This window comes from Dendropsophus ebraccatus, unplaced genomic scaffold, assembly GCF_027789765.1.
Source record: "Dendropsophus ebraccatus isolate aDenEbr1 unplaced genomic scaffold, aDenEbr1.pat pat_scaffold_526_ctg1, whole genome shotgun sequence".
Lineage (NCBI taxonomy): Eukaryota > Metazoa > Chordata > Amphibia > Anura > Hylidae > Dendropsophus > Dendropsophus ebraccatus.
This window is the reverse complement of record NW_027210127.1, coordinates 39,808-109,802: the sequence shown is the minus strand read 5'-3', so window position 1 is coordinate 109,802 and position 69,995 is coordinate 39,808. Positions and strand designations below refer to the sequence as shown.

The 69,995-nt window shown below is 43.1% G+C and overlaps 2 protein-coding genes across 2 annotated transcripts in view; both read right to left on the bottom strand.

Annotated features, from left to right (window-relative positions):
- Positions 1–13,743: 13,743 nt before the first annotated feature.
- Positions 13,744–44,739, bottom strand: LOC138777148 (cytosolic phospholipase A2 delta-like). Its single transcript, XM_069956254.1, has 20 exons — positions 44,579–44,739; positions 34,364–34,433; positions 29,780–29,916; positions 28,496–28,627; positions 26,866–26,906; positions 26,719–26,761; positions 25,647–25,707; positions 24,652–24,836; positions 22,765–22,866; positions 22,352–22,389; positions 21,392–21,527; positions 20,558–20,694; positions 20,023–20,245; positions 18,405–18,522; positions 17,826–17,963; positions 16,642–16,749; positions 16,308–16,502; positions 16,021–16,187; positions 15,386–15,572; positions 13,744–14,111 (listed from the first exon to the last, which is right to left on the bottom strand). The coding sequence occupies exons 1-20, from the start codon at positions 44,609–44,611 to the stop codon at positions 13,864–13,866; spliced, it is 2,499 nt and encodes an 832-aa protein (XP_069812355.1). The 5' UTR covers positions 44,612–44,739; the 3' UTR covers positions 13,744–13,863.
- Positions 44,740–63,267: 18,528 nt separating this feature from the next.
- The window catches only part of LOC138777152 (trafficking protein particle complex subunit 6B), a 9,787-nt gene continuing 3,059 nt past the window's right edge, over positions 63,268–69,995 (bottom strand). The window contains exons 2-6 of the mRNA XM_069956258.1: positions 69,980–69,995; positions 69,089–69,206; positions 67,781–67,864; positions 64,990–65,083; positions 63,268–63,312 (exon numbers count right to left, since the gene is read on the bottom strand). The exon at positions 69,980–69,995 is cut by the window's right edge and continues 52 nt beyond it. Coding sequence (XP_069812359.1) covers positions 63,281–63,312; positions 64,990–65,083; positions 67,781–67,864; positions 69,089–69,206; positions 69,980–69,995 — 344 coding nt within the window. The 3' untranslated portion in view covers positions 63,268–63,280. The remainder of the gene's footprint in view (positions 63,313–64,989; positions 65,084–67,780; positions 67,865–69,088; positions 69,207–69,979) is intronic.

Sequence of the window (69,995 nt, the reverse complement as noted above, 5' to 3'; positions counted from 1 at the left end):
CAGACTCTGAGGTCTGTCAAGTGAAGATTCATTCAGAGAAGGAACAGGGGACGTGGCCGGTGTTTGCGCCAGATGAATCCCACCAACCTCTTCCTTTTACCACTATTATAACTTTACATATGTTATTGCCCACAATGAGACTAACAATTCCTTCCATACTTGTTATTTATTTAGTCTAATCTCCCCAGTTCTAAACTGCTGCTTTCTGCTGAAGACACAGACAACTGTGTGTGATCTTTTCTCTCTGTCTCCCCCCCCCCCCCCCCCCCCTCCCTTCTCAGACAGCTGATGTAAACAAGTCCCTGTAGGGCTGGGTGGTATACCGTGAAAATACCGATACCGTCGCTGGCGTCGGTTAACCGATCTCAACTTTACCAGGACAGTATCTGCAGTATTTTCACCCGCCGTGCTCGGCATGCCCATGCGGCCCTGTCCTCTTGACCCCTCGCCCAGCGTGCCCATGTGTCTCCGCCGCATCCGTACGTCCCCCTCACCCCTGACCTGAGAGGGCATTACTACTATATGGGCACAGCAGAGAAGGCATTATTACTGTATGGGCACAGCTGGGATGGCATTATTACTATATGGGCACAGCAGAGAAGGCATTATTACTATATGGGCACAGCTGGGATGGCATTACTACTGTATGGGCACAGCTGGGCAATACTATATAGGCACAGCTGGGATGGCATTATTGCACACTGTGGGCATCATATGGATAAAGCATGTACCACTATATAACTCTTGGGGGCCTGAATGGTCAAATGTTGGTCCTGTAGTGTGTATATTGGTGTATTCCTGTTTATACACGTCTTTTTGTTGTGCATAGCTGTATATCTGTGTATACATGTTCTGTAGTGTGTGTATATTGCTGTATTCCTGTATTTACACATCCCCGCCTCTGAGACCCCCTAATAATGACAAATAATAGAAATATTACAGCCTCAGGTTGATGCTCAGTGAGCTACTTTGCCAGTTAGGCATGACCAGGTGGGTGTGGCTTGCAAAAGAGGTGTGGCTTAGAAAAGGGACGTAGCGTAATTATCGGTCAATTATCGTTACCGCGGCTACATGTACAATGAATTGCGAGATTGATTTAGGGCCAGGCCAATATCGCCCAGCCTGGCAGGCTTGATCTGCAACATTGTATCTTCTTTGTAATGCTGTGAGGGTTAAAGAAGCAGTTCAGCCCCCCCGGCTAGGCGCTGGCACATATACGAACCACAGATGATAGGTGTCCCCGCGGCACAGCTTTATTCCGGTCCCGCTGAGCCGTTCAAATCCAGAGCGTGCTCTGTTGCTGTGACCTCTCTTCTGTCTCCTTTAATTGAACACCGGAAGTCACACGCTTATGAGAATGCATGGGAAGCATGGCCGTTCAATCACAGATGACAGAAGAGGGGTCACCGCAGCGGATGACGTGAGCACGTGCCGGATTTGAACGGTGCCGCGGGGGCTGGAATGAAGCCGCCAGCACCTAGTGGGGGCGAACCCAAAAAAAAAATTGTGGACTGCTTCGAAGTCCTGCAAAAAAGTATTGTGTTGCCCCCCAAAGTTATACAAATCACCAATATACACTTATTAGGGGAAATGCACATAAAGGGCTTTTTTCCCTGCACTTACTACTGCATCAAGACGTCACTTCCTGGATAGCATGGTGATGTCACGACCCGACTCCCAGAGCTGTGCGGGCTGTGGCTGCTGGAGAGGATGATGGCAGAGGGATGCTCAGTGTCCTTCCAGTGCCCTGTGTCCCCCTGCCATCATCCTCTCCAGCAGCCACAGCCCGCACAGCTCTGGGAGTTGGGGCATGACATCACCATGATATCCAGGAAGTGACATCACCATGGTTATCCAGGAAGTGACATCACCATGTTATCCAGGAAGTGAAGCCTTAAAGCAGTAAAAAAAGGCCCGTTATAAGCATTTCCCGTAATAAGTGTATATTAGTGATTTGTATAACTTTTTGGGGGCATTACAATACTTTAATAAAAATTTCACCGGACTTCTCCTTTAATAACATCAGAGCATTAAAAAAAAAGCTACAGTGTTTGCAGATAAAGCCTGCCAGGGACTTGTTTACATCTTTTTTTAAAGAAATGGATTGGCCTAAATCTCATTCTGTCCTTCTGAATTGTAAATGTTTCCGCAGCCCGGTGTGTAATCTCTTCTCCTCTGTGTTGTCACAGATACAGTCTTCTCATCGGATTAATGACTTGAAGGCGGTCATCCTCACTACTATGACTACCTGGAGAAGACTGGTAGTTTACGAACTTGTACAATCTGTCAGCGAGAAAAGCATCCTGATCAAGAATATTCTGGCTTACACGTCATTTGCCGAGTGCAGCAACCACTTGAAAGGTAACACTTTCTCCTGCAGAGGGGTGGGTCGCAGTTAGCCAAAGAGAAAGCACTTAGCCAGGCTCTTCTCCCAGCATTAATGATCCAATAAAGGCCGCCCATTTCCACGTCGGTTTTTTTAGAATTATTGGTAGAAACTGCAATAATGGGTGGATGGCGGAATTTGGCAAACCATAGAATGAAGCCTATGGGACCAACAGAGATGCGTGCGGCGACGGCGGGTGATACGACGGGATTCTGTAGTGTGCACATACCCAGAGGTGTCACTGACACTGATTGTTAGTGCTGTACACAACAGACATGATAATTAGGAACCAGATAAGGCTGGGGTCACATTACGTTTTACAGTCCATTTAATGTATGTTTTATTTAAAAAAAAAAAATAATAAAAAAAAAAAATCTGATGCAGTTCTCTGGGATCCGTTTGGACCCGTTTTTTCATTGACTTTCATTATAAAAAGGATCAAAACAGATGCGTGTTTTTTTAGGTGTACATAAAAATGTGGTTGACTGCGATTTTGTGTACTTTAATAGTAACCATTTAAAAACGGATACGTTTAAATGGACAGCAAAAGTGCAGTGTGAACCCAGCCTCACTGTGCTTTTTCTGTCTGGTATACATGTTGCGGTGTATTTGCCTGCTCAGATCTATTATAAGCAATGGTACAAGCACCGGTATTGTATACAGTACCAGCAGGGGTGTTGCATTCTACTCTATTATAAGAAATGGAAACTACAATTTAGAATTTATGATCATGTTTGTGCTTTAGGTTCAAAGAAGGCTTGAAGACACTCGGCGTTCTTGAGAACATCCAGACTTACCCCACTGCCTTTTGGAGTGTTTCTGTGCATGAAGCCTGAGAAGCTAACTACAAAAGTGCTGTCCGACCTCTTCACCATCACCTATCACAGAGGCCTCAGACACAGTCAGCAGTGTAACGCCATCAATCTATGGGAAGCCTATCTAGAAGACACCGGAGGTCAGTTTTCTGGGTTAATGTGCATGTCTTAAAGGGGTATTTCTATGTTTTTCTAACATTGGATAACCACTTTAAAGGGGTATCCCAGTTTTACCCTAGAGCTGGAATACCCCTTTAAAGTGGTTATCCAATGTTAGGAAAAACATAGTCACTTCCTTCCAGAGACAGCACCACTCTTGTCTCCAGTTCAGGTGTGGTTTGCAATTAAGCTCCATTCACTTTAATAGAGTTGATTACAAAACCTGCACCCACCCAAACTGAAGACAAAGTTATTGATCGCAGCGGATCTCCTTGCTCTGATCAGGAGCACAATCCCCTCCCTGGCTGTACCTCCTGATTGGCTCATTTTGACAAGGTTGAGGTTAGAATTGGCAAGAGTACAGGGAGCGGATCATGCTGCTACCGGGCCATCTCCGCGGCTTTATCTCCTGATCACAGCAGGTCCCAGCAGTGAGACCCACTGCGATCAACAGCAGGGAAGAGCAGCACGCTTCTCTTTAATGGTGCAGGTCTCGGCAGTGAGGCCCCCATTGGTCAAACCTTTTGACATGTCACATGTCATAAGTTTATTTTAAAGACAAGTACACTTTAAAGTCAAAAGCTTTGATAGGTCAAGGTCTAGGTGTTCAAACCCTGACCAATTGCTTGAAGGAATTATCTCTCCCCCATCATTCTGCATGTGACTGAGGTGGTCCCATAGGCCGGAGAACCCCTTTAAGTCGAATGAAATAATTCCTTTATGAATATGCAGCCATAACCTATCATAACTAATCACCTGCTTGCTTTTATCTCTGCAGATGGTGCCACCGCCGTTACATTGGAGGACATTTTAAGTTTTGCGACAGGCATAGACTCCATTCCTCCGGCCGGTTTTACGCCTCAGCCAACCATCATGTTCCACTGTCAAAATATATTTCCCTCCTCAAACAAAATGACCTACAGCATGGATCTTCCCGGGGACTGCAGCTACGAGGAATTCAGGAAAAACATGGACAAGGCCATAAGTGCCGCACTGACAAAAGGATAGACCCCCGTATGTGGAGGATGCGGACGTTCATGTTGCTGCTGTTAGCTCTTAGGCCACTAGTTGTTTAGATGGGACGGACACTGTGGCCGATGACTTTTAAAGTACTTGCTTTCTTGCTTCTTCTCTTTATATTTTTTAACTGATCACATAAGGAGGTGTTGGTTCAGGAGCTCCTCAGGAAAACTCTTTATTCTCTGTAAACTAATCGGCATACTGAGCGCTTAATGTGGCGGAACGTCGGTACTTAGGGCGGGTTCACACTACGGAATTCTCGCGGACAATGTCCGCGGAATTCCGTCAGCTGTCCGCCCGCACATCTGGGCGCCTTTCCGCCGGCTCCATAGACACCATTCTATGGGCCGGCGTATTCCGCGATCCGCTAAAAGAAGTGACATGACACTTCTTTCAGCGTATAGCGGAATACGCCGGCCCATAGAATGGTGTCTATGGAGTCGGCGGAAAGGCGCCCAGATGTGCAGGCGGACAGCTGACGGAATTCCGCGGACATTGTCTGCGAGAATTCCGTAGTGTGAACCCGCCCTTACATTCATCTAAGGTGATCTATTGGGAAGCTTAAATGGTGACTATCACTTAAAAAAAAAAAAAAACCTTTGGGATGTCAATAGTTTTGAGGAGCTGATTGTTCCAGCTAGATGGTGATGGTCTTCATAGATTTACAATGGAGACCATCTCCTGCACCAAGCTGTGAGACGAAGCACTTATATGGATGCTTCTTCCTGCTCCAACTATTGCAATACCCCAACGTCTCTAGGACAGGGATGTGGAACTTTGCCCTTCTAAAGCTGTTGCAAAACTACAATTCCCATCATGCATTTTTTTTTTTTTTTTTTTTTTAATTGACAGGGCCCATCTAACTTTATTTGTTGGGAAATCCTCTTTTTGTATCACTTAAACTGAAATCGCAGATACTTTTTCTAACCAAGAGAATAATGTCCCGAACAGATTTATCTTTCGGGCCGTTTTACGTTTAACAGTCTTCTCTACTGCATGCCAGATGTGTTTTAAACAATAATTTGTTACATTGTTTTATCTTTTTTTTTGCTTGCAAAGCAAAAAAAAAAAAAAAAGACTAATTTTATTCAATTTTTATCCCCTAATATTATTGTTATTGTTGGGGCGGTGCGTATGATTGGCCTGTATAGTGTGCCATATAGTTCTTGCTAGAATCTCCCAGAATCCAGACCCCTGACTAAAAAAAAGGAGGAAGGCAGGGGGCTGCTGGAAGATATTAAACTAAGTAATCTTGCCCGTCCTCGTGCCCCCTAGTGGCGCTCCAGGGTCGAGCTGACTGCAGCCAGTGTCCTGCACCCCCTCCAGCTGCAATGTCATGCCCCCAGCTGAGTGATTGCCTGATCAGCCAATCAGTGACTGGGGCTGGACCGCCCCGGTCACTGCGTTTCTGAATGGGCGGGTCATGACGTTGCAGCTAGAAGAGCCTAGTACGGGGCGCGCCCAGTTTCCATCCGAAAATGACATCCGGCAGCCGTCATCAGAAATCTGGAGCAGCGCTGGTGGTGTGAGGGAAGTTTCCCACACCCCACTGCCCGCCTGCCTTTTTTTTTAATTTGGTGGGACCTCCTTTTAAAGGGTAAAGTTGTCAGGGCATCATTAGGTCCAGATCACATACGTAACTGTATATTAGTTGTAGCTGGTAGTAAATGACTAGCTCAAACGTTTAAAAGGTCATTTGGATAATATATATTTCCAATAATGGCTAACTGCAGGTAACCGTTTCAGTTGTGAGTCTATGGAGACGTCTCCGGCAGCAAGCTGAGGGGAGAAGGGCTCAGTCGAGCACTTCTTCTGGGGTCTGTGGAGCAATCGGTGGTGGTCTTCTCTTCGTGTCTCTGTCCTTGCTCCATAGACCTTCTACAGCAGGGATGGGGAACCTTCGGCCGTCCAGCTGTTGCAAAATTACAATTCCCATCATGCCTGGACAGCCAACGGCTGTCCAGGCATGATGGTAATTGTAGTTTTGCAACAGCTGGACGGCCGAAGGTTCCGCATCCCTGTTCTCCAGTCTCCTGCAGTGAGAAGAGAGATGGGGGAGAGAAGCACTTAGATGAGTGTCAAGCAGAGACAAAGTCAAAAACTGTCACCATCTTCCGCGTCCATCATGGTAGCAGGTTCCAAAAGAGTCCTGGACTCTGAGCCAACTAAGTCTCTTCTCGGTATCGGCACAGAGGCCTCTGTACAGCATTGTGTATATAGCATAGGAAACAGATCCTGTTAATAAGTTTGCACTCAACTTTTTGACTGGTTGAAGCCTAACCTCATAGTTCAGGTTGCCAATACATGTGGGACTAAGCTACCAATCCAAAGGATTGGCAATGTATTATATTTATATGTTGCTCTATATTTTTATTTGTTGTCTTTTCCTACATTACGTTGCTAGGAATTCATGTGTCATACTTTCTTTTGGATGGTTACATATCACAGTACAGATATTACTACTTGTGTGCTGTAGTATCCTGGGATGACCTGCTTTACTGTGTCAATGAAATATTAACCTGAGGTTTTATTTCTCAAGGTTTCTTTTTTTATTTTTTTTTGCCAGCTTTTACATTCCTTTGGGCCGTTTAAAACAACTGTTTAAATTAAATAGTAGTTTAACTGGTTACCGTGACTATTTCTTGTAATTGTATGCAACATATCTGAGATGTGTGAATGTACCCCAAACAAACCAACGTGGGAGAACTCTGCTATAGATTTGCCCCCTACCCTTTGAACTGTCAGCACCTACCTCTTTTAGAGCCTGCTGTTTACGTGATTTACAGCAGGGCTTCTCAAACGTTTTTGTACATGTGTCTCCCAGATCCCAGAGCAGCACTAAACTAGCACTACAAGTCAGCAATACACACTGCTCCCCCTGTAGGAGCCCAACAACACGGTGCAGTAATACATACTGCTCCACCTGTAGGAACCCAACAACACGGTGCAGTAATACATACTGCTCCACCTGTAGGAACCCAACAACACGGTGCAGTAATACATACTGCTCCACCTGTAGGAACCCAACAACACGGTGCAGTAATACATACTGCTCCACCTGTAGGAACCCAACAACACGGTGCAGTAATACATACTGCTCCACCTGTAGGAACCCAACAACACGGTGCAGTAATACATACTGCTCCACCTGTAGGAACCCAACAACACGGTGCAGTAATACATACTGCTCCACCTGTAGGAACCCAACAACACGGTGCAGTAATACATACTGCTCCACCTGTAGGAACCCAACAACACGGTGCAGTAATACATACTGCTCCACCTGTAGGAACCCAACAACACGGTGCAGTAATACATACTGCTCCACCTGTAGGAACCCAACAACACGGTGCAGTAATACATACTGCTCCACCTGTAGGAACCCAACAACACGGTGCAGTAATACATACTGCTCCACCTGTAGGAACCCAACAACACGGTGCAGTAATACATACTGCTCCACCTGTAGGAACCCAACAACACGGTGCAGTAATACATACTGCTCCACCTGTAGGAACCCAACAACACGGTGCAGTAATACATACTGCTCCACCTGTAGGAACCCAACAACACGGTGCAGTAATACATACTGCTCCACCTGTAGGAACCCAACAACACGGTGCAGTAATACATACTGCTCCACCTGTAGGAACCCAACAACACGGTGCAGTAATACATACTGCTCCACCTGTAGGAACCCAACAACACGGTGCAGTAATACATACTGCTCCACCTGTAGGAACCCAACAACACGGTGCAGTAATACATACTGCTCCACCTGTAGGAACCCAACAACACGGTGCAGTAATACATACTGCTCCACCTGTAGGAACCCAACAACACGGTGCAGTAATACATACTGCTCCACCTGTAGGAACCCAACAACACGGTGCAGTAATACATACTGCTCCACCTGTAGGAACCCAACAACACGGTGCAGTAATACATACTGCTCCACCTGTAGGAACCCAACAACACGGTGCAGTAATACATACTGCTCCACCTGTAGGAACCCAACAACACGGTGCAGTAATACATACTGCTCCACCTGTAGGAACCCAACAACACGGTGCAGTAATACATACTGCTCCACCTGTAATAAATTAACACCACAGTTCAGCAACAAAAATTGCTTCATCTTGAGTAAACTAGCTCAGCAGAACAGAAGTATACCACAGTGCAGAAATACATACTGCTCTACTACTCATTCCTTTTAGGCTAGAGTGCCTCTTCCCTGGGGACAGCAGACTGCTCTCCATTTGCTTCTACATGAGAGTGTTGGACAGTATTGTCTCCACCTTCAAAGCCTCCCTATTCTTGGACAAGAAAATTCTCCTTCCTCGGGAGTTCCTGTAGTAGATATTGTCCCCCTTACTCTGGTCAGGGAAATCCCTCCCCCTCTCTTTGTTGGCCATTTACACACCTGCCAGCCTGTTCAATTGGGTGGCAGTGTTTGGTCTCCTCTTGGAGAGGTTAGGTGGTATCTCAAGGAATCTACCCTGAAGATTAACCTCTTGGAGATGGGAACCATATTCATGGGCCCGTCCCATTGGACCTCTCTTCTTCAAGGACCTCCAGTCAGAATCCAGACTGACAACTCCATTGGTGGTGGCTTATCACCAAGGGTGTCTCAACTGGGAGGAGTTTTGGAAGAAGGACTGTGCTACCAGGAATCCTGTGCCAGTGCCAAGCAAGTACAGCAAAAATAAAAATCAGTAGTGCTGATGGTATATTTGCTTTAACCATAAGCTGGAGTGTTGTGTTGGGTGGCATAGAATAGGAAAAAAGTTCATGACTAAGTCAAGTAATGGATTTTATAGTGTGAACAGAGCCCAAGGATCTGGGCTGTCTGGTTCCTTACATCCTGGAAGAATGAGATCCGGAACAAATCAGCCAATAACTGACTCATAATGACTGATGTTTAAAGGGGTACTCCGGAGAGAAAAAAATTTTCTTTTAAATAAACTGGTTTCAGAAAGTTATATAAATTTGTAATTTCCTATTTAAAAATCTCAAGTTTTCCAGTACTACTTAGCTGCTGTATGCTCTGCAAGAAGCAGTGTTTTCTTACCAATCTGAGACAGTGCTCTCTGCTGCCACCTCTGTCCATGAGAGGAACTGTCCAAACCAACATAGGTTTTCTAAGGGGATTCACTACTGTTCTGTACAGTTGACAAAGCCTCAATGGTCAAGTGGTTCATCACCACTGCTGTCTCTTTCATTCAGTTTTTTTCTTAATAAATTGAACTTGAAGTGTTTCTGTGGTGATGAGCTGAGAAGCCTCGTGTATGAGACATGGTTTCCTGGGTCTGGCTGTGGCTCAGTACTATGATCATCTCACATACCTAGTATGTATGTGGGAGACCAGGGTTCAAATTTCCTATTAGAACCTATCAAGGAAATCCCTTCATTTGGCAGCGGATCTCCTCCATCTTGCTAATGACATTGAGAAACCTTCTGTATATCTCAGAGCAGGAGCTGGCTCAGGTGTAGACCCTAGAAGACCCATTACTATTGAATGGTGCTGTGGTGTAGGCCCTAGAAGACCTATTGCTATTGAATGGTGCTGTGGTGTAGGCCCTATAAGACCCATTGCTATTGAATGGTGCTGTGGTGTAGGCCCTAGAAGACCCATTGCTTTTGAATGGTGCTGTGGTGTAGGCCCTATAAGACTCATTGCTATTGAATGGTGCTGTGGTGTAGGCCCTATAAGACCCATTGCTATTGTATGGTGCTGTGGTGTAGGCCCTATAAGACCCATTGCTATTGAATAGTGCTGTGGCGTATGCCCTATAAGACCCATTGCTACTGTATGGTGCTGTGGTGTAGGCCCTATAAGACCCATTGCTAGTGTATGGTGCTGTGGTGTAGGCCCTAGAAGACCCATTGCTATTGTATGGTGCTGTGGTGTAGGTCCTAGAAGACCCATTGCTACAGTATGGTGCTGTGGTGTAGGCCCTATAAGACCCATTGCTATTGTATGGTGCTGTGGTGTAGGCCCTATAAGACCCATTGCTACTGTATGGTGCTGTGGTGTAGGCCCTATAAGACCCATTGCTACTGTATGGTGCTGTGGTGTAGGCCCTATAAGACCCATTGCTATTGTATGGTGCTGTGGTGTAGGTCCTAGAAGACCCATTGCTACTGTATGGTGCTGTGGTGTAGGTCCTAGAAGACTTATTAATTTCATATGGAGTTCTTGGTTCAAATCCTTTTTCTTCTTCTTGATATAGAGTAGTAATTTCGTTCACAGCATTGTTAAAAGGAAATCTGCTCATAACAGGCACTGTGGCTTGATATATGTATTATCAGGCTCATGTAATCTGAGCACAGACACTGACCATCATGTTCGATGTTGGTTCTAATTCGGTGATCTCTTTATTCTCATGTTATGAACTTGTATGGTTATACCAGTGCGTAACACACAAGGAACCATCTAAAGTGGTTGTGGCTTGAAGACTAAGTTCTAGCCCCTGACCCCCATCCTTATCACCAGGGTGGTGGGTTCTAATCCCAGCCTTTGACTTTTCTGAAATCACTCGCAGTAATAATCTTAATATTTCTTACAGTATTGACTACTAAGCTATGGCTGAGGATAAGATGTATAAGACTTAATGTTAATGTACCTGGTTACACTTAGTACTGGCTCCTCAGAGTAGCTGCCACATGTGGCCCTTGGCTCGGCTCGCTTAATGCTATATAAATAGTAGAGTTGAGGAAGGACAATTGGTCTAGAAGATGTTTCTGGAGTTGGAGATCCTTGAAGGATCTGATGGACCTTAGTATTATCTTTATTTTTATTTCTTTCCCACCATGGATGGGTCTATCCTTTGGATGGTCAGATCATTGTTCTGGATCCCTTTTTTTGTGTTTTTGATTGATGACATTGAGAAATATCACCATTATTTCCAGTTGTGGCTGTGGTGCAGTACAATGAAGAGCTAGTGTACATGCTATGTGTGTAGGAGACCAGGGTTCTAATCCTACCTTTACCATCTAGTTTTTCCATGTCGGCTACAAGGAAATCCATTTTATCCATTTTTTTTTTGGCCGGGAGCTTTGGGCCTGTTCACCTCCATCTCGATAATGTCATTGAGAAACCTTCCCTTATATCTCAGAGCAGGAGCTGGCTCAGGGGGTAAAGGGCCTGGAGGCTGAGCAGCAGTGGTGCTGGAGTCCTTGGTTCAATCCCCTCTGCTGGCTACGTGGAATAGTAGCTCAATGTCCCTGTTGGGTCGGGACGCCATATACTGTACATACATATAGCACTGGTGGGGCAGCTGGTTATAGAAAAATTTGGAATTTTTTACCCATTAAGTGTCAGCTGTAGGGGATTTTCTACAGCCGAGATCCAAGTGATAAAGTGATCTTATTGGATTTGAACCTGGGTCTACAGCATGAGAGGCAGAGCAGATACCCCCTGAGCTATCACGCTGCCCATTAATAGACTATGCACTTTGGTAAACATGACATTTAGAGTCTAGAGGGATAATTTTCACAGACCACCCCCATCCCCCAATATTATTGAAGGGAGTCTAGATGCAGGTTATGCAATTGTGAATTGGGCATTTGTGTGCGCCCGCATCCAAAGTCAACAGAAATGAGGATTATCCGGCCGCTACTGCAGTACCGGCTAGGATGATTTTCAGTAACATTATACGTAGTATGAACCCGGCCTAACTCTTCAGCCTCAAAAATAGCTACTGCAGTGTAGTACTGCAGCATCTATAGGGTTATCTGCCGCAATCCGAGCTCAATTTGGGTCTCGGCCGCTGCAGCAGGTGCCTGGCTATCACTGACAGCTGGTACCTGGATAGAATGTGCACACTCATTTAATACAAAGACATAACTGTATGTCCATGAGTGGTAATGCACTGCAAAAATGGATGTCTATTTACATCCTTGGTGGGTTTAAGATAAGTTTATATTGTGTTATGCACCTTCATCACAGATATCAGTCAGCATCCCGTCAAGATCGGGATGCCACCGTATACTGTGGCAAAGAGTAGTAAATATTATTGATTTCGATGACTGAACTAGTGACTCCAGCCGACCCCACTATTGAGTCCCATTATTCATTGTATATGGCACAAGATCACTTTGTTCTATTGAAATGAATGGCTCCTGTCCTCAGTTGGGGTGCGGTTTTGCAGCTCATTTCCAGTGAATTGAATGGAGCCATATTGTAATACCACACACAACCTGAGGACAGGGGTGGCGCTGTTTCTGAAAGAAGTCAACAATGTTTTTCTAATCTTTGGTAACTCCTTAAAATATGCAGTGGATACTATGTGCAACACAGTACGAAAACAGTAAAACATACAATATAGACGGTTTTCTGATGCCGATTACTTGCCGGAAAATACACCACGTGAACTTACCCTATGTGTTATGCAAAGCTTTATTGAAAAAAGGGACCATATATAACAGTTATGAAAAGTGATATTATTTGCAATAGAAAATCTGACGTCTATGGCAAGTGCTAGAAATAATTTAGGGGTCATTTACAAAAACCTAAGTGGCCATATGAACAAGGTCTTACTGCTCTAGTATAAAATTAACTAATTTTACTTTTTGTGGAAATGGTTAAAATTATGAGCAGTATTGGCCATAGAGCCAAGTCTTAGATATGACCATCCGTCTGACATTGAAGTTGGTGGTCGCTATCTTCCTAAGGGAAAAGAAACACACAAAAAGCTTTGCAAAAAAATCCTTATATCTCTGCTGCTCAGACTTTGGCTGTAACGTGTGGAACATAGGATAGGTTCAAGTTCATATCAAGAAAAGTTGGGAGCCGATGGGTTGCCCAGCAAGCAGAAGACAGCTGAAGCCTTCTGCTAGCTGGCCAGTGTCGGGGTATCTGGGGCCCACCACAGGAAATGATCCTGGGGGCCACCAATGAAGAACCAGTGAGAAAAGACATGCCAGTCAGTGTTAGTGCAGGTTCTAAAGCTTGGGGCCCACCGGAGGATTCTCCAGTCCTCCGGTGGGCCAATCCAACACTATTGCTGGCGCTCACTTTCTGAGATTCCACGTCTCAGAAGGAAGCCTTCCAAGAAGTGTGTGTGGGGGTGGGCTAAGTCACAATTGTTCTATGCAGGTGATCATCGCCACTAAAACTTGCAGGTCACAGTACAAACTCTCCCATTTAAGTTAAAAGGGTCCCCTCCATTCTGTTGTCTCCTATGCTCAATGGGTCTGCCGTAAAGTATATATTTTTAAATGCCGTACAAAAAGATCAGACAACATGGCTGTAGAAAAAAATAATAATTTAGTAATTTTGGAGCCATGCTCAGCACATGGATTGGATTCCGTCATGAATCTTTAACTGTATATGTCTGTGTGTGTGTATATATATATATATATATATATATATATATATATATATATATATATGATACTAGTATTCATGATCTGAATATGAATTTTTGACCAAGTGCCAGGAATTACTGTTACAGTTTCTGATTGTGGGGTTTCCGTGTGTTAAGTCTTCTTTTGCTCTTGAGTTTGGGGTACATCACATGACCGACTTCTCGCTTTCCTCCTCTGTACAGCCGTGCGCAGAGCATCTAGGATCAGCTCTCTGTTGTTTGCCAGGTTGTACTGTGTTAGTTTCATCAACCTGTCAAAGTCCCGTTCACTGTAGGTAAAGTTTGTCAGAAAATAAGGGGAAAAGGCTCCTGTGACATCCACATCCCCATCTGACATTTCTTCCGGAGATCTTAACACACCTGAAAGAGGACGAATGAAAAAAATCAATTGTAGGGTGGTAAAGGTTACACACTGGGAAGGGGTTAAAATTCATTATATTTGGGAGGAATCACTTTGCACTGTCCCTATTGGCTGGGTCTCTGCCATTTCTGTGCTTGCAAGTTGCCTTGGAACTTGGAATGGCAGGGAGGACACACTAAAACTGCCTGTCTAGTTCCCCCTACCCCCAACTGCCTGTTTTAGTGAATACTTCTCATAATATCATAATTCTGGACCATCTTTTCTTATAGCTCTGTGTTGTTCTGCTCCTCGGGGGCGTGTCCCTACAATCTCCGGTACAGTCTCAGACACGCCTCCTACTGGTAACACTCAGCAGAGCAGAAGCAAACATAGAGCTATGGGGGGGGGGGCAGAATTGTTATTGGAAATACACATGTTCACAGAAACAAGCAGTCAGGTTTCTCCTTAAAGCGTAACTGTCATGTTTTTTTTTATTGCAGAAATCAGTAGTATAAGCGATTTTAAGAAACTCTGTAATAGGTTTCATCAGCCAAAAAAGCCTTCTTCTGTACTCAAGAAGCAATCTCCCCCCCTCCCCCCCTGACTTCTTATCTGTGCATTATCAGGCAAATACGTCTTCATTACAGAGAAGCCAGTGAAGACGGGTTCTGCTCTCTCCATTGTAAGCCTATGGAGGGGAGAGGGGCTGAGGGAGATGAGGGAGCAGGAAGAGGTGACATGAAGGTCAGCTGTTTGTAGACTCTCTGGGCACCTAAACCGCTAAATTCAGGTGTCAGAAAGGTCAGGGCTTATCTATGAACTTACTGAGAGAAGATTGCAGGGTGTTGTGCTGTGCAGGACTGCTCCGTGCTCAGTCACTCCTAACAGCCCCTCCCCTCTCCATAGCCACATAATGGACACAGAAATCCTGCTTCATTTGATGTGAGGGGGGAGGCTGGGAGATTGCTTTTTCACTACAGAAGGAAACTCTTTTAGTACATAAAAACTATTACAGAGTTTCTTAAAATCGCTTGAACTGTTGATATTTAATGTTTTCAGAAAAATGACCCTGAAATGACAGTTACGCTTTAAGCATCTTCTGAGGACCCATGACTACTTTCCCTTGTCTTCTATATTACATGCATGTAATAGGAGCAGGGGCGTAGCTAAAAATGGCTGGGCCCCATAGCAAACTTGATTGCTATGTTACGCCCCTGAATGGGAGTAAGATAGTAATACGTGTGTATTAGGATTGCTGATAATACACTAAATTATTATAGCACTATGGTCATACCTGGTTCCTTAAATTTTTGGAAAGTGTCATTCACAAGGGGGAAGTGAAGCACAGTCGGACAGTTATCATTATCTTTATCATTAAAGACGTAGCACTCCTTGTGTGTCTTCCTCTCCTCCTCGCTCAGCGATACCTTAGGGAATCCGATACCTTGTGTGGTGCAGTACTGACACGTCTGTTCCACCGACTGAAAACAGATAGAAGCATGTTTAAAAAAAAAATTACCTGGACATTCAATTATTTCTATATTTCCTGTAATCTGCCATCATTGCCTGTTGTTAGGCTCAGTCCATCTCTAGTAACAGATCAGCATGGAACATAGGAAGTGGGGAAAGACTTTGTAACTGCTATGTGCAGGACAGGGAGAAAGCGAGTCTGAGCTGTGTACCCTGGGAGCCTGTCTCCCTCCTTCAGAAGATCCTCACTGTCTCTTAAAGGTAAATCAAGGCTTTTGTTTCATAATTGAGTATTGAATTGTTTATACACTCCAGTCAAATGCTGACACACTCCATAGACGAGAATGTATACTTTCAATTGAACAACTGACACAGTCCTATGAAATTATGTTGAAGAAGTCTAATTGAACTGAAGGATACAGGTATTTACTGGCAGCTCTTTAGCTGAACATTACCTACCTGAAGGGGGGTGTCCAGAGTATAGTCAAAAGATATAATGACGTCCACTTTCCTTGCTTGGCGGAGTAAAGGAGGAAAACTGGCGTTAATGAAATAACCGGCATCCACAAGGCACAGATTGTCGGCAAGTGGTGTAAGCAAGTTGGGAAAAATGTCTAAATTGGAATCTAAAAGACAAAAAAAATGTATAAGAAGAATTATATTGCTATGTTCTATAATATGAAGCTCCTTGAGGATCTTTCAGGGAGTATAAATCTACAATTCTAATGCTATAATGGATGACTTACCTTTCCATGGGGTGAACTGCGGCTGCTGGTAATAGTCTTTATGTAAGTAAAGTCCCCGCAAGAAATTATGTTGCTCCCCATCTATGGGCCTGTTGGTTAATACACCCTTCAAAATGCCGCTTAAAGTCCCATCTGGTGTGATCAGGCTGGTTTTTGTGTGTGCAGATTCTCTCCTCACCCGGATGCTACCTTCATCTTAGGGAGAAGACAATAATAATAATAAAAAAAAATAAAACAAATAACAATAATACTAACAATAAAAATAATAATAAAATTAGTTTATGTTCTTTTATGCTATGAATAAAAGAAAAAAGTAGATGAGATCTGAGTATACCTATATCCTTAATTTTGTCTTTAATCCACGTGTCCCAGAAAGTGTCCGTTTGAGTGGTTAAATACCAGGTGTCCACTAAATTCAGGGAGAAGACATTTCCCCATAGACCTATGTGAGAAAAACAGTAATATATATGAGTGTGTTATTTGGAACATAGAATCATTAAGCGGTGCTTGGGGGGACTAGGGGAGGTGTGTGTCTGTGAGGAGACCGTAAAAACTGGGGTATTAGAGCCTTTAAAGCTGTGCAATGCTTCATGGGAAAAATATGCAAAGTAGTTAATTTCAAACAGGAAAAGACATGCTCTACAGTGCCACCTACTGGAGGTAATGCTGGTGTCGGCACTCTTAATCAACTATTGGTAGCCTATCCTGTGGATAAATTATCCTGTTTAAAAAGGTTTTATAAGAAAAAAATAAAGTATATATCAAGCTAAAATCTCCACCAGGAGGGAGTACCCAGGGGCATAACTATAGGGGGTACAGAGAGTGCTGTTGCACCTTCTCACAGGAGCTTGATGTGGCCTGTAAAGTCTCTACTCCCCGTATGAGGAGGCCACTACTATAGATGAGACATTATAGTTAAGGGGCCCTGGCCTTAAGTTATGCCTCTGGGGGTCTCCATCTGTAGGCAGCTGTATTGCCTTTGTAATTCAATGGAGATAATCACAATTTTTCTTTCTGTTAAAAAGACTCTGTCAGTAGGTTTATGGTGTCCTATCTCAGGGTAGCATAAACTAGAGACAGAGAAGCTGAACAGAATGATGTATCACTTACATTGTTCTGAGCAGCAGATCCAGAGTTCTCCTCCTGAATAACCTGGACAATAAGTAGTTCTCTCCATTATGTGCAGGAGCCCAGTAGTCCTGGATATCCATGAGCAACAGAACACTCCGCCACCAGCTGCTGATTGGCAGTTATCTATCCATGCTGTGTATAGGCAGCAACTGTCAATCAGCAGCTGGAGGGGGGGATGTGGCAAGAATCCCATTCTCCTGCATATTAGGAGAACGGCTGAACAGAATGATGTAAGTAATACAGTTCAGCATTTCTGTCACTAGTTTATGCTGCTCTCATTTAAGGAAACATAAACCTAGTGATAGACTCCCTTTAAATTCATAAAAAATTAAAACAGAAAAAAAAAACTCCATATATGGGGCCCCACAGAAGCCTATGGCACCTTACCTTGTAGGAAACAGATACGAGGTTCTGGGTGTTTCTTCATCAGGCGACCCATGTAAAATTCACTCCAAAAGTCCTCAGTTCGGATGAAGGCGCCATATTTAAGGAGCCCTACTTCATAAGGGGTAAATTCACACCACTCTGAAATTACACACAATAGTCAAAACATAGCATTCGGCATGCATAAATTTTGGCCTTGGTCTTAACGTGGGACCACTGTAGATAGTTGACACTGTCGTGGGGTACTCCATGTAAGGCACTGTTATATAGTCACTAGAGATGAGTGCAAATGGAGCATGCTCGAGTCGATTACCGGTGGCTAAAGCAGTTGGAAAACATGGATACTGCCTATGGCCTGTGACTGTATCCATGTTTACCAGGAAGCCTTAGGGCTGCATCCAACGTCTTCAGCCACTGGTAATCAAATGCAGAACGAGTGGACTCAAACATGTTCCAGTTGTGCTCATCTCCAGTAGTCACTGATCTAGTATGTCACATAGGACAGACTGGGGCTGGCTTTTACATGGAGCCATGTGACGAGCTGGAACTTTTAGGGAAGACAAGGGTCTGCAATGAAGATACCTTTAAAATCCAGGGTGCTGATTTTGTCTTGTTTCACGTTAATAGCTAGGTAGATGGGTAATGGGTTTTGACCATTGTCCAAGGCTGCTTGTTGGTCTGAAAGTTTAAACTCATTTTTCTGCAATGAAAAAGTTAAGAAATGTCCCTGATGAACAATCATATGGAAGAGAAGTGTGGCAGAAGATGTTCAGGTCTGTTACATGGCTGATGGGTCCCACTCATCTGAATGGAAGATATTTTATTGTAGACAGTTACCAACAAATGTATACATGTAAACATACTCTTAAAGGGGCTATCCAGCACTACAAAAACATGGCCACTTTCTTCTAGAGAAAACCTCCTTTTAAAGGAGTTGTCTGGCCCCAGAAGATTTTTAGTTAATAACGTTATACTTACCTGCCCTGACTGTGCCTAGTAACAGGACCCCAACTAAAAACTTTGAGGGCTGGACAAGATTTAAAAAAAAATGAATTAACGAATACCTATAATTTCTACAAACTTATGATATGTTGTGACCAGTGTTCCCTTTAAGCTGCACTACCTAAAAGGAATCCCCGCTTACTGCTGCCAGCCGCCTGCTCAGCCTTGGATCTGTGAGCAGCGGCTGGCAAAGCCAGGGCTGGATTCCTCGCTCTGCCAAGCAATCTTGTGGCCAGAGGCAGTATCATGCCTCCGGCCACAAGAGGCCGCTCTCTCCCCTATCGCTGCAGCATGCAACGCGATGTCACTCGTGCGCCTGGAGAGTGGGGAAATGGACGGAATGCCAGGGGACTGCACGGGAGGCAGGTAAGTATAGTTTTATGTTTTTTTTTCAATAATAGGGATGGTGGTGCCTACAGGGGAAGGAGGAATACAAACAAGGGTTATTGTCAACAGAAGGGGGGCTTACTATAGGAGAGGTTTATCTACAGGGGTTTGTCAATGGGGCAGATTGCCCACGGGGGCATTATCTATATGGGGTATTGCCTACAGGATGCACAGAGGTGGCCACACTACCATACAAGGGAACAGAGGGGACTTAATTTCTATTTTTAGGGGCACAGAGCGGACCTTACTATTATATGCGGGCACAGAGGGGTGTAACTACTTTATAGGTGCACAAAGGGGACCTAACTGCTATTTAGGGGAACAGGGAGGAGCTAACTATTATATGGGGGGACAGATGGGCCCAACTACTATTCGGGGACACAGCGGGATCTAACTACTGTATGAAGGCACAGGAAGAAGACAGGTGGAAGAAGGGAACCTATACTATATTGAGGGACAAAGAGGGCCTATACTTATTGGAGAAACAGAGGGGGGCCTAATACTATATGTATTATATATGGGCTTTCAATGGGGGCGTATCTACTATATGGAGACACAGAGTGGGCTAACTACCACTTGGAGGCAAATGTATATGCTACATTAAGTTTTAGACTATGGTACCGCCATTCCAGTATTAAGTTTTTGGTTTTCCCAACTTTTCTTGAACATTGCCTAGCTCTCTTGCCAGCATTAGCTGAAGCTTAGAGGAAACACTGAAAGTAAGAGATTTTCCACCCACAAGATAGATGCCTAATCACTGGTAATTACTGCCCATTAATAGTCCCATTGGCTGAATTTTTTTATTTCTTACCTTGTTATACAACATTGATTCAAGAATTAGTCCCCAGAGGTCGGTGAATGAAGACTTCTGGCCGTCTTTGGCCGCCTGCTTGAGCTCCTTGCGATAGTACTTGAGCCGACTCATCGAAAAGGTGTTGAGTTTATTTTTGGTCATATGCTTCTTGACGTTGTTTATGGCCTCGGACATGTTGTTCTGTGACCAGTTAGGATCCTCATACAGTTTGCTTGTGGTCCTAATCAAAGCATAAGTCAACGCTAAAAAATTGAGCAAGTATCTAAGGGGAACAGGATTTAGGGCAGGGATGGGGAACCTTCGTCCCTCCAGCTGCAAAACTACAATTCCCATCATGCCCCCTTGTATGATGGGAATTGTAGTTTTACATTAGCTGGAGGGTCTAAGGCATGTAAGACTCTACAGGTAAGTATTGTGGAGGTCATGTGACTTGGTACTAGGGAACTTTGGTAAACTCTAAGGCACCAGCTGGCAATGGAAAACACATAGAAGAATATCCTGGCCACATTCTGCAACGTTTTCTATTTCTTACCATGTGGAACCAGAGGCGCTTGCTATATAAGTAACACAGTCTAACAGACCTATGTTCTGAAGTCCACACAAATGACTGCTCAAAGAGGCCATGGCTCGGGCTCCTCCACCTGTTGCCATCACGGCCACGACTGGAATCTACAAAACAAAAGCCAACAGCAGTCAACAGTTTTCCTCTGGCTACTGCAGACTCATCAGGGATCACCCTATCAGTAAATGTATATATAATGCAAAATCCAAACATACAAGCTCCATGCAGATGTTCGCTTTGGTGGGATTTGGGCCCAGAACCCAAGGACTCAGCCACCGTGCTGCCCACAACTACAATGACATGCAAGGCATTGCAGTTTTTAAGTGTCTTCCATGATATGGGTATAACCATTAATAAAATGTGACCCCCATACTTATTCAGGCTGGGTTCACACTATGTATATTTGAGGCTGTATTTGGTCCTCATGTCAGGTCCTCATAGCAACCAAAACCAGGAGTGGATTGAAAACACAGAAAGGCTCTGTTCACACAATGGTAAAATTGAGTGGATGGCCGCCATATAACGGTAAATAACTTCCATTATTTCAATACAACAGCCGTTGTTCTAAAATAACAGCAAATATTTGCCATTAAATGACGGCTATCCACTCAATTACAACATTATGTGAACAGAGCCTTTCTGTGTTTTCAATCCACTCCTTGTTTTGGTTGCTATACAGCCTCAAACATACAGCCTCAAATATACGTAGTGTGAACATAGCCTCATGCTGTATCTGGTTTGATTAAGAAATTGCCATATATTCCCAAAGTATGGAGACCTGCTTCAAACCGACAGGTTTCTCACCTCTTCTCCCACCAAGTCTTCTTCCAGCCCCAGTACTTTTTTCAATGCGTCGGCCACCAGTCTTTGGCGTTTTTGAAGGAATATTTTCTCTTTATCGCATAAGTCAAATCCCAGTCTAACATCGAGCTCTTCTGGGCTGAAATGACATTCATTTATGTGAACAGATATGAACTGTAAGTGACCCGTATACACACATATATTAAAAGACAACAATATCTTATTATAGATAGGAGTAAGACCCCCTGTGGACCACCGTGAAACACAGTCTGTATACTGTCCACAATTATGGACAGTGTCAGATACAATGTATTCTATGAGCCAAGGCTCTATGCAATGCCTATGGTGTTGCCAGTAGATGGCGCTGTAGTATCTAGTAGTGATGATTACCTAAGTTTATCTTTGAGATCTGTTATATATATATATATATATATATATATATATATATATATATATATATATATATATATATTATGCTTATTAAAATTAAAACATAAAAGTTTTTATGTATAAAACCAAATTTATTTTAAGCCCTAAAATAAATTGGTTACTGTTCGTATATTAGTATATGGTATGGTTAAAAAAAAGTTATGTGTCTATTAAGGGGCCCTGTCGCTTAAAAAAAAATTGACATGTCCTAGGAATGTGTTACAAGTTTTGGTCAGTCAGGGTCTGGGTGTGCAGGAAGCCAATGATTTTTTAGAGCAAAGAGAAGCACTCAGCTAAGCTCTTCTCTCCCTGACTTGCTGCAATCTCCGTATCACTGCACTCTCCATAGACTTTGAATACAATGAGGAACATCTTCTGCAGTTAGATGGAATAGGCGACTTAGATAGAGAAGGGCTTAGCCAAGGACTTCTCCCAGTTTCATCTAATGATTGGTGGGGCATCTAGGATATGTTCAAAAATGTTAAGAACAGCTTTATAGGTATTATTATTATTATTATTATTATTATACTATACCATTCATTTAATTTAATTTGCACGTCCAAAGGCTTTCCCTGAAAAGAGGGGAAAAATACAGATCAACGTTATGATTAAAATCGACAACAAGATTTAATTTTTTAACATGAAAAAGATGACATGACATGTTATAAACATATAGCATAGGGGTCACACATCTATGGCTTTGCACTCAGCATGCCCTGACAGTAACAGGCTGGTTACAATTGCATCATCTGTATCTGGGTCCTGCAACCATTCAGTTTATTACCGGTATGCCATATGCAGCATGTACGGCCACCACATCTAAACCCCTACCCCCTGGGACTATATGTGGTATAGGTTGAGTAATTTGTCATTGCTTCTACTTGGTCACTTAATTTGGTTATAATATAAACTAAAGGTGTAGAGATTCCAAGTGCAGCATTACTCACCTCCATTGCAGGTATCTGGACACTAATCTCATTCTCCATAGGAGATATTAAGTTGAGAGGCACAATGGTCTGATTTGAACTATCATTTTCTGTATCATTGGACTGAAAGAAAAGTAAAGCGAATAATTATAGACCATACAAAGCAGCTCCTTTAAGAAGCCTTAAAACTTGACTGGGGATTTAACATGAAAAGCCTGTGGCTCCCTGTGATGGGGAAGTTACCCCTCTGTATGACAGCTGTTTCAGGGTTGTTGCCCCTCATCAGTACAGAGCAGAGTGTTGGATTGCTGCAGAGAGGCCTGTTGTTGAGAGACCATAGCAGTAATGTTTCTCCTTAAAGTGAGGAAGATTAGAAAAAGGACTATGCAACGTAGCTTTCTGACAGCATCTATTGGATTTTCTGGATAGCCAAATTTAAGTGAATCTGTATCACCAGAACACTGTCCCCAAGCCCCCTGATACCATTCATCAATTCTTCTAAATCCATGCCTGGTCTGGAGGTCTATCTGCCTCCTGGGGTCGGTGTTTGGATAAAAAACTTATTTGTGTCAAATGGGCGGGACCTAGAGCATCTGTACCCTTGCCCTGCAGCCCCTCTCTCTCCGGCCCTGGGCTGGATCTTCATGTTCCATAGGCCCAGGCCTGGATGCTGTAGGCCCCGCTCCTTTGACACGGCACGCTGGTTGAATAGAATAATTTTTTTAACTCAAACATCAGCTCGAGGAGTTATATAGACCCTCAGACCAGGCATGGATTGAGAAGAGCTAGCTAACGATACCAGAAGTTTGGGGGCAGTGTTCAAGCAATACAGATTTGATTTAACCCCCCAAGTTATATTTTAAGGCTTCTTAAATGAGCAAAACTTTACCTCGAAGTGAAAGCTACCTGCAAAAGGTGGTGTCAGACAGCTGCTCTGCATGTCCGTCTTCCCAGAATTCCCACTGCGCACAAATGGCCTAGAAGTTTCCACACACTCTCCCTAAAGAGAAACCTTACCCCCATAGTTATAGACGAGAACTCTCTTGATCTCCATGAAGTAGTCCTAGGCCCATTTCTTCGAACCACAGACAGTTGTTTTGTTGCATTCTGTTTGCAGCTTTATGCCATACAATGCAATTTTTATATACCAAATCTTTATAGGGAACTTTATTTTTTAGACTCTAGGGTACTATTACACAGAATGATAATCGGCCGAAATGGCCCGATTCGGCTGACTATCGCTCTGTGTAATAAATACAACGATCAGCCGATGACAACGATCATCAGCTGATATAGGTTTGAACCTATAATTCTCGGGCGCCGACGGCTGGCGGCTGACGATATACATTACCTATTCAGGCTGCAGGGCTCCTCTTGCGGTCTTCTCCCCGACTCCCGCACGCTCCAGCTTCAGAGCGGCCTGCCTCAGCTGACAGGCCACTCAGCCAATCACTGGCCGGGACCACCGCGCCGAAGACCGCAAGAGGACCCCTGCAACCTGGATAGGTAATGAATAAAGGTAAGCAAGGGCTGCAAGGACATCGGTAACGATGTCCCTGCAGCCCCTGTTAAACGATAATCGGGCCGTGTAATAGGCCCAGTAAACGAGCACCGATCTAGCACATCGACGCTTGTTTACAGTTATTATCGGGCCCCCATCGGCCGTGTAATAACACCCTAAGGCTAGGTTCAAATTCCTTCCAGGAACAGCTTGTTCAATAGCGGACGTTAACTGATGCAGATGGACACCTTTGAGATCCCATTGACCTCAATGGGGATCTGTTGAGTTTTTATCTGCTGTATGTTTATTTCGCAGGACGTGAGCAGATAAAAAAATAAATTCAGAGGAGTAAAGCCCCAGTGAAGCCAATGAAGCCAGCCCTATCGAGCATTCACCAGATAACTTACAAAGGTTACGTCAAAAGGAGAGTAAACTCTGCACAGGGACGCCGTCATCTCTGTCCCCAAGTCTCTTGAAAAATGGAAAACAGCAGTGTCATGCGAATCAAGTTCAGAACTGGAGTCGGACTGTAGTAAAATCCTGTGGGAATCTTCAAAGGAGCCTTGGACAGAAAGAGCCAGCTCCGTTTTTTCTATATACATAGAAGAGAGCGTAAAAGTGATTGTATGAAAGTATCATTATCGTATTTACACCACAAGGCTATGTGCACACAATGGGGGAGATTTATCAAACATGGTGTAAAGTGAAACTGGCTCAGTTGCCCCTAGCAACCAATCAGATTCCTCCTTTCATTCCTCACAGACTTTTTGGAAAATGAAAGGTGGAATCTGATTGGATGCTAGGGGCAACTGAGCCAGGTTCACTTTACACCATGTTTGATAAATCTCCCCCAATGTCTATTTGGACGGCTGTCATTTTGGTGCCAAAATACAGCCGTATTATGCCAATTATGTCCATAATTAGCATAATACAGTCATATTTTGGTACCATAAAAAGAACTTGTGAGAACATAGTGACTGTCTATGTGACTGTAGCAGGTGGAAAAGCTAAATTTCTGTAACATTTGGTATTTCCTAAGATTAAAGGGGTGCTCTGGCAAAAATCTTTTTCTTTCAAATTAACTTTTAAGCTGCTGTATGTCATGCAGGAAGTAGTGTATTCTTATCAGTCTAACAAAGTGCTCTCTGCTGCCACCTTTGTCCTTGTCAGGAACTGTACAGAGCAGCAGCAAATCCACAGAGAAAACCTCTCCTGCTCTGGACAGTTCCTGACATGGACAGAGGTGAGAGCAGAGAGCACTGTTTTAGACTGGAAAGAATACACCGCTTCCTGCAGGACCTCCAGCAGCTGATAAGTATGGGAAGACTGGAGATTTTAAATTTTTAAGATTTAAAAGATTTTCGCCGCAGTTCCCACTTTAAAAAAATAAGTCCTTTCTTACTTTTAAAGGGTTCTTTCCTTTTTTTCGGGACCTCCACTTGTAGAGTCACCATCTCAGGACACTGAAAGAAATGTTCACTATCATTCTCATCTTATAAAATGTTAGGAGAAAAAAATATATCAGTTGCTTCATTTGTATCATAGAATATTTTTTACCTTATTATACCTTATTATTGTTATACCATAAATCTTTTTGTCTATAGGCAATGTGTAAACTGTGTTACTAGAAGAATACTGGCTAATTTTAAAGATCCTGTAATCACTCAACAGAGAGAAGAGATCAGGATGTACTCATAGCCATCATAACAGCCTCCCTACCCCTGAAAATTTACCTATAGTTCACTAGGAAGGCAATAGGTATTTTATTTTAGGCCATTTTAAAGATGTGCCACACGTTGAGATGTTAAAGGGGTTGTCCGGCAAAAATATTTTTCTTTCAAATCAGCTGGTGTCAGAAAGCTATATAGATTTGTAATTTACTTCTGTTTAAAAATCTGAAGTCTTCCATTACTTATGAGCTGCTGTATGTCCTGCAGGAGGTGGTGTATTATTTCCAGTCTGACACAGTGCTCTCTGCTGCCACCTCTGTCCATGTCAGGAACTGTCCAAAGCAGCAGCAAATCCCCATAGAAAACCTCTCCTGCTCTGGACAGTTCCTGACATGGACAGAGGTGCCAGCAGAAAGCACAGTGTCAGACTGAAAAGAAAACTTCACTTCCCGCAGGACATACAGCAGCTGATAAATGGAAAGACTTGAAATTTTAAATAGAAGCAAATTACAAATCTGTATAACTTTTTGACACCAGTTGATTTGAAAGAAAAACGATTTTCACTGGATAATCATTTTTTCTCTACTTTTAGGCTATGATGTTCTCACAATGTTTGTTTCCAGTTTTATTTTTAGGGCCATCATTTTGAGGTGAAAATACAGCCGTATTTTTGCCTGAAAAAGACAGCTGTCCAAACATATGGCTGAAAAGAAGACAGTGTCTGAATATAGCCTCAAACTCTATTGATCGCCACCCCAGTGTACGTTAGCTTAATGCGTAATTCACATATTATTTACTACTTACCACCAGGACTCCATTAGTAGTGACTTTTTTCTGTGTTTCTGGGCTGGAAATAAATTTAAAAAAAAAAAATAAGATTAAAAAAAAAAAAAAAAAAAAAAGATTTTTATGGTTTCTAAATACAATTTTTTATGTTGTTTTAATACTCACATTACTACCAGATTTAACTCCACCTGAAGCTCCGTCTGAAACTATTAAACATATATTCTTACTATCTTTGTAATTAGAATTAAATCACACTACTTTAATATCAGTTCAACAATTGACATGGTCTGTCTGTGATGTAGAAAATATCATATTACTTCATAATATCAATATCAACTTTTATGCCCAAAATGGCATTTATATGGCTGCATTCTATTATTCCTAGTCTGGTTGAGAATATTAAGTAGTTGTTTTCTGTGTAAAAATAAACAAACAAATAAATAAAATCTTAAAATAAATCTTAAAATAGATAAATATAATCTTAAAATAAAATAAATAAATCTTAAAATAAATAATAAAATAAATAAATCTTACAATAAATACTTAAAATATTTAAATAAATAAATAAATAACGTTCCTTCACCTCTTTTCTTTTATTTCTGACTTGGACTGTGAGTTGAAGAAACTTTCCGCTTGAGCACCTACCATGACCAATATAGGAATATTGGGGAATAAGCCCTCCTAACCTTGTCAGCTGAAGTTGGATGGGGGGAGCTAATAGAAGGTTTGGCAATATTATATGGATACGTCATCAAACATAGAAATACCCCTTTAGGCTATGTTCACACTACGTATTTTGTGCGGTGTGATACACAGCCTGTTCTTCTATGGGATCCCACCCGGAGCGTATACACATAGAACACTGCAGCTGGAAAGATTATCCGGCCGATACTTAAGTACGGAACATCCGGTCTCTCACATCGTGTGCACATAGCCTTAACGCAGCGGTGGGGAATCTCCGGCCCGCGGGACGCATCCGGCCCCTGAGACCTCCCGATGCGGCCCGCAGCTCCCCTGTGATGTGCACCACTCTGGTGGGGCAGGAGCGGTGCACATCTTCCTTCCCCTGCGGGCCGCGAATGATGACATCATATCATTGCGAGCCGCCTGCAGGAGAAGACGGGTACGGGCTAGAGGGGAGAGAAGAGAACCTGGGCAGCGTGGGAGCGGAGGAAAGGTGAGTGGGATGTTTATTTTTTTTATCTGGGACTGGGGGTTAACTAGGCTACCAGGGACATGACTGGGGGGGGGGGGGGGGGGGGTTAACTAGGCTACCAGGGACATGACTGGGGGGGGGGGGTTACTAGGCTACAAGGGACATGACTGGGGGGGTTAACTAGGCTACCAGGGATATCACTGGGGGGGGGGGTAACTAGGCTACCAGGGACATCACTGGGGGGGGATGACTTGGGGGATAACTAAACTATAAGGGGCATCACTGGGGGTTAACTATAATAGCAGGGGCATTAGGGGAACAATACTTTGCCTTGCCCCAGGTGCTGCAAACCCACGCTACTAACTGCCGCGCACAGTATGCGGCCCTTGGATGATTTTATTAATGCCCGACCGGCCCTGGACATGGAAAAGGTTCCCCACCCCTGCCTTAATGGGTCTGTGATATCACATTATTCAATGTTCTCCCAAGGTCAAACATATGTTACTGATCTTCCTTGGTACCAAGGTGGATTACAGCCTTTATACTGTAAATAAGTGAATCCCTCTATGTGGGGAGTATTTGGCGTCTACTAGTATTTCAGCATATAACAATATGAGAGCTTTACACCATTACAGTTACCTCTTTATCTAGACTGAAGTTTTCCACCACCTTCTCATTGAGTGGAACATTTCCCACATCATAGCTCACAGTGAACAGATGGTCGTCCGACGTCCCTACATCCTCATCATGAATAGACAAATCCAGGATGTTCTGTGGGTACAAGGGAATATTCCGGACTCTTATTCTGGGCATTAATGTATAATAAATGGCTGTTATAAATGAGGTCATATGATAGTATAACCTTATAAAGGTTTCCCCATGACTAACTAATATTTATATGTAGAAGATCTTCATTGGTCTTGGGAATAAGGGGTTAATGGCCCCAATCTTGTCTCTTATTCCAATAAAGAAGAGGAAGAAATCTTGGCCACCAACATATTTTTGATTCACCACTCAGATTATACACATAGATTATTTATTTATTGAGACATCTTATTTGTTATTACCATATTTGTATCTCAAGAGGCAGTAGACACAGACTGGCACCGTAGACCATGGGTCTCCAAACTGCGGCTCTCCAGCTGTTGCAAAACCACAATTTCCATCATGCCTGGACAGCTAAAGCTTTGGATTTGTCTGTCCACGCATGATGGGAAATGTAGTATTGCAACAGCTGGGGGGCCACAGTTTGGAGACCCATGCCATAGACTTTGCCTATCATTAAGGCCAAACCTTAAAGGGGTTCTCCTAAAATCAAGTTATCCCCTCCGCATGGCTCAGCACTTGGCAATGTCTGCCACTGATCAGCTAATTCTCGCGCTGTGTACACTGCAGTGAGCCTGCAATGATAGCTTTACCCCTACTTCCTGTGTTCTGTCTTAGTTTCTCTGTGACTGAGCCTAACAACAGGTAATGATTTGCGGATTCAGTGGAAGGGAGACACCTAGTGGAATAATCCCTTCAAATCATATATGGATTTTTCAGACTACTAATATTCCTTTGTATTGTGGGTACTAACAGACCTTAGGCTAGGCTGACACCTTTTGTATGGCAGTAGAGTAAATAGTTGCTAGACTTACATGGTCACAAACAACTTCAATCATATCTGTGAGCATTACTTCCAATTTACTCCATTATATTTTGCAATATGTAAGGTTTTAGCCGCTTTCACTGAATCTGCAGTTCATTACCTGTTGTTAGGCTCAGTCACAGATAAACTAAGACAGAACACAGGAAGTAAGGGTAAAGCTATTATTGCAGACTCACTGCAGTGTATACAGCCTGGCTCTGCTGTCAACCATAGGATTGCTCCTTTACTTATGTACCCAAACAGATCTTATTTCGGAGCTGCTCGCTTCTTACCTTAACCTGGCTGTGGAGTCGGAAGTGAAAGATTTCATCCCAAACAGGGTTCGGATTGTTCCATATGGTCTTGGTTCTCTTTTTATCTGCCAGCGATGTTGGGAGCCATAAGCATACGTAGCAGTCCGGTTTGGTCACTGTGTACAAGTGAACATCCATATGAGTAAAAATAACATGGACATCCATGTACAATCGTCACATAAAACCTACAGTCAGATAGACCTAGTGCGGATGGTGTTCTGCAGCATTAGAGCAGAGCAGGGCATCTGGAAAACTGCCATGTCGCCCCTTACTGCTGCCACTATACGGAAGTATATATCTACACTAAAAACTATAAAAAAATTTTTTAAATAACTTACAAAGTAATATGACTTTAGCAAAGCAATGTATTAGCACAAAAAAAAAATTCTTGGGTCTCCGGAGTACCTCTTTAAGGCAGAAAGAAAGGAATTGAAGGGGTACTCCAGCGGGGGGGGGGGGGGGGCTATTTTGGGATCTGGCCGGGGAGGAGGTGGCTAAGGGAAATGACGTCTACTCACCTCCCCGATTCCAGCGGCAAGTCCCGTATCGCGGACTTGAGACGTCACGTCACCAGGAAGCGGCCGGGCACCAGGGACTGGAGCGCCACGATACGGGACCCGCCGCTGGAACCGGGGAGGTGAGTGGACGTCGTTTCCCTCAGCCACCTCCTCCCCAGGCAGATCCCAAAATAGCCCCCCCCCGCCGGAGTACCCCTTTAAGGCATTAAAAATAAAAAAATCTAGGCAGAATTGAGGAAGTATGAAAAACTTGTCTCCTTGTGGTATCAAGAACTGGGTATGAAAAATTGGACCATTGTAGGAATCTTAAAGGGATACTCCAGCCATATATATATATATATATATATATATATATATATGTCATCCTGTTTTTGCATAGAAAATAAGAAACATCTTAGGCCCCTATTATAACAATCAATTATCGGCCGTACTTGGCCGATTACCAGCTGATAATTGGTTGGTGTAAAAGGTAACGATCAGTCGACATGCACAATATTTGCTGATTATTGACTTTAGACATGTTGAATCCCTTTGATAATGACAGCTGCAACGTCACGGCTTAGCAGAGCAACTGCCCGCTCAGCCAATCAGTGACTGGAGAGGTGTTCTGCACAAGTCACTGATTGGCTGAACAGTTAATCGCTCAGCCAAGTACGTGACATTGCCACTGAAAGAACTGGTGGCTGTCAGCTGGAACTGGGGGCAGCGCTACAGGGCACGGGCAAGGAGACACATTTTACCTTTTATTTATCAATCTGTGCTTCCAGAATGTAATAAATGTTTGTATACTCTAGGGCAAAGTGTCTTAGAGGTGTTCACAAGGCCCTGAAGTGCTGAGGGCTGGAATCACTCCTTTTTCCCTCCTTGACAGTCAACTGGAAGCCAAGCCCTGTTTCTGAATCTTGTGTACTGTGTACTACAAATTGTGCGCACATGTAATGGTGCGATTACAAAGAGACTGATTTTGAAAGCCAAAGCCAGGAATGGACTACAAACAGTCTATGTTTGTCTTAAAGGAAAGACTGAGATTTCCCTCTTCTTAAATTCATTCCTGGCTTTGGCTTCAAAAATCTGTCAGATAACTCTCCCTGTGTAAACACACCATTAGATTTGTAAACACAACTTCTTGTTCTACCAGCAGTCATTGGTGTCAGCACTTTAGAATGTGAATTGTGGCTGACAGATTCCTTCCAAGGCAAGTTCTCAGTTCGAGGTTGCTCATAAGCAGTTAGGTGTCTCGGTATTTCACAGTCCACACTTATAGCCTACTTAATTTACATAATAATTATTAAAAGTAAGTGATGGATGAGTTCTGATGAGGTCCTATAATATGAAAGACATCAAACCCAAGTGACTATAATATTCATGTCTCATCAAAAAGCTTATTAAGGGTCCCTTCACACCTACCGGATCCACAGCGGATCTCACTTCTGTGGATTCGAAGCGAGAACCGCTGCTGATCCGGTACCATTCACCTCTATGATAGAACATATTCGCAGCGGGATTAACATCCCGCTGTGAATATGTGCTTTAACCCCTCGCTGCCCGCACCCTGCCACTGCATCCCCATCCCCGGCCGCATCCCCCCCCATCCCCCGCCGCATCCAGCAGCCCGCATTCCCTATCCCCGGCCGCATCCTGCAGCCAGCCGCCGAGAGCATAAAGTACCTGCTCGGCGGCGCGGCTGCAGGATGCGCTGCCGAGCAGGTTCTTTATGCTCTCGGCGGCGGGCTGCAGGATGCGGCCGGGGATGCGGGCTGCTGGATGCGGCATGGGATGGGGGGGATGCGGCCGGAGATGGGGGATGCGGCCGAGGATGGGCTAATGCGGCGGCGGGGCTGCGGACAGCGAGGGGTTAAAGCACATATTCACAGCGGGATGTTAATCCCGCTGCGAATATGTGCTATCATAGGGGTGAATGGTACGGGATCCGCAACGGTTCTCGCTTCGAATCCGCAGAAGTGAGATCCGCTGTGGATCCGGTAGGTGTGAAGGCACCCTAAGTAAGACATTGTTATAGAGTAACGTGAGAAAAATGTTGTGTTTATATACATATTGTGATGGTGACACCTACTTATATTTGGTGTATGAGTTATAGGATGCTACAGGGTTTACTAGCCACCCCTTGAACGGGCCATGGGTGCTCTTTAAAGTCAGTGGGTCAGCATCAATTCATGCTAGAAACTGATGACACTGTTAGTATAAGGAGACACATGGTACCTTTCCTCTGTGTGTCTGTGCTTCCAGAATGTAGAAAAATACTTTTGTCAAAGAGGTGTCCCCAAGCCCTTAAAGGAGAAGTCCGATGAAAATTAAAAAAAAGGAGGAGAATAAAGAGGTGCGAGAAAGTAAACGTACCTATCCTTCTGCCCTGCAGCAGCGCTCCTGGGCCTCCTTGATAGTTGCCATCCACCTGCAGCTGTTCCATCACGTACATGGGTGATCAATTGCCTGCTGAGTGACTGGGGAGGAACACTGTCCCTGTCATTGGCTGGCTGAGTGAGCAATTGCTCAGCCAGACCGTGCCATTGCAGATAGAAGAGACGGATATGTGACATACCCGGATAGCAGCAGAAACTGACATCCGGAGACCGTCAACAGGAACCCGGGAGCAGCACTACGGAGGCGCAGGGATGCGTAAGTTTACTTTGTTTATTATTTTCCTGCACCCTGCCTGTTTGTCTTTCAATTTTAAGGGACTTCTCCTTTAAAGAGTCACTGTTTATTAGGCAAATATGCCATTATCTGCATGTAAAAAGCCTTTTCCCAGGTCCCCCCCCTCCTCTCCTTTCTGTCATCCACTTCTCAGAATCAGGAAATCTCGACTGTTTTTTCATCAGTCGGATCTGTCTGGTCTATGAAGAGGGGAGGGGGGAGGAGGGAGATTAGCGGGCAGCTGAGAGCTGAGAACAAAGGATAACACAGCAGGGGGGGGAGCTATTCACAGTGCTATTCAGAGGTCAGAGAGGTCAGTGGTGACTGCAGAGGAGAGAGCCTAGTCATGTAGCTGTAAATTAACTCTTTGTTGTCCAGTTTTGCTGCCTTTCCTTTCTCCCTTTATAGGAAAACTATAAAGACAGGGGGGAGAGCTTCAAATTGCTTTTTCATGATAAAAAATCATTTTTCGGCTAATAAAACCAATTACGAAGTGTCTTAAAATTGCCTGTACTATTGATTTCTGCAATAAAAATTTTAACGACAGTGGGCTGTAATGTCTCCTCGCTCCCCTTCCCATCCCTGTCCATGCTTAATTGACAGCAGGAAGCTGGGACCTGCTCTTTAGCAGATTGGAAAGCAGAACTCCGCACTGAAAGCAGGGAAAGGGTTGGGAGGAGAAGCACGGAGGAGGCGTTCCAGCCGGAAGCACTGCAGGAGCTTGGGAACGCCTCTTTGACACTTTGCACCACAGAATCAAAGCTGTTTTTTTTCTAGATTATGGAAGCACAGACGGATATAGGAAAGGTACCATGTGTCTCCTTGCCCTCACAGATATCTAGCCTCGACCGTGAATTGCAGTTGACAGATTCACTTTAAGTATGTATGAATATTTGAAAAACTATACTCGTGTATTGTTTTGTTTGGTGTCTGGTAGGTTGGGATCCTCTTTAATTCTTCCTTACACATATTCTCCCTTACATCCTCCTATTATTATTGACAACACCCAATACAATGAACAAAACCCCTACTGTAACACTATGGTGTAAAGTGAAACTGGCTCAGTTGCCCCTAGCAACCAATCAGATTCCACCTTTCATTCCTCACAGACTCTTTGGAAAATGAAAGGTGAAATCTGATTGGTTGCTAGGGGCAACTGAGCCAGTCTCACTTTACTCCACGTTTGATAAATCTCCCCCTATGATCTGTTTCCATAGAATACATGATTCACTGGGCGTGACGGACGTTTAGTTTGAAGCGTGACAGAAGACCTCATTGCTGACGCCCCCTCCCCCCATCTTATTAACTTGCACACAGGTTGCATAAAATGAATAGATACATGACTAATAAAAATAGTGTGAGACTTCTACAATAACAGGAAATCACTCACCGACATCTCCCCCATGGATGTTCTGAGCTTTTATGACCCTCACAGTTAATTCATAGTTTGATGCCTCCTCCTGTAAATAATGAGTCAAATCAGGTAACTGAATATATAACAGAAGGAAGAATATATATATAATTCCTGTACCATTAACAAACTGCATGTTATACAAGGTAGAACAACACTTTCCTTTAAAGGGGTACTCCGAAGGGGGGAAAAAAAATCAACTGGTGTCAGAAAGTTATGTAGATTTTTAAATGACTTCTATTTAAAATCTGAAACCTTCCTGTATTTATCAGCTGCTGTATGTCCTGCAGGAAGTGGTGTATTATTTCCAGCCGCTCTCTGCTGCCACTTCTGTCCACGTCAGGAACTGTCCAGAGCAGGAGAGGTTTTCTATGAGGATTTTCTACTGCTTTGGACAGTTCCTGACATGGACAGAGGTGGCAGCAGAGAGCACTGTGTGAGACTGGAAAAAATACACCACTTCCTGCAGGACATACAGCAGTTGGTAAGTACTGGAAGATTTGAGATTTTTGAATATAAGTAATTCACAAATCTATATAACACCAGTTGATTACAAAAAAAAATAAAGAATTTCTATGGAGTACCTCTTTAATTCCTGCGTACGGTGAATGTGGTCACATGAAAAATATAAAAAATCATAATAAATTCTATAACTATATACAGTATATAAGCAGCCATATGACACCAGTGATTATTGCACTTGGTGAAGCAATGACAAATACAAGACAATATTGGGAAATACTCATTGTTACCTTAAATACCTTATAATTCAGTACCTATTGTTAGCACCTGCGCTCAATGTTAAATATTTTGCTGTCATTATGACAAGTAATTAACAGTAACCGCAGTATTATATTGCTGTTTCTTGCCTGGGGTGCTGCTGTTCTTCTCTATATAGGCGGCAATCACAATGGAGGAGTACTCACCCAGCTTTGTCTAAGCTACTGTAAAAGGAAAGAATCGTTCATTCTAATACAGGGGGAGGGAACCTTGGCCCTCCAGCTGTTGCAAGACGACAACTCCCATCATGCCTGGACAGCCAAAGCTTTAGCTTTGGCTGTCCAGGCATGATAGGAGTTGTAGTTCTGCAACAGCTGGAGGGCCAAGGTTCCCCACCCCTGCTTTAATATGATGAATGTGTCAGACAACTGCAATGTAAAATCTCTTAGGCTGCATTTACACGTTCAGTGTTTTTCCTGGTCCGTGATTGTGGTCTGCTAGCTACCTCCGTGATCTGTGCAAAACAGTCCGTTTTGCATCTGTGTCCGTTTTTTTTTAACTGTTGTTTTAAAGCATTTTAAATTTACATCTGTGAAAAACAAGGATCTTATTGATTTCTATGGGGAATCCTTTGCGTGCATCCGTTCCGAGTAATGACATGTCCTATTTTATAACGGCACGGATCATGGATCCGTGAAATCACGAAACGTCTGAATAGCCCAATAAAAAACAATGGGCTGTAAGATTGTCCGTGCGCACGGATCCGTGAGCGCAGACAACTTTACGGAACATATGAATGCAACCTAACATGGTCATGATCTAATTCTAACTAGAATTGCTCAAGTCCAATCGATTGACTTTTGATTACCGGTGGCTAAAGAAGTTGGATGCCGCCCTATGGCCATATCACATATTAGGTGGCCGTCATAATGTCTAAGGTGGTATGATTACTCCTTAAAGGGATACTCCAGAGGAAAAAAGAACAATATCAGAAAATTATACAGATTTGTTAACTTAGCAGGCCCGACCCGCATTGGTGTAGCATTTACTGAGCTTATTAAATTGCTTGATAATCATGCGGGCAGGGCTGCTTTTGCTTTAAAGGGGTACTCCGGCATCGGTGTATAGAAAATAATACAGATGTTATACTTACCTTTTTAAGCTCCCCCTGTCGTCCTTCGGTTGGGTCAGCAGTGACTGCCGACAAACCCATCTCCGCAGTGACAGCCCACTCAGCCAATCACTGACTGAGACGGGACAGCACCGCAGCCAGTAATTGGCTGAGCGGGCTGCTATTGCCAAAAGGAATTCATCTGTTGCTGTCATTGGCAGCTGTGGTCAGAGATATAACAGGGGAGTGTGGAGAGGTAAGCATAACATTTTTAATATTTTCTACATACCAATGACAAAGTACACCTTTTAATCGGCTGTTGGCTGCGCATCATCTATTATACAGCCGGAAGCTGATGATTTTTAATCATTTTAAAAGACAACATTCAGCCGATGAGCAAACAGTGGTTTACTTGTCAGCTGATCATTGCCTTTATTACAATATCTGCCCTTCTGTTTAAAAAACTCAAGCCTTCCAGTACTTATCAGCTGCTGCATGTCCCATAGGAAGTGGTGTTATTTCATATAAATTTCTGGTACCAGTTGATTTAATAACTATTTTTTTCACCAGTGATACTCATCTACCCCTGTTCCCCTGCAGCTACTGCTCACCACCACACTGGTTGCAGTGATAATCTGTCCAATCACTGTGAGGGGCGGGGCACTGCTGTGATCAGTGATTGGCTGAGCAGTGCAGCTCCTGCAACGGCGGACATGTCACGGGAACCGTACTGTGTGTATATTGCCTAAAGACCTGACAAACTGTCATGTATTCCTTCAGTGTGATCCCTAATATTTAGTAATTGTGAGCAAGATTCCTAATGACCTATTACACAATAATATAGTGCACCAGACGCAGCCGCCTTCCGCATTTTTATTCAGCAGAAATCTACCCTATCCCTATGCAGCCTCATCAATTCAATAGGTACAGATCAGAAATCCATCCCATCCCCACATATGCAGAGTCATCTCACCCTATGCGCTGTGACAATGACCAGAGATACAGGTTTGTGACTCACGCAGTGGGTCTGGTCTTGTAAAACATTAATGATGAATGCACGCTATAATTATGGGCAGAAAATAACAACATTATGGCAGTTCATCATGTTCCTTTATGAGTCTATGATACGGGAAGGGAGGAATGGATGATGTCACATGTATATGTATATATATATATATATATATATATATATATATATATGTGTAAGAAAAACACACATCATCATGGGGGGAGGGAGATCTAAGATGGTTTAAAGTGAAACTGGTTCAGTTGCCCCTAGCAACCAACCAGATTCCACCTTTCATTTTCCAAAGAATCTGTGAGGAATGAAAGGTGGAATCTGATTGGTTGCTAGGGGCAACTGAGCCAGTTTCACTTTACACCATGTTTGATAAATCTCCCCTGTGACGACGAACAGAATAAAAGTTAGGATGAGCCCGTCCTATAGCAAACTGTAATCCCTTGTAAAAGCTTCATTCACAATGGAGATCAATGTAAGGCTACGTTCACACAGAGCAAAAGGAGCGGATTACGCAAGGAAATATTTCCGCCTGAAATCAACTGACGCTGAATTCCGAGCAGAATATAAGCAGAATGTAAGCAGAATCCCTGCGTATTCTGCTAGGAAAGTGTTCAGCTCTTGACAAATTCAGCGTGGAATACTCGAGGAATCCGCATGCATTCAGCGCTGAAATTCAGCGAGTATTTGGTGAGTAAACTAGACTATACCAGAACATATACTAGAATCCTCCTCCCTCCCCCCTTTTCCCCATTTCCGCGCGGATTCAGCGAGTAATTTCCGCTTGTATTACACTTGTATTCCGCACTGAAACAGAAAATCAGAGCCCCATTGATTTGTATAGGCTTCCGCTAGCGGAAGAATGAACATGTTCATTCTTCTGGCGGAAAGCGGATTAGTTCAGTGCGGAAATTCCACTGTGTGAACTGCAGAGCAGAATTTCCATTCAACACAATGGAAATTAGCTCTGCACCTATTTTAACGGCTGAAATTTCAGCGCTGATTCAGCGCAGAAATTCAGCTGCTTTTGCTCAGTGGGAACGAGCCATAATGCCCAGTTGTAGTATTAGGCCCATTGATCTTTGCAGCAGTTATTACACCTATGGTCATGTGACTATATGTAAAGCTCTGATGTATACCTACGTCATATACCAATTAGTGGCATCCATCATACATACTATCCAATGGAGAAAAAAAAAAACATACTGTGCAATATGGATCTAGCTCAATGGAATACTGCGGAAGTTAGATGAGGTGTGAAATGAGGCTTAACCCCTTGACGACCGGGCCAATTTTCATTTTTGCACTTTCGTTTTTTCCCCCTTTTGTTTAAAAGGCCATAGCGCGCATATTTTTTCACCTACAGACCCACATGGGCCCTTATTTTTCGCCTCACTAATTGTACTTTGCAATGACAGACTTAGTTGTTGCATAAAATATGCTGCGAAACCAGAAAAAATGTATGTGTGGTAAAAATTTAATTAAAACGCAAATTTATTTAATTTGTGGGGGGTATGTAACGATAACTTTTATTTTATTTCATGGCTTTTAAAAAATTTAAATCTTTAAAAAGAGACGAAATGTTCCTTATTTTGCTCTATTCCCAGGCTTATGGCGCTTTTATCCTTTGGTCTATAGGGCTGTGTCATTTTTTGCGCCATGATCTGTTGTTTTTATAAGTACCTTGTTTGGGTATATGCAACTTTTTTTTATCACTTTTTATCACAATTTTCCCAAATTTGATGCAATCAAAAATGTACAATTTTGCACTTTGGCAAAAACCTTCACATTAATTAGAAGCCCCCAGGGGGACTTCTATATACACAGCACTGATCTCCCATTGAGATCAATGCTGTGTATATAATAGAGTAGTCCTCAGGCCTCACCAACAGGTCATGTTTTGAAGATTTCCTTAGTATTTCACAGGTGATATAACTATACTCACAGGTATTATCACACCAGTTCTTTGTGTGGGATATCCTCAAAACGTGACCTGTTGGGCCTGAGGACTGGAATTGAAAAGCACTGTAATAGAGCACTGATCCATAAGATCGGTACTCTATTACTCTGGTCTGCTGCAGACCAGACACAGGGAATACAGAGCCGGGATCAGCGTCATTCTGATGCTGAGGCCCAGACGAGTCAGGAGAAGGGATCCCCCCTCCACGATCGCATCGCGGAGGGGGGATCCCCCCACTAGACCACCACAGATAGGCACCATAGGGCATTTAAATGCAGCTGTCATGTCTGACAGCTGCATTTAAATGCCCTTATTAGCGGGCACAGCAATCGTCCGCGCTTGCTAATAGCAGCGGTCCCGGTCTGCAGAAAGCAGCCAGGATCGTGGCGTTTCAGAGGGGGGTCGCAGCGTGGCCCCTCTCTAAACCCCCCTAACGGCGCCATGACGTATGAGATAAGTCATTGGTCGTTAAGGGGTTAAAGGGGCAAAGTTATTCTTTCATATGGTTCCCAGGGAGAAGAATAATAGCCAATGCTGAGGTCACATAGCTCCAGTTTCCTGGCGTGAAGATGTGGGGTCAAAAGTTCACTTAGCCAATTGGTGGCCATAGAGGCACCACCTCCGAGCAAACCTATAATGTCACTAGTGATGAGTTAACATTCCAATGTTCGTTTCAGTTCCCGAACACACACACACAAAAAAAAAATGATCGTGATCGGTTCAGTTTGTGTTCACCAAATATTCACAAACAAATAACGACCGCACAGTAGAGTTGTATGTTTCGGTGTATACAGATTATCAGATGCAAAGCATAAAATACACAACAGCGTATCAATTACGAGGTGCGTAGCATTAGCGTATTAGCGTATAGCGTATACGCAATGACATGCACACATGTAATCACACTAGGCCGCAGTGTGCAGTCAGCTCAGCAAGTCAAGAGCCCAGCGAGCCTCCTTTTTGGCTTTGGAGAACTCAAATACATTGTGAAGATAATGGACAGGATGGACGCCTGGTCACTACAGGGTTAAGAAATGAATCCTTATAGTTCTAAAACACTGGATTCTGTCACCCTTCCTACACTGACAATTTCACAACGTTCTAAGCCCTACTCGGTTAGCTCTCCCTCCCTACACTGACAATGTTCTAAGCCCTACTTGGTCAGCTCTCCCTCCTTACACTGACAATGTTCTAAGCCCTACTCGGTCAGCTCTCCCTCCTTACACTGACAATGTTCTAAGCCCTACTCGGTCAGCTCTCCCTCCCCACTGTGAATATTGCTGCCTAACTAAATGCAGATGCTGTCCCTGTTTGTTTCACACTCCCTACTGAACGGCACAAGAATCAGGAAAGACTGTGAGAAAATTCGCCTCAGCATTGCGTTTTTATAGCATGTACGTAACGTACGTAATGCTGCTAATCTTACAGCAAATCACAGTAATGTCAGTAGTGAACATGGCTACTACATTACCTGATGTGCCCTTCCTTCCTTGCATGTTCATTGGCTCGTTCAAATTGGTAGGAGGAAACTTGCGCAGTTGCGTAAATCGCAAGATAAACGTTCGTATGTTCGAAAATGATCATAATAACCATTCTGATCATCGAACAGATTAGGGCCATGTTCGTACACATACGAACATGTTCGCTCATCACTAGATGTCACATCCCTGAGCCAATCAGCCACATAAACCCAGCGTCAGCTGGGGAGCGAGGGAGGTAAGCATATATTTCTTTTATTATCTACCTATAACTGACAGCCAAGCAATTGTCAGATATCTCCCCTGCTCGCCACCCCCACTTCTCATACACAGGAACATTTGCCACAGGGAGGGGTAAGCTGAAGTAAGCGGCTTATCTCTCCTGAAACAAAGGGGTCGGGCGGTGATTTTCCATGATCATCATCATCTGTCAGGAGAGCCCCAAACATCTTAGACTGATGAGTGGTGGGTTTGTCAGACTATAGTCTAAGGTGTTTTGGGACCTTAAGACTTCAGTTAATTTGGCTGACTGTTTAGAGTGTATATAGGAGCCCCCTGATTCTCTCTTGATAGATGATTTTGATAAAGAGAAGGGTCAGATGAAATGGGTTTTTACTGCCTGACCCTATTGTCCTGGGGAAGATAAGCCACAGCCAGAGCTGTCAGGATGTGGCCTACCTCTCCCTTATAGAGGAAACATGAACTTTCAGCCATATAAAATGTTCATATGTATGAGGATGTTGGGTTATTGGCCACCCACTAGAGCCGAGCAGCCGAGCCCTCCGAACCCATATTTGTTCTGAACTTTGCAAAAAGTTCGGTTCGCTACCAAACTAAATTTTTTGCTAAGTCCGGACAGGTTCAGGAAGAGCGTCCGCACGTCTCAAAAAACAAACCAAAAAAAAGTTGTTCTCACTGATATATTTATATGGCTCTCCGGTCCCATTCCATGGTATTCTCCGGTGAAGGCGCACTCAGCCAATCACAGGCTGACTGGGACGGAACAGCTCCAGGCCTGTTATTGGTTGAGCAGGCAGTTATTCTTGTCTCTAGAGTGACAGCCCGTTAAGCCAATCACAGGCTGCGGTGCTATCCTGTCCCAGTGAGCCTGTGATTGGCTGAGTGGGCTTTCACTATTGAAACAAACAGGCTGACTGGCACAGGACAGCACCACGACCTGTGATTGGCTGAGCAAGCTGTCTTTCTAGAGACAAAATAAACAGCCTGCTCAACCAATCACAGGCTGTCCCATCCTAGTCAGTGAGTGGTTCTTCACCGGAGAAGACGACAGCACCAGAGTACGAGGACCCTGAGGGAGCATGGACATGTATGATTAGGGCTTTGTTAACATTGGGTTTGGCACGAAACTGAATGTTACATCTGCCAAACCCATATTAGTCCACATATTACCAATTATTGAGGCCTGATTCATACATATTTCCAATACTCCATAGCATGAATACAGGACACATTGCACAGGGTCATCTCAGATCTGTGACTGCATGGTCCATGAGGCTGAGAGCTTGTGTGATCATTGCTTTGCAGCTAAGCTCTTTTTATGCCTTGCATTTACAGCCAACTAGGGGGCTCTACTAGGTAGGACCCATATCTTTACACATTTACACCCTATGATTACACATCTGTTGGCAGTGACTCTCACTCTATTGGGAAAACCTTCTAATTACATAGGGTGAAGATAGTTACACTTATATATAGATTCTATTGGCAACAATAACAGAATCATGTGAAATAAAACCACTAAATGGTACATTATATGAAAATTTTAAGTGTCCCTGTTGTTGTTATAACTTTCAAAAACTAAATCAGCAGATGTGATACAAAGAAGGTTCGCATTTACATTCATTATTTTTTTGTTATCTTGCTGTAAAACAAAGCTATACTTACCTGTATCCAGGTCCAGTCTCCTGAAGGCAGCTATATAAAAGCTATACTTACATGTGTCCAGGTTCAGTCTCCTGAAGCTTTTTAGTCTTGTGCTGGTTGAAAAAAAGAGACTAAACACATGAAGTCCCTGCCAGTACAGAGTCACAGCTCAATGTGTCCATTAATCACATGACTGCCTTCTCCGTGAGTGCAGATGACCTGGGAAACATGGGACTTCCTGTGTTTAGTCTTTTTGTAAAAGTAAAACACAGGAAGTGCTGTGTTCTCCATAATAACTAAAAAAAAATATAATTAATGTAAATTGCAGAATGCTTTATATCACATCCACTGCTGATTTAGGTTTGGAAAATTATAATGATAACGACACTTTAAAACGTACATATGTTAAAGGGGACAGCCATTTCTTAGAATTAAGTCACCATGGTGATCACCTGGTCACTATGGGTTGAGCTATTCTAACCAGGGGCATAACTACCACCGTTGCAGACATAGAGGTTGCTATGGGGCCCACCACATCAGGGGGCCCAGTGGCCAGCTCCTGCAATACACTGGGCCCCCCTGACCCCAATTGCTCGTCAGTAATTTGCAGTAAAAGAAGCTCTGGGGCATACCAAGTATAATAATGTCGGTATGCTCATACTAGTAACTCTTTATGGCTAACCTAACCTGTGCATCATGCTTATGTTCTCCAAAAAACTAAACCGCTATAAGAGGTGTCTGGAAGTGGCTACTCTTGTTGATAACACATGCATGCTTGGTCGAGAAGGTGTTGCTACCTGTTGGCCAAACATGTGGTTTGCCAACAGTAGCTATTGATAAGATATATGGAAACCTATTGTTTAAATTCAATTTTCATGTTGACATATTTTTTAAGAATTGCTAGTGGTGTTTTTTTTTTCCATTTTTACACCTATATTATAAAATAATTGTAAAATCTTTCAATTCTACTGCTGGCCACTAAGCCTAATAACAAGCTGACATTTCTTGTACTGTAAAGATCACTTTACAGCAGTCGCCTCATTAACATCGTAGACAGGATTACAGTGAATGTTGATATCAACATATAGATAAGATGGGATCAGACTGTTCACAACAGGTGATGATCATAGCTCCCATCTTCCTCCTCACTGCACAAGTCACAGAGCATGCCTAGAAAACTCTCCATTACAAGTGAATAGAAACAGATTAGAAAAAAAAAAGAACATGTTTCAGTATCTGTATCTAATCCATAATCTAGGTCATGAATTCACTTTAGGACTATAGTGATAGCTATGTAGAGGCTCGTAGTCTACACACTGCCTTCTCACTAGGTTATCATGTACCATCTTATGTTGTGACAAGTTATAACAAGTACAGTACAATATTAGATATGTATCTCATCTACATATTCACTGTATACAAGAGGTAAGAAACCTTGGCTCTCCAGCTGTTGCAAAACTACAACTCCCATCATGCCTGGACAGCCAAAGCTAAAGCTTTGGCTGTCCAGGCATGATGGGAGTTGTAGTTTTGCAACAGCTGGAGAGCCAAGGTTCCCTACCCCTGCTGTATACCGTATGTATTTTATTTTTAACTCATTATATTATTCATATATTCTGTATATAGTCATATATATACATTGGGGGAGATTTATCAAACATGGTGTAAAGTGAAACTGGCTCAGTTGCCCCTAGCAACCAATCAGATCCCACCTTTCATTTTTTTAAAGAACGTGTGAGGGATGAAAAGTGAAATCTGATTGGTTGCTAGGGGCAACTGAGCCAGCTCTACTTTACACCAGTTTGATAAATCTCCGTCATTATATATATATATATATATATATATATATATATATATATATATATATATATATGTGTGTGTATATTATATATATATATATATATATATATATATATATATATATATATATAGTCAGTTGTATTTGAACCAAAAATTAAAGGGAATTAAATGTATTTGTTTGTTATGTCATAGGTGACCAGAATGAAGAATAAGGGCTGTTTACCTTGTAAAATGTTGAAGGAGATATTGTATTCATCCTAGAGTAGTTCACGTCCCATCCAGGTCAGGAATCTCAGTAACAGTAAGTATCTCTGAAAGTCCTGATGTCTTTTACCTGAACGTCATGTTACTCAATCCCTCAGTAATCCCTCCCATCGTAATTGTTTTACTCAGTCCCATCTTCCTTGTGTCAGCGATGACACCCAAGTCATTTCAGACCTGTGACACCACATAGGGAAGGAAGACAGGAGACTATATTATGTATATGTAACCTGGGTATGGGAGGAGGCACTGTGTGGGTGCAGACATGGCATGGAGCCCAGCTAGTCATAAACACGAATGAGGCATATCAAGGCAATTTGGAAAAGTGAAGATCTAAAAAGTTTTATATTTTTATAAATGCAATTATAAATTCCAATAAAATTTATATTTTATCTGATAAAGAGGAAATTTACCGCCTAGATGCAGAGGTCACAACTGACCGTGGCATCTAAGGGGTCATATGCTCTGATCCTTGCTGCTGGTCTCAGCTACAGTAAAGAGCTGGTACCTGGCAAGCATAGAGCATGCACAGATCCTGAGCCTGCCCTATAGCCCCTGGTCTGACAATTGATGCATTGTAGTGATGAGCGAAAACTGTTCGATGGAATAGATATTCGATCGAATATAAGGTATTCGATCTATCGAATATTATCGAATAGTTCGCTGAATATTCAATAAGCGTTCAAATCCCCTAGCTTCCGGTTTTTACCTCCAAGTGGTCATTTTTCAATAATCGAATACTTGTTCCCATAGACTTTAATGGGATTGAATATTTGATCGAATATTCGGGAGATATTCGTACGAATATCGAATATTCCACTATTCACTCATCACTAATGCATTGTACGTGTATGTCAAATATCAGAACCGTTTGACCATGACAATGACAATGATCCCTTATCCACAAACCAAGGCATGTGTCTAATTGTGGGCGGTTTGACCACTGGGTCCCCCACAAAGAATTATTCTGCTCCTAAAGACAATGAAAGGAGTAGTGGTAATGTGAAGTGGTCATATACACATAAAACCCCTTTAACTTCTTAGCGACCAAAGCAATTTGAGCTTAGTGCTCAAATGACATGGCCATACGAGGGCTTGTTTTTTGGTGGGACAAACAGCATATTTAATACGTTCATATAACTTGTTGATTTACATTTATTTTATTTGGTATAAAGGTGGTATAAAGAGAAAAAAATGAGATTTAGTCTCTTTTTTTTTTTTTTTTTGCATTTTACATATCTGTTGTTCACCATTTGGTAAAAATACCATCATGAATGTATTATTTATTCTTTGGATCATCACGATTATAGAAATATAAACTATGTATAATCGTACTACTTTGGTGAAGTTATTAACCACCTTTTGGTGAAGTTATTAACCACCTTATTTCAAGACCCATAACTTTTTTACTCATCTCTTTTGGCGGCTTGTTTTTTGCAGGAAATGTTTTAGTTCTTATGTCACCATGCTGTCAATGGGGTCACAGTGCTCCACAGAAGCTTAAATGCTGCAGAGATTTTTCTCCTGCTCATTCTACTGACTGGTGGGGTCTCGGTAGTGAGACCCCAAACGATCAAAGCTATTTCTGTCAAGTTTCTTATACTTACATGTCAAGTTTCTTCTGCTTACTTTAATCCCATTTTTCCAGCATATTCAAAGTTTATTTAAGTTTTTCATAAACCAACAACTTGTAAGGCATAATAATAATAACTTTGTCATCTGAGAAGCACGTTGTCAGAGGGATAATGGGGAAAGAAGAGGGAGGGTGGGGGGGAAACTTAAAGGGGAGGGAATGAAGAATTAATCCCATTGTTTCATATGTACAGCATCCTGGAATCAATGGCATTCATCAAGAGATGATGAGCAAGGCAAAGATAAGGAAAAGGAGAACAATACAAATTATATTTACAAGTTATGAAAAATTTCATCAGTGTTACATTCCAAGATTTCTTAATTTCCCAAGGGAGAACTTTCAACCATCATATTCCCATTCCCTACAAACAAACAATCCCGATCCATCTTAGAAATTGTTCCGTCCCTCTGTAATTCCTCGAGAAAATCCAAAACCTACTAGCCTATCTGTACCCTATGACTACTATCCCTGCCTGCTTGGACTTTTTGCCCTAAATGGAAGCCGCCAACTGGGCAATGTTTCCGATTTTTCCCTACCCTGTTTCACCAAAAATAAGACATCCTCTGAAAATAGCGTATAGTGCAGGATTTACTGGATAGCTTAAAACAAGGCATCCCCCGAAAGTAAGACCCCTGCCGTCACGCCACAAAGGGGAGAGGGGGCATATAGGGGTGAGGTCGTTGTTTTGTATGGTTATTCTGGTTTGTGATGACAACTACTATACAGTATATAATAAATGTCCTCAATTCTTGTTCAACAATAAGTGTGAATTCTTCTTCATGGAAAAATAAGACATCCCCTGAAAATAAGACATAGTGCCTCTTTGGGAGCAAAAATTAATATAAGGCACTGTCTTATTTTCAGGGAAACAGGGTGGGTACAGGGCCAGTCAGGGGAAAAACCAAGGTCATCAGACCAGGTGAAAGCCTGTCAAGCCAAAAACTGGAAAACCAAGAGACATACCAGAGGATCAAAATCCAGGAGACCAATAGAAGGACAAAATCAGAAGTCAACACAGGAGGTGGAGTAGTATAAAGTGAAAAACCAGACGCAGGGGTCAGAGAAAACTAAATGGTCAAACGTTAAAAAAAAAAAATCCCTAGTGGCTGTCAGCAGCTAGGCAGTCAGTACAGAATCAGGGGTGTGTGTACACACCCCATTGTCAAGGGCAATTATAACGCCCATTTGGCAATTTATTTATGTTTCCAGGACGAACAGGGGCACGTTTTCATAAAAAACGTGTCAATAGAGCTTTAACCTCTCCAGGTAGAGAGATCTAAAATATTTAGGTTTTTTTTTTACATGCGGAGTTGTCCCACAGGTTATCTTTAATCCAGCTCTGACTCCTCTTGCCATATTAGACGACTGATAACCTGATTTTCTGTACTGGTTAATACGGCTGTTTTGACTGTCTGCTGCTAAATAAAAAATAGACCTATAAAAAAAAAATGATGAGACATTAAGAATAACAATCCTGCCACCTTAAAGGCGTCTTCTAGTAATATGTCCTGATCGCATGCTGTTTTGTAGCACCCATAAGTCTCTTTTATCATGTTAAAGGAGAAGTCCCATGAAAGTTAAAAAAAAAAATCAGAGGCAGAAGGGGGTGTGGGAACATAATAAAGAAGCATACTTACCTATCCCCGTGCCCTCGCAGCACTGCCTTCCTGATATCGTCATGCCACCAGCCTCCAGCAGCTCCTGCTTCTGTAATGTCACATACCCCGTTGCTGGATCAGCCAATCACTGAATGGGGTGGGACACTGCTGTAGTCATTGATTGGCTGAGCGGGCAATCAGTCTGTCCGTGTCATTGTAGCAGAAGGAGCCAAGACTGTGATGTACAGGGAACCCGGGTGTAAATTACTTACTAGAATTAGTCCAGATATATACTATATACAAAATATCTAAATATAGAAGAGTCTCTTCTTCACTGAGCTCCCACCCTTCTAGAAATTTTCTAAAGAACCTCTGGTTGGAGATGACAAATATAATCTGGCTGTTCTTCGCTATCACTCTTATCCGGCCCACACTACATTTCTCTGGGTGGAGAATGATGAATGTGACATCTGTCCAATCATCTCAGATACAAATACATATCATATAAGATTGGTCTTTTGTGTTGTGCCGCAGCCTCCACACCCTGCAATGTTTTTGTAAGACATTTTCAGGCTGGGAGTGACCTCGACAATCCAGTAAGTACCGTTCCTCTCAGCTGTCAAGTTATCCTGATACTCTAAAGCAGTATTTTCATGCGGGGCACTGTCCTTTGATCACTCCCTACAATTACTAATTTTAGGCATCACTATTTCTTAAAAAAAAAAAGTGACATGTCAAAAGTTTTTGACATGTCAGTAATGCTTTAAATGGGTGGTTGCGTTACATCACTCCCTATGGTTTGGAGCTTGCATCCATAAGTGACCTGTCTCACACACCCCTCAACCAACCATCATTGCTCTCGCCTTTTACTGTGGACTTTGGTGCCATACCAGATGTCCTGGCTTCCCCACCAAGCTTCTAGATTGCTTCTCCAGGGAAAAAGAACATCCACGCCACCACTGATTGAAACTCTTGAATTTTTCTATGATGTGAAAAGTTTATAAAGACCTAAAATCCTGAATCATCCAATGGACAATCTAGCAAAGAATGCAGAAACAACCTCCACTTCTCGAGGACATAAATATGAGGAGCTCCTTCCACAACTCTAGACTAAAACTGGAGCTCCACAACCTAAAAAGGAAATGACTCCACACACCTGGAGCTCCCCAACCTAAACATGGAATGACTCCACACACCTGGAGCTCCTCAACCTAAACGTGGAATGTCTCCACTCACCTGGAGCTCCCCAACCTAAAAAGGGAATGACTCCACTCACCTGGAGCTCCCCAACCTAAACCTGGAATATCTCCACACACCTGGAGCTCCCCAACCTAAACGTGGAATATCTCCACACACCTGGAGCTCCTCAACCTAAACATGGAATGTCTCCACACACCTGGAGCTCCATAACCTAAACGTTGAATGTCTCCACACACCTGGAGCTCCCCAACCTAAACGTGGAATGTCTCCACACACCTGGAGCTCCTCAACCTAAACATGGAATGTCTCCACACACCTGGAGTTCCATAACCTAAACGTGGAATGTCTCCACACACCTGGAGCTCCCCAACCTAAACATGGAATGACTCCACACACATGGAGCTCCCCAACCTAAACGTGGAATATCTCCACACACCTGGAGCTCCTCAACCTAAACATGGAATATCTCCACACACCTGGAGCTCCTCAACCTAAACATGGAATGTCTCCACACACCTGGAGCTCCATAACCTAAACGTTGAATGTCTCCACACACCTGGAGCTCCCCAACCTAAACGTGGAATGTCTCCACACACCTGGAGTTCCATAACCTAAACGTGGAATGTCTCCACACACCTGGAGCTCCTCAACCTAAACTTGGAATGTCTCCACACACCCAGAGCTCCCCAACCTAAACATGGAATGTCTCCACACACCTGGAGCTCCCCAACCTAAACATGGAATGTCTCCACACACCTGGAGCTCCTCAACCTAAACAGGGAATGACTCCACACACCTGGAGCTCACTGACCTAAACAAGTAATGACTCCACACACCTGGAGCTCCCCAACCTAAACAGGGAATGACTCCACACACCCAGAGCTCCCCAACCTAAACAGGGAATGACTCCACACACCTGGAGCTCCCCAACCTAAACAGGGAATGACTCCACACACCCAGAGCTCCCCAACCTAAACAGGGAATGACTCCACACACCTGGAGCTCCCCGATCTAAACAGGAAATGACTCCACACACCTGGAGCTCCCCAACCTAAACAAGTAATCACTCCACACACCTGGAGCTCACTGACCTAAACGTGGAAAATCTCCCCACATCTGGAGCTCCCCAACCTAACCATAGAATGACTACACACACCTGGAGCTCACTGACCTAAACGTGGAAAATCTCCCCACATCTGGAGCTCCCCAACCTAACCATAGAATGACTACACACACCTGGAGCTCCTCAACCTAAATAGGGAATGACTCCACACACCTGGAGCTCACTGACCTAAACGTGGAAAATCTCCACACACGCGGAGCTCCCCAACCTAAAGAGGGAATAACTCCACACACCTGGAGTTCCCCAACCTAAACGTGGAATGACTTCACACACCTGGAGCTCCTCAACCTAAACATGGAAAATCTCCACACACCTGGAGCTCCTCAACCTAACCATGAAATGACTACACACCCCTGGAGCTCCTCAACCTAAACATGGAAAATCTCCACACATCTGGAGCTCCCCAACCTAACCATGAAATGACTACACACACCTGGAGCTCCTCAACCTAAACGTGGAGCTCCCCGACCTAAATGTGAGCTCCCCAACCAACAACTCCACACACTCAGCTATGTGCACATTCTTGACAAGCCAGATTTTTTTTTCTGTTCCAAGTGAAGGAGGACAAACACCAAGCCTACATAAAAACAACCTAAGCTGGACAACACCTTTAATTGTTCAGAGATGAAAGCCACACGAATGCACGGCCAACGCTCTACTCCTCTCCCTCTAATCTATCCCTGGCTGCAGAGACATGTCCATAGCATTTACACGTGTATAAGAGATCAGCAGCTGCTTTATATGCATGACTTCTATAAGCCGCAGACTTCAGGGGAGCTTCTGTATCCCTTGAATACTATGAAACCGCATTATAAATGTGCTGAGCAAACCAGTCCGACGGTTTTATTAATCAGTAGGGAGTGTCCAGGACGGAGAAGGAAATCATCTCCAGTTTAGAAGAATTCTGTAAGATTTTATTACCATATGTAACACAATAAAACACGTTCTGCAACTGAGGATAAACCCAAATGACAAAAGAAATTCTAATTTTTTAAGAAATACGATTACAATATATCTGAGTCTTATACACATTACCAGTTATTGTGTAAGTCTGGGATAGGTAATGGGAGGATTCCAAAACTGCCGACTTACCATATGTGTGTGGGACCAGAAATGGAGATTAGGAAACATTAGTTTTCAGTCAATGAAATAAGAAAACTATGTGCACCCCTCTTACTCATTCTGACAGTGATACTCATAGAGGGTGAAACTCCGATGAGGTTCTAGTAAATTGCACCACCACTATAGATGAACGCAACTCGATTGTTAAATCTTTTCTTTCAAATCGACTGGTGTCAGAACTTTATATAGATTTGTACTTCTCTTTACTTCTCTTTAACCCCTTCAAGACCGAGCGCATTGATGCACAGATGTCCAGGTCAAATTAATGCAATGTTCCTCCTCACCTTCTGAGAGCCATAGCGCTTTTATTTTTCCACCTACAGGGCTGGTTGGGGGTGTCATTTTTTTGCGCCATGATCTCTAGTTTTTATTATTATCACATTGGTGTAACAGAAAAATCTTGTTTTATTAATTTTTTTCTGATATAAAATAAAAAAAAAATAAATAAAAAAAAAATTATATATATATATATATATATATATATATATATATATATATATATATATATATATATATAGGAAATCCTGGTTTACGCGGTTCACTGTGCGGAAACGATAATGTTATATTTTAACAGATTGGACAATTCCGCACGCTACCATAAATAAATATGTTTATTTTTTAAAACTATTTTTATAATGGACAAGGGGGTATTTTAAACTTTTATTAGGGGGGTTATAAGGGTTTTTTTTTTTTACACTTACTTTCACCTTAAAACATGCAATCATTAGATTGCATGTACTGATCTATGCTATGCAATAGCATAACATAGATCAGTGTTATCAGCAATCTATGCATAGAGCCTGCCTGAGAGCAGACTCTTCACATAGATGGCCGAACCGACAAGAAGGATGTAAGTGGATTACCCATGCAATCGGGACCCCCTGTCACTGAGTACCTTAAACGCTGCGATCACTATAGATCGCGGAGTTTAAGGGGTTAATGGCAAGCAGCTGCAATGAGAGCGGTCACGCACACATTTGAAAGATTTTCTTTGCTGGAGTACCCCTTTAACATCACCAACAGAATAACAGTAAAAGGTGACACCAGTATATCAGGCTATTCTCAATAGTTGATGGTTCCTGCACCTTTCCCCTCTTTTTCTGCACAACGACCTCTGCATAGGTCACACAGCATGCCTAGAAAACTGTCCTATAGAAGTCTACAGGGCTCCTTCCAGTCTATTGTATCCTATATTCATGGGGTTTGCTGTAAACCATTTGTTTAAGTGCTGTGCTGAGAGCTCATGTAATATGTCAGCCCCCATAATAAGATTAATGGGGTTGGCCACTTTATAGTGTATACTGTTTATACTGACAGCAGCTCGATGTGTACCTCATAGAGCTAAAGTCAGACTCCCCTTCTCCAGGCTGGGCTGTCCTGCTCTGTGGAGAGTCTGTCCATAAGATGGCTGACATGGAGGAACATGTGACCATGCTCCGCCCCCTGTGTCCACCACTGAGCCTGTATATGCCTATGGAGGAGACTGGGGGCACATGGTCACATGCTCCTCCATGTCAGCCATCTTATGGACAGACTCCCCACAGAGCAGGACATTACAGCCTGGATAAGGGGAGTCTGATTTTAGCTCTATGAGGTACACAGGGAGCTGCTGTCAGTATATACAGTGATTAAAGTTACTAATAATGTACACTGAACTATTTTACTATAAACTGGCCAACCCCTTTAAATAAAAGAATTTAAAATCAAAAACTAGAAAAAATAATGTAGAAAAAAATGACACATGTAGCATCTAGCTCAGTGGGGAAAAAAAAGAATCTAGGGGACAATCCCTTTAAATGGATAGAAAAACATGGTTGCTTTCTATCAGCAACAAAGCCACAATCTGTCCGTGGCGTGACAATGTAACACTATAAATTCTCGTGTGTATCCTGTGCATGACATTCACAGACAAAGCTCCTGGTATGAAGCAGTCACGTGATGCTGACAGATATCCCGTCAGACTTAATTGCGTAATTCTGATTAAAACTGCGATCCACCCAGAGTGAAGGAGCTTTCCAGTCTTGTGTAAGTAAAACCTATTGCCTAATGAAAAGTATCAAGACCCCTGACCCTGGCTAGAATCTTACTCACATATAGAGGCCAAAGACCAAATCTGTTGTACATAATCAGGAAAAGTGTTAGGCCTTGTTCACATCTGCATCCATTCACTGCAGAAAAACTCAGCTGGATAGCTCACTGCACAGGAAGTACCAATGGATCCTTATAGATTCCACTGACTTAAAGGGGTACTTCTGCGAAAATCTTTTTCTTTCAAATCAACTGGTTTTAGAAAGTTATATAGATTTGTAATTAACTTCTATTTAAAAATCTCAAGTCTTCCCATACTTTTCAGCTGCTGTATGTCCTGCAGGAAAAGTTGTATTCTTTCCAGTGGGACACAGTGCTCTCTGCTGCCACATCTGTCCATGTCAGGAACTGTTCAAAGCAGTAGCAAATCCCCATAGAAAACCTCTCCTGCTCTGGACAGTTCCTGACATGGACAGAGGTGGCAGCAGAGAGCACTGTGTCGCACTCAGTGGCGTATTATAATATGGGCGGTTTGGGCGGCCGCCCGGGGCCCGAGGCTTCGGGGGGGCCCACGCCATGCCGCCCACATTATAATCCGCCACTGTTAACTGTCCTCCAGATAACACACAAAAAAAACAAAAAACAACACAACTCACCTGCTGTCCGTTCCCCCGTCGAGCCTCTCTCCTTCTGCAGCCTCTGGCTGATGCGCGGCTGCCGGGGGTGTCCCGTCCTATCCCCGGCAGCGCGCGCATCAGAGAGCTCCCCGTGCGCCTGTGGCTGTGACTTCCGGCGCACGGGAGCTCTCTGATGCGCGCGTTGCCCGGGATAGGACGGGACACCCCCGGCAGCCGCGCATCAGCAGGAGGCTGCAGAAGGAGAGAGGCTCGACGGGGGAACGGACAGCAGGTGATGTGTGTTGTTTTTTTTTTGTGTTATCTGCTGGGGGGGAAGGGGGAGGGAGAGGGGGGACCAGCTATAAGAGGGGGGAAAGGGGGACCATGTATAAGGGGGGGAGGGGACCATCTATAAGGGGGGGGAAGGGGGACCATCTATAAGGGGGGGAGGGGACCATCTATAAGGGGGGGAGGGGACCATCTATAAGGGGGGGGAAAGGGGGACCATCTATAAGGGGGGGGAAGGGGGACCAGCTATAAGGGTGGGAAGAGGGAGGAACATCTATAAGGGGAGGGGGACCATCTATAAGGGGGGGGGGGAAAGGGGGACCAGCTATAAGGGGGAAAGAGGGGGACCATCTATAAGGGGGAAGAGGGGGACCATCTATAAGGGGGAAGAGGGGGACCATCTATAAGGGGGAAGAGGGGGACCATCTCCTATAGGATTAGCACCCTCCTCTCCTGACATCCTCTGTGCTGCTGTGACCTCCCCTATAAGATCAGCACCCTCCTCTCCTGACATCCTCTGTGCAGCAAGGGACCAAACATTATATTTATTGGGGCCAGCAGGGAGGGGAGGCAGGCAGTGTTTATTGGGGACAGCATTGGCGGGGGCAGTAGTGGATTATAATGTGGGCCGATTGACGGGGGGGGGGGGGGGGGGGGCAGGTTGGGTGGACAGCCCGGGGCCCAGGGTACATTTAATCCGCCACTGGTCGCACTAAAAAGAAAACAACATTTCCTGCAGGACATACAGCAGCTAATAAGTACTGGAAGGCTGGAGATTTTTAAATAGAAGTAAATTACAAACCTATAAAACTTTCTGAAGCCAGTTGATTTGAAAGAAAAAGATTTTCGGTGGAGTACCCCTTTAAGTGGGGGTCCATTTTATTTAGCAGAACTTGAGAAAACAAAAATTTGGCCCAGTTAGGTCTTACTAGTTAAATGGATTCTGCAAAGGTGCTCCATACAGATGTGACCATTGCCTTAGATGGGGTCCACATGTTGCATTTTTGGTCAGTATCACAGTCATAACCAGGAGAGGGTCCCGAATACAGAAACAGGTGCAAATTAGTTCCACTCCCAGTTTTGGCTAAAAATACTGACCAAAGCCGTGCAATAGGATTGTTCAATTGAGGATGTTATAGCAGGCCTGCCGTCTGAAGGGCTCCACATACTCACCACATACTGCTGTTTTATTACGTGCTGATTTATTTTTACTTGTACCCTATATACAGCATAGGGAACAAGTATGAGATACTTTTATTTAAGAATCTCAAGTCTTCCTCAGCTGCTGTATGTTCCGCAGGAAGTGTTTTTTTTTTCCAGTCTGACACAGTGCTCTCTGCTGCCACCTCTGTCCATGTCAGGAACTGTCCAGAGCAGGAGAGGTTTTCTATGGGGATTGGCTCCTTCTCTGGACAGTTCCTGACATGGACAGAGGTGGCAGCAGAGAGCACTGTGTCAGACTGGAAAGAATACACCACTTCCTGCAGGGCATACAGCAGCTGATAAGAACTGGAAGAGTGGAGTTTTTGGAATAGAAGTAAATTGCAAATCTGCATAACTTTTTGACATTTGAAAGAAATAACATTTGGCTTGAGTACTCCATTAAAGATAGACTTAGGGTACAACAAAAATATAGAACAAACCATATTCACTTTTCATGATCCCCTTCAGCTCTCGGTCTGATCCTTCTTTCTGTTCGGCATTGTCCCTGCAGCAAATAACAGCTCCGCCAGTCACTGTCCCACCTCATCGCCTGCTGCCAGGTCTTGTTATATTTGAGGTCACTCATACATAACCTTCCTCCTATAGAGGTAGAAAAAAATCAAGTAAAATGATATATTAGTAAGGAACTAAGCCATCAAGTGTATCAGCAAGTTATATATCTACACAATATAGAATATATCAGATGCATTCTCTACTGTGAAACTTACCTTGCTGCCTTATAAACCATCAATGAGCAGGATAGCTGCTGTATGTCCTGCAGGAAGTGGTGTATCCTTTCCAGTCTGACACAGTGCTCTCTGCTGCCACCTCTGTCCATGTCAGGTACTGTCCAGAGAAGCAGCACATAAAGCTGTATTGCTGGGTACAAACACTGCTAAACAGATACATATTGGGGGAGATTTATCAAACATGGTGTAAAGTGAAACTGGCTCAGTTGCCCCTAGCAACCAATCAGATTCCACCTTTCATTCCTCACAGACTCTTTGGAAAAAGAAAGGTGGAATCTGATTGGTTGCTAGGGGCAACTGGGCCTGTTTTACTTTACACTATGTTTGATAAATCTCCCCTAATATTAGTAAATGAGTTATAGACTTGATTTACAAACAAGATACATGTTAGGCTAGGTTCACACTGCGTTTTTGCAATCCGTTTTTTCATCCGTTTTTTGCAAAAACGGATGCATTATTGTGCATCCGTTTTGATCTGTTTTTCCATTGACTTCCCTTGTAAAAAAAAACGGATCAAAACGGACACAAAAGTAGTGTCAGCTACGCTTTTTTGTCCTTAAAAAAAACTGATCCATTTTGATCAGTTTCATTTTACAATGGAAGTCAATGGAAAAACGGATGCACACAAATGCATCCGTTTTTTTTCATCCGTTTTTTGCAAAAATGCAGTGTGAACCCAGCCTAAACTGACCCTTAAAGGCGCAGTTCGGGCAGACTTCTCTTTTTCACAAGTGCTGGGGAGGCGGTAGTCGCTGACTGGCAGAGCAGACCTGGGTCCCCACTATGACCAGGAAGCAACCGGGGACCAAAATAGCGGTATACAGCCACCAGTTCCGGGGCCGGAGGGGCATGAGAGCATGTTATTTCTTTTATCCATTCCCTTCTGGAAACTTTTAGGGAAAAAAAAAAAAAGAGGTCTGCCCAGACTTTTCCTTTAAACCATAAAAAAGTTAGACAACAAAGTAAAAGTTCACCCCAATTTTTTTTCTTACAACTGGTCCCAGAAAGTGACAGAGATTTGTAATTTACTTCTATTAAAAAATCTAGTACTTCTAGTACTTAATAGCTGCTGTATGCCCTGAAGGAAGTGGTATTCTTTTAAGCCTGGAGAGCAGGAAAGTTTTTTTTTTATTAGGATTTGCTATTTCTCTGGACAGTTCCTGACATGGACAGAGGTGGCAGCAGAGAGCACTGTGTCAGATTGGAGAGAATACACCACTTCCTGCAGGACATACAGAAGCTGATAAGTACTGGAAGACTGGAGATTTTTAAATATAAGTAAACAACAAATCTCTGACACTTGCTAGGACCGTTTGCTTTGAAAGAAAAAAAATTGGGTGAACAACCCCTTTAAAAACAAGATGAGTATATATTATAAACACTACATGACGCTACAAATCACAGGCGGGGCACTGATGTAATAAGTAATTCTAAGGTTTTATCAAGATTCTTATCGGAGACTCTTGTCTGGTCTCTGTCTGTATCATAGGGAAAGAAGTTACACAATATGGGACATCGCTGAGCTGGAATAGATGTAGTTTTATTGTGACATAAACGGTGCAGGTCAGGTGGAGAACAAGACACATCGCTATGTCATCAGTGCTATAATGATCAATTAAAAATAAATCTATAAATTCCATATAAAAGACCATGATCACTTTTCAGTGTGATTTTGGGTAGTTCTCTCAATAGAAGTTTCCCTGTATACAGCTACGTGCGGCCATGTACAAGACTGTGAAGAATCAGTCACTCCTTTAGGATTGCGCTCTCTTTGAGAACTAGTTTTCTTACAGACGATTCTGCTCAGGATGGAGTAAAAAACAAAAACACTTATACTCACCTCCCCTGATCCCCTGCTGCCCGTCATGTCACCGCAGCTCAGCTCATCTTAGTGTTGGTGTCACTACAAGAAAGTGGCCACTCAGCCAATAACTGGGTGAGGCAGGACAATTCTGCAGCCAGTGATTGATTTAGACGCTACTTCCTTAAAGGAGTCGTACACCTTTAAGAAAAGAGACTACCCTGCCCGCCACCCATCATCCCCATACACACGAACATTCTATACTGCAGAGTGTTCCTGTATTCTCTATGGAGCAGGGAGAGGCAAGCCACAGCCAGAGCAGGCTGCAGCTTATCTCTCCCTGAGTTCAGGAGACTCCTATAGACCTTAAATTGACAGCGTAACAAGCGGCGGGTATGGCTGTCTAATGACTGCTTGTACCAGCTGCTGTATGTCCTGCAGGAGGTGGTGTATTCTTTCCAGTCTGACAGATCGCTCTTTGCTGCCATCTCTGTCCATGTCAGGAACTGTCTAGAGCAGGAGCAAATCCCCATAGAAAACCTCTCCTGCTCTCCATACTGGGAAGAATACACCACTTCCTGCAGAACATACAGCAGCTGATAAGTACTGGAAGACTGGAGATCTTTTAATAGAAGTAAATTACAAAAGAATTTTTTTTTTTTGTGTAACTACCCCATTAGACATTGTAGATCTTTAACCCAAAAAAATAGTAAAGGTACCGATGCAATGCTTGTAAAATAGGTTACTGAGAGCATATATGCATATCCGTCAGTTTCCCTTTAATGTCAGGAAGTGCTCAGCAATGGGATCAAGCACCAGCAGGGGAATCAGGGAAGGTGAGTATAGGCAAAGTTTTTTTTCTTTTGCCCTTTTTTTTTCCTCAAGTTTTATTTTTTGATGGCAAACATACAATTTATATCTATGGAGTGTAAGTTTTAGATTTCCTATTAATGTTAGCACAGAATCCACTGACCGCCTAATGTGTATAGAAACTGCCGGGCTTTAGTGGTAGGTGTCAGGGAAATCAACAATTCTCACAATCTCAACATCATGTAATAAACCGAGCACGCTCACTTCAGCCGAGCACGCACACATAGCAAACACACATTTCTACTAAAGTTTAAAAAAAAAAAAAAACACAGACGGTCATTGACTTTATTTACTTTTATTTTATTTAGAGTCTTAAATTTAAAGGAGAAATAATGTATAGAATACGCCGATCCTCCGTATGTTACATTCACCAATAAAATCACACTGATCGATTTATCAGGATTACTTTTTCCGATTTCTACTCTGTATAAATGTTCTCTGAAATACATCTATTATAACAATTATACAAAAAAAAATAAAAATAAAAAAGACACATTGGTATAATGCTAATGTACAGCGTAATACTGCCGCGATTTATAAATATTATATAGTCATGCAAAGGGGGGGGCAAGAAGCAGAGATAGCAAACCCATCATAGTAATCAGCAAAATGAACGGTGCAACACTATATAGGTATAATACATAGTAGGACTGCTCTTACAAGGCCGGGTTTCCTTCTTCCCTGTAAGGTTCCTTAAAGGGGTACTCCGGCAAAAAATCTTTTTCTTTCAAATCAACTGGTTTGAGAAAGCTACATAGATCTGTAAATTACTTTTCCCATACTTATCAGCTGCTGTATGTCCTGCAGGAAGTGGTGTATTCTTTCCAGTCTGACACTGTGCTCTCTGCTGCCACCTCTGTCCAGAGCAGGAGCTTTCTGAAACTAGTTGATTTGAAAGAAAAATATTTTCACCAGAATACCCCTTTGAGTTTTCTCCCCTTTATAAGGTTATATACGCACACCTACTGTATGTACAGCAATGATGTAAGGCAATAGTCCTTAAAGGGGTTATCCAGTGCTACAAAAACATGGCCACTTTTTTCCAGAGACAGCCCCACTCTTGTCTCCAGCTTGGGCAGGGTTTTGATGCTCATTTCCATTGAATTGAATGGAGCTTAATTGCAAACCGGACCTGAACTATAGACAAGAGTCGTGCTGTCTCTGAAAGAAAGTAGCCATGTTTTTGTAGCACTTTAACAGGGGATTCCCACCGTAGAATGTGATGGTGTATCACTACGCTATGACATCACTTTATGATCATCACATATCCGACCACTTGATTGTTGCTGTGTGGTGACCCCCACTGATCATAAAGTGATGGCATATTCCAGTAATATCCCATCACTTTACTAAAGTATTCCTTAACCTGTGGATGGCGCTGTCAGGGCATGATGGGAGTTGTAGCTTTGTAACAGGTTTGGGAACCCTGCTTTATAACACAGAAGTATTCCTTCAATCTTATGTTACACATCACTACTGCATCTCAGTCTGGCAATTCATGACAGCAATGGAGTGATCTGACACATCTGGAGGCATCTGCAGGACTAGTTCAGACCTCTAGATGGTGCACCTTGAATTCTGTTACAAGGGGTTGTCAAAAAATCATATTAAACACCCTCCTTAAAGGGGTACTCGAGCAAAAATCTTTTTCTTTCAAATCAACTGGTGACAGAAAGTTATACAGATATGTAATTTACTTCTATTTAAAATCTGCAGTCTTCCAGTACTTATCAGCTGCTGTATGTCCTGCAGGAAGTGGTGTATTCTTTCCAGTCTGACACAGTGCTCTCTGCTGCCACCTCTGTCAATGTCAGGAAATGTCCAGAGCAGTACAGGTTTACTATAGGGGTTCCTGACATGGGCAGAGGTGGCAGCAGAGAGCACTGTGTCAGACTAGAAAGAATACACCACTTCCTGCAGGACATACAGCAGCTGATAAGCAATGAAAGACTTGATATATTTAAATAGAAGTAAATTACAAATCTATATAACTTTCTGAAACCAGTTGATTTGAAAGAAAAAGATTTTCGCTGGACAACCCCTTTCAAAAAACATAATCACTTTCTTCCAAAAATAGTGCCACCCTTGTCATCAGGTTGTGTGCAGTATTATAACTTAGCTCCATTCAATTCAAAGTGAACTGCAATACCGCACATGAAGTGAGGACGAGAGTGGCGCTATTAATGGATAAAAGCAGCCATGTTTTTCTTATTCTGGATAAACCCCTTCAATAGAAGCGTTATGGAAGATTCTCATCTACACAACACTATAAATGACTTTAGTGACAACCTACCATCCCGGTATAAATAACTGTATGGCATAAATAGCACTTTCACAAGAACCGACCATAAATTCAGATAGAACAAAACACTAACTGAAATATCAAGCAATGTCTAAAGTTTTGTTCTATTATATATATGGGGAGATTCATTAAACATGGTGTAAAGTGAAACTGGCTCAGTTGCCCCTAGCAACCAATCAGATTCCACCTTTCATTCCTCACAGACTCTTTGGAAAATGAAAGGTGGAATCTGATTGGTTGCTAGGGGCAACTGAGCCAGTTTCACTTCACACCAAGTTTGATAAATCTCCCCCATACTGTCTAGGACCACCCTGTGTGTGTATATATATTTTTATATATATATCATGGAGGATCTTTGCCTCCTTTAAAACCTTTAAAAATTATGTGAATGGGTAAACAATAGAATCCTAAACGAATGGCCCCACAATTTGCTCAACCATCCCTGCCCTCTACATGACCCCCTATCGCCATACTAAAAGGGGTCCTACCTACCGCACAATCCCTTTCTATTATACAGTACTTTGTGCTTCGCTTTGTTCCTGATCTCAGCTTCCTGTTGGTGAATGGAAACACCATCTGTATCAAGAAAGTGACCACCTGCCCCGACCATGACGAAACGACACATTTGTCTCCATGTTATGCACCGGTGTCGATACCACATGATCAGGGACAAGTGCCCAATGCAATGCAATGGTTTGCATTGAACGCCCAGTAGCGTAAATGGGAGAAAAATGTAAACGAAATATTAGAGAGTTAAATAAAAGCATTTAGAGTGCATCCGCACAGATCAGCGTGACCTATGCTCTCTTATCATTGTGCGATCGGTTAATCTAAATCCTCCCAAATGTTACTTTTCTGGGGTCTGGTCATGCAGATCTCTTCAGTAGTCATGTTTCATCCTAGTCATCACATATCCCTGCAGGATTCAGACACTTAAAGGGAACCTGTTACCCCTTCTGATTGCCCTGTTATTCTTACTAGAGATCTATGATTAATTAGCCAAGTGGGTGTTACCAGTTGGGGGTGCTACACAGTCCAGCACTCTCAGTTGTGACTGGATAGTGTCATATAGTGTAGGGACACACCCCAAATTAGTAACGCCCATTGAGTTCATTTCTAAAGTGTCCCTACACTACCTGACACTATCCAATCAGAGCTGAGAGTGCTGGACTGTGCAGGGACACGCCCCCAACTGGTAACACCCACTTGGCTAATTAATCATAGATTTCTAATAAGAATAAGAGAGGAACGGCACATCACAGAGCTATAAGGATGGGTGATCCAGAATTATTCTTGCATGTACTTACTAAAATATACAGATCAGGGGTGACAGGTCCTCTTTAATACCTTATAAAAATGAATGGCATAGCCTCAGGATAGACCATCAGTCGTATTTCGACTCCCAGCCCCCCCCTCTGACCAGCACTGAAGTAAACCTTTAGGGTTTACCAGTACTAGTACCTGCAGCGGTGGTGCAAGGAACTGTTTCATACTAGTTGCAGTACCTTGCACCACTGTTGCTTTATGGCATCAGTGTTCATCAATATTAGAGATAGGAGTGGCGTTTCGACTCCCAGTGACCCCCCCCCCCCCAACCACCACTCAAGTAACCCTTCAGTGTTAACCAGCACTAGTATACTTTGAGTAACGGTAGGGCAAGGTACTGCTTCATACTAGTTGCAGTACCTCACACCACTGCTGCTGGAGTCTGGAGAAGAGATTGAAGAGTTTCCTATACAATCCACCACATATATTAGGCCCCATCTCCCATTCCGTCACATGGAGTGTGGAAGGCAGATCGTGCAAGAATAAGGCGTTTTAATATCGGCAATACCTTTCACCATTGTTGTCACTCGTATTTGGTACGCAGCAGGTCACGCCGCTGACTGATGATGAGTTTAAAGGTTTCCTATGAGGTTAAAAAAAATGTTAATGTGCTTGCGTACACGGCTTAGTGTTCTCGTGTGGTTCAATAGATGAGTAAGTGTTAAGAAAATATCCCGTGTGCTCCTGATCCCAGGCGCAGGCTCCAGATGACTCACAGATCACCTACTACATGAGCCAAGGATGCGTGGTGTGTGATGATCGGTACAGACAGTCAGTTACGTTTATGGGATTGCTCCTTGTGTGCTACAACTTCTGAATCATCACCTGGAATTTACCTATAAAAAGAGAAACCAGTTCATCACAGGTCATATCATGTGTGCCAGTAGACTTTCTAAGAACGGATATATGGCGTATAGTAGAAGAAACGGCTCTGTGGGGGATAGTCTATGGAGAAGATACCATGGAGTGTACTATGGGGTAACCAAATCAGTGAGACTAATCACAACATACATGGTCTCTTAGCAAACTATTTTTGACTTTATTTTTTATATTGCGGATAACACATCAGTCAATTTTGCCTGAAAAAAAAAAAAATCCCTTTAAGGGTACGTTCACACGTACAGGATCTGCAGCTGATTTGATGGCACAGATTTGAAGCTTCAAATTTGCAACTTCAAATCTGTGCCAGATCCTGTACGTGTGAACGCACCCTAAAAAGGTATCAAGAGTTTTACAAAAACGTTGGACATGTCCTCTAAGACATGACTAATTAACAGTAATTATTAAAACTGCAATTCTTACACATGCTGCCATCTAGTGGCCAAACAGGCTACACTGCAGATGGGTACACTGATGTAAAAGCAGCAGCTTCACTGCTTACTCCCCTGCCTGACTAGTGGCATGAAATGGGCCTCATTGTAAGGGCCCTAATACACGGAGCGATAATCGGCCTGATTCGGAAGATTATCTCTCCATGTAATAGAGACATGGATCAGCCAATGTAATAGCTAGGTGTAATAGCTACGTGTAATTGTGATGAGTAGCCGACGGCTAATGATTGCCCAAACAGTTAATACTTCACCTGTCCACGCTCCTTCTCCTGTGTTCTGTATGCATCCCGGCACCACTCGTTGTGGTATCAGAGCAGCCACTGAGCTGACAGGCCACTCAGCCAATCACTGGCCAGGACCCATTCAGACTGGGCACTCTGAAGCTTTAGCGCGCGGTGGTGAGAAACATGCAGAGTGCAGGAGAAGACCAGGACTGAGGACAAGTAATGTTTTAACTGTTTGGGCAAGGGCTGCACGGACATCGCTAACGATGTCCGTGCAGCCCTTGCTAAACGATTATTGGGCTGTGTAATAGGTCCAGTAAATAAGTGCCAATCTAGCAAATCAGTTTACAATACTGAAAGGGCTGTCTAATAGGACCCTAAGTCTATGAAGCGCTCAGCCATATGCTCTTCCGGCTCTATCTAGTGGGGTCTCAACACTTCGACCCTGAATGATATAAACTTTTTCTAAAATGAGACAGGTAGCCAAACACCTTATATTAAAGCCAGCCAAACCTGCTGCTGGCAGTGGGTACAGCCAACAGTATAAGATATATGAGGATCTACTAACATCATATGGCATCAGAGGGAAGGGTCAGATGTGCTGGATTCTTACTGCCTGACCCTTTTGTTCTCAAAGGAATAAGTCAATGCCACAGCTGTCTGGCTGCAGATTACCCATGCCTATAGAGAGCACATAAAGGTTCAGCACGACATTCATGTGTATGTGGAGGCCAGGAGAGATAATTGCGTATGGCAACTTAAAAGAAGGAATATGATTATCCGGGAGAGGCCTGATGCCATCTCTAATGATAGATTATGCTGACTCGACAGTAAAGCATCACTGCTGCAAAAACTAAAGGCAGTTCTGTTGAGGACTACCGCCAGTAAGTGCACAAAACAAATGAACATGTAATACTAGTAGTAATAAAACACACACCGTAAGTGGCCATATACTCACATGCAGGCATCACCGAGACTTCTGCTGTTACAATACTTCTGATTCCCAGATTAGATAATCCTCCTCGAATTAAACCACATGTGAATGCCAAATACTGCAATGAGAAAAGGATTAATAAGACTGACCGAATTATTAAAAGGGGTAGTCCACCAATTTTTTTTCTTTCTTTGAAATTCACTGGTCTCATCAAGTGCCATAGATTTGTAATTTACTGCTATTAAACAAAATCTCCAGTATTCCAGTACTTATCAGCTGCTGTATATCCTGCAGGAAGTGGAGTATTCTTTCCAGTCTGACACAGTGCTCTCTGCTGCCACCTATGTCCATGTCAGGAACTGTCCAGAGCAGAAGAAAATCCCCATAGAAAACCTCTCCAGCTTTCCAGAATGGAAAGAATACAACACTTCATGCAGGACATACAGCAGCTGATAAGTACTGGAAGACTTGAGATTTTTTAATAGAAGTAAATTACAAATATTTGTCACTTTCTGGCACCAGTTGATTTGAAATATCAATATACACACACATATATATATATATATATCAATATACACATTTTATATATATATATATATATGGTTATGTTCTTATCTGAACTAGTAGATATCGTTCTCATTTACATGTTAATTATATATTAACCATAAAAACGTTCCCTTATTACATTCATCCTATTACCATATTACTCATGACAAGCCGGCATGCCCCTGCATCACTACAGCTCCAGACGTCCTGAAGAAAGATGAGTGAACTTGCGGAAAGTCCCGGGAACTTTCATCAGGTCTGCTCGTGTCTGGTTCTGAGAAATGCTAAGGCTTATGGTCCTTATACATGGCCAATCCCCACCTGTACATGAGCGCCGATCGAACAGATCAATGCAGATAGAAAGGGCTTTTACACAGCTTAATTAGCCAGAGGCCTTGGCTGCAAGAAAAATCACCAGATTGTTTGTGATTAGAGTTAAGCGCAACTCGAGCATGCTTAAAGTGACACTGTCGCCCACTTTTTGCATTCTGTCTTCTCTACACAGGTGTAAAGGGTACATTTAGCGGTTTTCATACCTTATTTTATATCATACGTCATGGTGCTTGTTCAAGTAAAAAGTGATTTTTATTTATTAACTGTAGATTGTGCTAAGTAGGCGGGGCTTCTCGGCAACAGTGCCACTTAGCCCCGACCACATTGCCACTGTTGGTCCCACCTCTCCATGACGTCATAGGCATATAGGCCCCGCCCCCTCACCGACCATTGGAACAGGATGGTCTAAAGGTCAAGGCACCCCCCCTCTAGGTGGGCTCATACCAATAGGCGTTGAAGGGGTGTGGCCTATGTGCTGATGACGTCACTTGAGGGGGGTTGCCAACGGTGGCGCTGTGGGCATGAAGCCCCACCCACTTAGCACAATCTGCAGTTGGTAAAAGATCACTTTTTACTTGAACAAGCACCATGACGTATGATATAAGATAAGGTATGAAACCTGCTAAATTCACCCATTACACCTGTGTAGGGGAGTCAGAATGCAAAAAAGGGGGCGACAGTGTCACTTTCCTGTCTCCCCCGCTACCCCTGCATACCAAAATAAAACGGATGGTCTGATTTGCAACCAACGGTGAGTGCCCTGCGTCTCCTTCTTCTATTAAGTGTCACTTTAAGTGCACCCGAACCGGAGCGAGCTGCATTTGATCACCGGGGCACCAGAAGTTGGATGCAGCCTTAAATCTATTTGGAAAACATGGACACCGCCTATAGCCTATGTCTGTATCCATGTTTTCCAGGACCCCCTAGGGCTGCATCTAGTATCCAGTTCAGATGTGGTTTGCAATTACGCTCCATTCACTTTAACGGGATTATCCAGGGCTACAAAAACATGGCCACTTTTCTTCCAGAGACAGCACCGCTCTTGTCTCCAGTTTGGGTGCAGGTTTTGTAACTCAGTTGCATTAAAGTGAATGGAGGTTAATTGCAAACCACACCTGAACAGGAGCAGTGTTGTCTCTGGAAGAAAGTGTCCATATTTCTGTAGACCTAGATAACCCCTTTAATGGAACTGAATTGCAAAACCTACACCCAAGTATTGCTGTCTCTGGAAGAAAGCTGCCATGTTTTTCTATAACCCCTTTAAAAAACAGTTTTCTTACAGCCTATAAATTGCATGTGCCCCAAACCCCAAGGTGCCCTAGGCAGCTGCCTACTCATCATCCCATCCCTGCAATGCCTCCTCTGCCTGACTGACTGCTAATTCTTATTAACTAGTAAGTGCCCAGTACAGACACGCGTGTGACACCATGTAATCCCCTACTTGGGTAAGTTATTCATGTTATTCCAGCTATGTCCTCTATGTATAAGCTTCTTCAGCTGACACACAGGAGGATGTGAAGGGCTGCAGAAATTAAAGGGAACCGCTCATCTCTTTCATTCTGCCCGAACCCAAGTGCTATAAAACAGGGACGGACTCCCTTAGAGGGGCTGCCTTTCTGTTTCCCCCAAACCCTTCTGTATACACTCCTCACCTTTCAGTGTATCTTTTCCCTCCCAGGTTGTTACCCAACTTGTAGTGAAGTGTATGGGGGAGATTTTTCAAACATGGTGTAAAGTGAGACTGGCTCAGTTGCCCCTAGCAACCAATCAGATTCCACCTTTAATTTTCCGATGAGTCTGTGAGGAATGAAAGGTGGAATCTGATTGGTTGCTAGGGGCAACTAAGCCAGTTTCACATTACGCCATGTTTGATAAATCTCCCCCTATGAGTCTATTTACAGTGCAAATCTATTCCACCATCTGGCGGTATTATTACCTTGGGGGCATGTTCCAAATACTGTTTCCCTGCAGACATTTGAGTGATAAGTCGGAATTTGTTGTCCTGGAGCACATATATTCCCTGTGTGAAAAGAAGAACAAAATAAATCAGTGCTTAAAGGGGTAGTTCACACAAAAAAGATGCTTTCAAATCAACTGATCCCAGAAAGTGCCAGCAATTTGTCATTTAGTTTTATTAAAAAAATCTCCAGTCTTCCAGTACTTATCAGCTGCTGTGTGTCCTACAGGAAGTGGTGTATTCTTTCCAGTCTGGAGAGGAGAGGTTTTCTCTTGGGATTTTCTACTGCTCTGGACAGTTCCTGAAATGGACAGAGGTGGCAGCAGAGAGCAGTGTGTCAGACTGGAGAGAATACACCACTTCCTGTAGGACATACAGCAGCTGATAAGTACTGGAATAGTTTTTTTTTTTTTGGGGGGGGGGATATGCTGCTTACTTTCTTCTGGACAGGAAATAACCTGTGTAACCTTTCTTCATGACACACTTTAAAGCAGGGATGGGGAACCTTCGGCCCTCCAGCTTTTGCAAAACTACAACTCCCATCATGCATGAACAACCACAGCCAAAGCTTTGGCTGTCCAGGCAACATGGGAATTGTAGTTTTGCAACAGCTGAAGGGCCAAATGTTCCCCATCCCTGCTTTAAAGGGGTTGTTGACCAATTTTTCTTTCTTTTAAATCAACTGGTGCCAAGGATTTATAATGTCATTCACTTAAGAAAAATCTCAAGTCTTCCAGTAATTATCAGCTGCTTTATGTCCTGCAGGAAGTGGTATTTTTTTCTAATCTGGAGAGCAGGAGAGGTTTTTTTTTTTATGGGGATCTGCTCCTGCCCTGGACAGTTCCTGAAATGGAAAGAATACACCACTTCATGCAGGACATACAGCAGCTGATAAGTACTGGAAGACTCAAGATTTTTTTTTATAGAAGTAAATTACAAATCTGGCAAATCTACTTTCTGGCACCAGTTGATTTGGAAGAAAAGAATTTTGGCGTGAACAACCGCTTTAAAGGGAATGTTCACACGCTGCAGATCTGTCGCCGTTTTTTCTGCAGCAGATCTGCATATGATTTCACATATATTGATGTGCATATAAAGTCTATTACCCTGACTCCTAGATCACTGTGTAACTATTGTCTTCTATGCACTAACCAGCACTGAGAAAACACTCAGGTATCCACCGTATCCTATAGATCACTTGTCACCTACACAATGCCTGTGCACTCAGCCCTGATAGCTATGGAAAGATAAACTACAGAGTGGCAGTACACACCGCCAGCGCCTCACCTGGTGATTGGTCCGCAGGTTGTCGATTTGCTTCTTGAAGACTGTCGTCCAAAAATCTTTGCAGACAAACTTCATGATGTCTAATTCATCTTTGAACCTTGCGGTATCCTTGGTAAATCTAAGGAAGGGAATTAAAGATGTTACTGTCACTTCCTCCACGTCTAGAGATCAGTGGGGGGTCTAAGCACCAAGACCCCAACTGAGCATAACAGTGTGATGAAAATAAACAGCCATTTGTATGTATATTTTATAGAATTGATACCACAAAAAAAAATCATTCTTTCAAATCAACTGGTGCCAGAAAGTGCCAGATTTGTAATTTACTTCTATTAAAAAAAATAAAAAAATCTTAAATCTTTCATTACTTATCAGCTTATGTATGTCCTGCATGAAGTGTATTCTTTCCAGTGTGAAACAGCACTCTCTGCTGCCACCTGTGTCCATGTCAGGAACTGTCCAGGGCAGGAGCAAATCCCCATAAAAAAACAACCCTCTCTTCCTCTCCAGATTGGGGAAAAAATACCACTTCCTGCAGGACATACAGCAGCTGATAAGTACTGGAAGACTTGAGATTTTTTATTGAAGTAATTTGCAAACCTCACAAATCTATTGGACTTTTTGGCACCAGTTGATTTGAAAGAAAAAATGCTAAACAACCCCTTTAAAGGAGGAATGAGGAACCATCGGCCCTTCAGCTGTTACAAAACCACAATTCCCATCATGCCTAAAGCTAAAGCTTTGGCTGTCCAGGCATGATGGGAGTTGTAGTTTTGCAACAGCTGGAGGGCTTAAGATTTCCAATTCCTGCCTTAAAGTGTGTCATGAAGAAAGGTAACACAGAAGAAAGTAAGCAGCACATAGACATTACATATCCCACCCAGAGGAGCCTACCTCTCTATTAAGCCTT

Bases quoted from the DNA above. Each gene is read 5' to 3' on its own strand.
- LOC138777148 (XM_069956254.1), bottom strand. From the start codon at position 44,611: ATGAATACAATATCTCCTTCAACATTTTACAAG. The intron at 24,837-25,646 runs GTAAGAAAGGAC...CTATGTATATAG, and splicing joins AAGGAAAGAACCCTTTAAAA to AAAAAACGGAGCTGGCTCTT. The intron at 14,112-15,385 runs GTATGACCATAG...GTCCTCTTTCAG, and splicing joins CCAAAAATTTAAGGAACCAG to GTGTGTTAAGATCTCCGGAA.